General features: G+C 36.8%; 1 protein-coding gene across 1 annotated transcript; it reads right to left on the bottom strand.

The window, feature by feature from the left end:
- Nucleotides 1–56,640: 56,640 nt before the first annotated feature.
- On the bottom strand, nucleotides 56,641–71,016 carry LOC133516016 (malate dehydrogenase, cytoplasmic-like). Its single transcript, XM_061848690.1, has 6 exons — nucleotides 69,516–71,016; nucleotides 68,807–69,164; nucleotides 68,507–68,719; nucleotides 60,516–60,672; nucleotides 57,664–57,794; nucleotides 56,641–57,064 (listed from the first exon to the last, which is right to left on the bottom strand). The coding sequence occupies exons 1-6, from the start codon at nucleotides 69,761–69,763 to the stop codon at nucleotides 56,957–56,959; spliced, it is 1,215 nt and encodes a 404-aa protein (XP_061704674.1). The 5' UTR covers nucleotides 69,764–71,016; the 3' UTR covers nucleotides 56,641–56,956.
- Nucleotides 71,017–72,089: the final 1,073 nt, after the last annotated feature.

The raw sequence follows: 72,089 nt of genomic DNA, 5'->3' as shown, positions 1-72,089 counted from the left end.
GTTACAAACCCCTAAAAACCAATGAATTACTGTATCGTAAACCAGCCCTTCGAATACGAATTAGAGTAATCAAAAGGGTTGACTTCAATCGAATTTCTTTGCTGGAAATGTCCGATGTTATTAGTCAGAGCGATATCCAGGGACTCTGTGAAAAATGCTCTCCGAGGCTCAACGACCGCCAATATCTCCCGGAAACAGTTTAAAAACGTTTCGGTTACGTCGACTTTTCTAACCTTCGTTTTTTAAAGCTTAGAGGGATCTTTGTGCTCCATAAAATGTAAAGGTTCAGGAGAAAGGGAAAATAAACCCTCCCGAAGGCATTTATGCACTTACAAAATAAAATCATAAATAGGTATGTTGCAGCTTAATTCAAATGCGGATTTCCATTTTATTTTTTATAGTAAAGTTAATATAGGTACTTAACATTGTTTGTATAAATTGTTAAATAACTCAAGAAAAATGAGACTGAAAACACGCTGAAATAAATATTTTTAAATATTTTTTGCCTGTCTGTTAACGGTTCAGCTTAAAATCTGTGTCTCTCAAGGGCTGTATGACTAATTGGCGTAACATGACTTAGGTAACATGATCGTCCCCCCGAGGGTTGCCCACCTTGTCGTGGTGGAGGGGCTTAGTAGCCGTGGCTTGGTCTCCCACGGTGAAGCAAAGAGGCAACCAGGGCCGGCCTGTTTGAGGTGCTGGCTGGCCCGAGGAGGACGCTCCAAGTGGGCTTGATAAGCCCGCTTGTGACGCGTTGGAGGTGGACCGTCGAGGAAGAGGAGTGTCGGTATTGCGGTTAGCCGTTCTCCCTATCCTCGACGGCCGAGGTGGGATCGCAGGGGAAGAGGCGTGATGGTATCATGATGCGCCACTCTCCCTATCCCCTGCGACCTTGGCGGGGCCGTTCCGCTGTAGCGGCGATGATGGGGCTGCAGAGGAAGAGGAGTGTCGGTGTTACGGTGTGCCGTTCTCCCTGTCCTCTGCAGCCGAGTTGTGGTTTGCGGCAGATCTGCCGCCGGGCGCTGGGGAGTTTTCTGGCGCCCGTGGCCTCCTTGTGGCGGGCTCGGGGGGGTCCGCTACACTGCAGGACGGAGGCCGAGGAGGAAGGCGCGTCGAACCATCTGGCGCGCCTCGCGTGAAGGGCCTTCGGGCATCCGCGAAGGAGCCGCTCGCGGGCGGCTGCCGCCGGTGGGGTCGCGGATGAGTACGCAAGTGTTCCCGTAACCCCACCAATAAGGCGGCGAGGTGGCATATGGGGGGTTTTTAGTGGGTATACCGTGGGCCTCATTAGCCTAGACGGGAGTCCCACATAACCACTCGGGTCACCCCCCGCACCCGGGTGGTATGCGGAATGCATTTTCCCCCCTGGAAAAAAAAAAAAAAAAAAAAGGTAACATGATCGTGAAAAATGTTACTACTCTGTAGTCCTATGGCGTTATTCATAAACGCGTTACTGGCCTGAATTAGCTATGAACAGTTTGTATTTATCTGTCATTTTGACTTATGTATTTGGAAGAAAGGGATAAAACATAATTTAACTAAATCAGGCCCGTAAAGTTTTATGATATTTATAGTTTTATATGGTCTCTTAAAAATGAGTTGATTAAAAATGGCAGAATTGATTATTTTGTCGCTGGCTGAACCGCTTTTTAGGGTTCCGTAGGCAAATGGCAAAAAACGGAACCCTTATAGATTCGTCATGTCCGTCTGTCTGTCCGATTATGTCACAGCCACTTTTTTCCGAAAATATAAGAGCTATACTGTTCAAACTTGGTAAGTAGATGTATTCTATGAACCGCATTAAGATTTTTACACAAAAAAAGAAAATAGAAAAAAAAACAATAAATTTTGGGGGTTCCCCATACTGAAACTGAAACTCAAAAAATCTTTTTTTTACAAAATCTGTGATTGTACATTGTAATTAAAGACATGGGGAAGGTATCTTAAGACCATTTTCGCATAGTAGGAGCCCTGAGGGCCCACCGCGAACCACGATTGACGTGTTACCTCTCTGTCGCACTTGTGAATTCGTACGTAAGTGTGACAGGGAGGCAACATGTTCAACGAGCGGTAGGCCCTCAGGATCTGATTGCTTCCCACACTGACCCATTTAAAAAACAATCCCAAACCTGTGTATACATTGAAGGCACGAGACCTTATGGCCTACCCCGCTAAATAGTGTTCCCAAATTACTGCACTGCACTGCACTGCACTATTAGGAAATTCATGTAACAGAAGGACGTGTCACGATTCTCAGCTCTGAGGCAACGATCGAAAAAGAAGATTTATTATAAACAAAATGCGAAGATTTTCAAGTTTGAACAAAAATGATTCATGTATTATTTTTCTTGACCTTAATTCGTTTTTCAAGGCATGCGTCGCTTAATGACATAATCCGTCGGGCTCCTGCCACCATCAATGTGCCTGCTCTTTTTGAGCCGACTGGCATTATCAGGGATGATGGCAAGAAGGCTGATGGGGTGTCCTTGGTTCCTTGGAACCTAGGACGGATGTTATTGTAGGATGCTGCCTGCGTAGACACACTGGCACCGTCCCAACGGACTAATATAAAAGCGAAACTTTGATATGTAATAAATATAAGAACCTCGGAAGAGAGTACCATTTTGAACAATTTGGTGTTGAAACTGAAACGCGAAAATCGCAAAACGTCTGGTTGACGTAACTGTGACGTGTAGGTGACAGATTTTAATCGAGATTTAAGCTAGCTATAGCGCATAGTAATCCTCTGTATACAATGTGGCCGTGAGCATTGCGAGAAATTTTAACTAAGCATTCCTAGTAATATTTAGAAACTAAAATGTCATATAAAATTTTCTGGATTAGGCCTAGTTTCAGAGGTAATTAAATGTTTTTTCGAAATCATTCTTTCGCCATAAGTCGGTACAAAACACATTTTTGACTGCGGTATTGCCACTTTGAGGTCTAATCTGGACATACCTATTGATTGACATCGAAAAATTAAAAAAATGTATTCGAGAGGCTACCCCAAATAAATAAATAAACTTTTTAGTTAATTTTAGGCTATGTGTTTATCAATAAAAGTTACGTTTTATGTACAGGAGTGTTCAAAAATAGGGGAAAAAAAAACAACAAAATTTTTACAAAAAGTCTTATAACATTTTTTGCTTCTGTTGCCATCAGGAATGCACCGTTAAAATCTCTCGCAATGCTCACGGGCACCTTGTATATCCATTATCTATATTGTTATTCGAGATAAATTATGTCTAGTGTATGTGCAATGTTATTTATAGATTTAGTTGATATATTACAGGTCATTTCATAATTTTAATTTCAAGGCGTATAATGGTGATGTATTGGTGGCCCTTCGTTTGCGTACATTTATTGTATGATGAGTATAGGATTGACCCATTCATAATTGTCCAATTTTATGCTTTGATTTGTTTTTCTCAGAAATAATTATGTAGATAATTTCAGAAACATAGAGGGCATATGGGAAGGGCTAATTTCTAATATAGGAAGGGCAGACCTAATTTCCCTTATATATAAATATAATAAAATAAACAAATATCACACATTCATACATCATACATCATCACATGTTCACACAGATTTACTAAGTCCCAAAGTAAGCTCAAGGTGGCTTAGCCTTATGGTTTGAAAGAAATTACAAATATGGCATTCGCTTTCTTAAAAAATTGTACTTGCGCAAATTTTTGGAATTAGTTGCCAAAACAGTCCCCCGCTTCTATAAGGATTTATCAAGAAAATTTCTGATCTAATCAAGGATTATGCGTTTGTTATGAACTGGTCAATTTGATCAAATACTACTGTTGGTGGCTCGTTATCTTCCACGCTTCTCCGTTCATTTACATACCAGCATGTATTATCGGGAACTAGTTTCCCAACAAAAGCATTGATAGTACACCGTCGCCGAAAAAGTCGATTACTTTTTGCGGAACGTTCGCCTCTCAAATTGGCTCCAGATCCATTTCTGTTGACAACTTTATCGAGCGGTTTTCGATAAATTGCGGCGAGGGAAAACTAAATAAATCCGAGAGGACTTTAGATAAGGTAATGGCTTCAGTAATGTCTGGCGGCTGCCGTCGCCATAATGCAATCCGAGAGCCAGATCCGCGCGCCGCACAAACGGTGGGCATATTACACTTATCATCTATAGATTTCTTAAAAACTAAATGTTTCATATTAACCCATTAGATGCGGCAGAGCAAAACCCAAGTTGAGTGTGAGTGGTTTACGAGGCATATACTTCCCGTACGAGAATGCTGATTTGCGTTATGACCTAAAATTTTCCCGTACCATGTCCTGACTTTAAAGGTCCCTTAAGACCTGGAAAAGTATCTATTTGAAAAAAAAAAGATCAATACACTACATTCTTGTGTATATAGCATATATATTGTGTATATAGTGTATATAGTGTATATAGCATATATACACAGCTGCCATCGCCCGCGGATCTGTGTAAAATTCCAAAAATAATAAACATTCTTCAACATCCTTAATCACCTAAGCCACAGTTTCTTCCTTTGCCGCATAGGGCATGTAATATGATACTAGCGATGGGATGAGAAGGAATCGATAACAAACATTTTAATCGATAATATATCTATTATAGTCATCGTGCATGCCTGTAAAGTGGAAACATATATCCACATAAAAATAATATATAATTTATCTAATATCAAGTTCGGACTTTTTAGGGTTCCAAAGGGTAAAACGGGACCCTATTACTGACTCCGCTGTCCGTCCATCTGTCCGTCTGTCACCAGGCTGTATCTCATGAGCCGTGATAGTTAGACAGTTGAAATTTTCACAGATGATGTATTTCTGTTGCTGCTATAACAACAAATACTAAAAAACAGAATAAATTAAATATATACGAGTAAGGGGGCTCCCATACAACAGACATGTTTTTTTTGCCGTTTTTTAGGGTTCCGTACCCAAAGGGTCAAACTGGACCCTATTACTGAGACGTCGATGTCCGTCCGTCCGTCCGTCCGTCACCAGACTGTATCTCATGATCCGTGATAGTTAGCCAGTTGAAAATTCTACAGATTATGTATTTCTGTTGCCGCTATAACAACAAATACTAAAAACAGAATAAAATAAATATTTAAGGCGGGCTCCCATACAACAACAATTTTTTTGCCGTTTTTTATAAATAATGGTACGGAACCCTTCGTGCGCGAGTCCGACTCGCACTTGGAAGGTTTTTTATAGATAATGATACGGAACAGTTCGTGCGCAAGTCCAACTAGCACTTGGCTGTTTTTATTTATAATAAAAATGTCTTATCGATGCGGAAACGTGAACATTGCGCAGCACTATGGCCAACTAAATCGCTGCGTACCCGCGGTGCGGTACGCGGTGGCGGGCTACGGCCAAATAGTACCCGTACCAACTTACCTACCTATCTTCGCTCAGCACAGCTCTAGTGGAAACAGCTCAGCGGAGTCAAGTTTATGTACATAAAAAGCAAGTGTAAGATGTGAGGAATGTGTTGCGAGGGATGTGATGCGAGGAATGTGTTGCGAGGTACGGACGTGAACGAATAACATTTAAAAACCTTCGCTGGAGCCTTACCGCACCCCGCTCACACTGCTCACACCCCGAAAACAGCCCACTACACGCTGTCGCCTCACACCATATCTTCGCACCGCTCAGCTCCCTCGCACATCTCTGGTGGAAACATTCATATCGTTCCACATCCCCGCTACGCATCCTCGCACCGCTTAGCTACCCCGCACAGCTTTGATGAAAAAGGCCCCATACGCACTATGCGGCCAGCCGCGTGCGGTTGCGGCGGACCGCTTAGTGCGTTCAGTATTTATGGTTGCGGTTTCATACATTCTTAACCGTCATGCGGCTGTCCGCACGCGGCTAGCCGCTTAGTGCGTACGTAGCCTTAAATAATTGATATGTTTGAAGTCGGTACGAAGTCACGATATTAATGCCTATAAGATTTGAAGAGTTCCCTTAATTCATCATGGATCCCGTCATCAGACTGGGTATTGACAAAGAGGGGACCAACTTGGAGCTTTCAAACTTAAAATATTTTTTTTAACATCGGTCCAAAAATAATGGAGTTCTGAAGTAACATACACTCAAAAAACACACGGCCGAATTGATAGCCTACTCCATTTTGCTCGAATATTATATTATTTTCATCACACTTGCTCGAAAAATATCTTTTTTCATGAAGGTGTACTGAAGGACAAAGGGCTATTTTGTTCCCGCGGGAGTTATGGATTGTAAATAAAAAGCTATAACTTCCTAGGGCGTTATAGCTTTTTTTTATTATGTCATTTATTCATACAAACGAAGTAGCATGAGTTTTACTTTCAAAATACTGACGTTTATAATTTTATATTTTAGTTTATGTTTAAAACTATTTAATTTGATTAATTTAACAGCCGTTTAAAATATTTTTACATAATTTTCAAAATGCCGGATAGGTCTGTGCCTTCGATGCCTAACCTGTCAAGAAATTACAAAATGGCAGACGAATGTTTGATATGTCACCGCATTTAAGAATTATTTCACTTAAAATTTAGTTTTTCTTTGCAAGTGTGATGAAAAACATTGTGTGTAACTCCGGGGGTAAGAATATTGCAAACTCGGGTCTTTAATTCCCTCCAGCCTGCAGCTGTCGGGAGTGACCACCCTCGTATCAAAAACTTCACTTACCCCTCTCGTTGCACAATGTACTATAAAGTGCCCATTTGTATAAACCCATTACATCTAAATATTATATAGGTATAAGTAAAATATCTGCAGTAGGTCTGAGCAAATCAGTAGCCAATTGTTCTAAGTAAGTTTCAGTTCAAATGTAGATATTTTATAGTAGAAGTATTTACAGAGGTACAGAATCCAATCTAATCTAATGGAGTTATGTAAATGTCTCTATCCTGACCCCACATGACTGTGTCGACCTCACATTCCTTGGTTCGCCCCAACGTCTCCGTCTCTCAAGTTTTTTCATTAAGTCCCATTGCTTACAGCAATGAATAAAACATATTTTAGATTACTTTCGATGCTTTTAAGGACTGTTTTGTCAAGTATGGGAATGTTTGGTTTAGTGTTTATCTAGGACATTAGGATAATCTATGTTAATAATACCTTTAATCAAATGTTACAATTTAAATAAGTGAATCACTGTTACCAACTTGTTTGTTTAAACAGGTTTCTAATTAGTTACTTTTAAAGGTACGACTATTATGAAAATACCATTTGTGAGTAAGATTTTTACTGAACAACTTAAATTGCACATATGCAGGTACACTTACCTGTTTTAATGCAGTTGTTGTTTATATACCACCTACCTACTCATTATGAGCACAACATAATTTTATATTCAATTTTCTCGACGATAATTTATGACTTGAATTTGAAATATACACTATAAAAACATTAAACATTTTAAACTGAATTGACTGAATATATGGAACCAGCTAACGGCTATAATAAGTATTGATCTTTCGTTTAAACAGTAAGTGCAACAATATAACAGTATGTACAGATGTACAGTCAGCAAAACTGCGACTGCGCAGAAACAATAAAAGGTTTATAATAAAGTGAGCTGTACCATACAATCTCAACCTCCTTCATTTAAAAGACGTTTAACAAATATAAACAAAACTTTAAATAGTTTAAGCGCATCTAGAGATGCATCTCGAAGTCAAAAGACAAACTCATTGTCTCCCCAACGGTCGTCGGCAATGCGACTTCTCAATGGAGCTCGGCGAAGATAAACTTTGCGATTCTACTCATACTTATATAAAGTTCGGGCGAACACTTCAACTGGGGAGAATCACCTGAAAACATTGGCCTCGGAAACAACGCCATGTCAAAAAACTTCCTAACAAACACTCGCCGGCAAAACTTTCAGGATAACATACCAATAGAAAGTTTTACTTGCTCATAAGTGATTCGGTTGTTTTTTATTATCTAATGTCGCCTGCCAGCGAATTCGAAAGCCACATAGCATTGATATTGGTTAGATTCAGACCAAGCCAACTCTGCGCAGGCTTTGCAATAACGAACTATGGAAATGTCATCATAAACGTTAATTTCTATGGGTACATATATTTTCTAGTTTCCCTCACAGATATACAAACATTTTTCAATGTTAATCAAATGAAATATTCGATTTTTTTACACTACCAATTATTATAATTTTCGGTCACTATCGTATATTTACAGCGGCTTGAAAAACAGGCTACCCTAAATACGTGAGGCTGGAAATTTGCTGATATGCAATTTTTATCAGTGTTTTTACTAGCCACACAACAGAACTGTGAACTTTTGACGACATTTTGAATGACATGCTTCTATGATAAAGTTAGTAAGTGTTAGTTAAAGAACTACAAAAGCGTTTTTGAAATTTTAGGTGTAAACAGTCTATACAAAAATAGATAATATTTATACCTGATTGAAAATCACAAATTATTTTACCTTCAAAATAGTGAAATTCACAAAAAAGATCGTCAAGTGTATACTTAAAAAACATTAACTGAAGTCTATTGTGTGTGTCAATGTAGGCTTCATAACGGTTTAGCAACAACTGCTTTTTCGATTAACTTCTCTATTTCCGCTATCCAAAGGTTGTCTGGAAGAGATCGCTCTTTAGCGATAAGACCGCCTGTTGTCTGCCTCTACATTTAATCAATTGTTTATTTTCTTGTATCTTTTTACCGAGGTGTGCCAATAAAGAGTATTCTATCTATCTATTGTAACTCTGTTGCTGGCTGAACCCTCGATGAAAATCATATAACATTATTACACGGAAATTTTCTCGCATCAAAATTTAAATATGACGGTCGACATATCCCTGGTTCTGATCCCGGTAGGGGCATTTTTTTGTGTGATGAGCACAGATATTTGTTCCTGAGTCATGGGTGTTTTCTATGTAAAGCCTGACCAGTAATATATGATCACGCGCCATATTGCGGAATTTTATTGGAACTAAATTTTTCATACTAAACTGAACTGTCACCCTACACATGAGAACAGCGGCCTCTTGACCAAGATCATATATTTCTGGTCGGGCTTTATATATGTATTTATCTATATACTTATGAATCTCGTCGCCTAGTACCCATAGTACAAGCTTTGCATAGTTTCGGGCTAGGTCAATTTGTGTAAGACTCTCCCCAATATTTTATTTTTAATGACAACCCAATGACATAGGTATACCTCAAGAAAATATATAGAGTTATATTTTTGTTATAAACTCTCTAAGTGGCCCTTTCAGAGAACTTCCAGTATTGTCTATCTTGCACTGTAAAAAAAAATGAAATCGCGGAAGAGTAATTTTGAGACTTGGCAAAAGAATTCTTTGGCAGCGTAAACGAAAACATTCCGTTTTGCATTGATGTTTTTAAACATAGGAATAGCAAAAAATCCCTAGAAATAGGAATAAACAATAAGAAATTCTACGATGAATATCCCAGTCGTTTAACCAAGCTAATTCAACAGCGATGCAGGCAAGTTGCCGGGATAAAGGTATGAAGTCTGCGGAGAGCAGGATTAAACTTGTTTTTAAGTTTATCGTGGCTTTAATATTGTTTGGAAGGACTTAAACACAACGTATAAACCTAACTAGTACGAACTAACTTACACACAAACTGAATTATGCATACATTTATGACATGAAGTCTTTAATAGTAGGTACACGATTGCCGAGGCGGGGTAGGAGACAACTAACTATCAATTTTAACAGACGACCCTGGTGTTTAATTTAAGGCCTTTCTCACAGGTGCTCCCTGAATCAAATCAAACGCGTTGGCACTTGTATTTAACACACAGGCCAATTCGAACGTATACTGACATCCGAATGATATCCAAATTAAGTTATTTAGTTATCGTGCATTTCGCTCGTACTTGTCCGTACATGTATTGGCGCAAGCGAGACGCAAAATAACTCATTGATTTAAATATCATTCTAATATACGTTCGAATATTATTGACAATCACTGCCAGCGATCCGCTAGGCGGGTTCTCTGTTCGTAGGCGCTTTACGCTACACACGGTATTTCCCATGTTGTCAGCTACGCTCGTAGCGCGTAGCTCGCGCTGGCAGTGAATGTGTTAAATTACAGCACAAATATCGTAGATAGATCTTATTGGGATCACAGCGGAATCGAAATAAACGCCAATTTTGACATTTCGTGTAGTTATAGATATTTTAAAGATCTTTCCAAGATCTTAAACGTGTCTTAATCATTCTTCTTATCGGCCCGTGTGACAACACGACGCAACGTGTTTCGTAGTTAAACAAAAATTAAATACCTCTACGAATAATTTGATGCGTAAAGCGAGTCTACGATGTTTATGTATCACTTTTAAATTATTGATATTGACCATGAACTATGTGCAAGCATGCACTTTGCCACCCAAATTGTACCAACAAAGTCAACCTTAATTTGAGAAATTTATTATTAAGTAACAGTTTTAGGCGTAATTACATAGGTTCTTTAACTTAATAGGCTGTGATTAATTTCATTTAATGCAATTACAACTAAATGCAACGAATTTTTCTTGATTAATAAATGTTACTTCCATTAGGTACACTCTGTTATTGTAATTATTAACTCGTAATTCAATTACGTTTTGCCCAACACTGTCAAGTAGCCACAACAGTAGTACAGTTACCCAGTAATAATACCCCCTTCGCAAGAATTTTTTATCGACTTAGGATAAGGAATTAATAGCATAGCAAACCAACGTCTTCAGTAGTTTAAAAAGAGTCTGAAGCCCTCTTCAGAGTAACTAAATGTCTAGATGTTTTATTAACATTCTTTTCATGAACATTGTCGGCTGAGCTATTAATATTTTCAATACAGGAAAAAATTAAAAGTACATACCTAAGTACTTCGATCATGAAAGCTACTCCAATATTACTGCTATATACTTAATAGTAGGGACGTATGTAATAGAATTTGAAATTTTTGAATACAGACCTGCCTAAATTGCTTTACGACCAACGAGAACGTGAATGAAAATGTTTTTAATTTATTTTCCACGGTAAAGTGGCTTAGTTTCCGTCAACAGGATTTCCTAAATTGCATCCCACTTACATTTCCGCGCGTCAAGTCTAGGGAGTGTACAAAAACATGGTCCGTAATTTGCTAAGACGAATAACGTTTGATTTAATCCGGCACGTAGGGCCGGCCGGGTCCGTCGATTTACTTTTATTGCTATTTCGTTTTATTTCGCAAGCTTGATGCTGTCTGATGTGGCCCTGTTTTCGGGATCGTTAACGGGAAATGTGCTAATGATTTTTACACGGCCGTGGTCTAACAATAAACGCGCTTGATGCTCTCGAACGGGGATGGCCCTATATTCCTGCTAATGCGAGACAATTAACATTTATGTTATTTTTAAATCATATCTTAATTGCTTTACATGTGTCTAATTTTTCTAAGTGGTGGCAGTGGCTTGGTTTTGATTAAAAACCAAATCACTGGCATTTACAATATCAACGACATAGAAATGATTCTTCCACCAATAAAAGGTGTCTAATAAAAGTCAAACTAAGTATTTGAAAACAACGTCTAGTCGTCGAAACAACTCTTAAAAATATACGTATGAAGGAACTTCCAAAGACGTCGTTAGAAGTCAATTAGTGTTCAAATGAAACATTTGAAAATATTTATGATACCAACTTATTTTTTCAAGTTACAATTGCTTTACGTTACATCTTCAATATCGCTCTGTTAAAAGACACTGTGAAATCGACAAAGCGACTGTTTCATTTTGGAGGTGAAAGCAATTTCGTTTCTTTGTGAGATAGTATTGCCTCTAAGTAGGCGGAGTGCCTATATGTAAAGTGCTTATGGATAGCTTTTCTACGTTGCGTGGAAAACGCAAAATTCAAATAAAATACAACCATGTTTATGTTTCTCAAAGCACTTATAATATCGTATTTTACGCGGGGAAAGAAATAACTGATTAGAAAGTGATAAAGAAAGAAAGGAAAGGTAAAATAAAAAAGATAAACCGCATGTGGGTCTTTTAATTCTGAGCTTGTACATCTTCTTATTTGTTAGTTTGCTTTTTTTATACGAATCAAACGACCTGACTACTTACTGCTTATATAAAAAATACAACTTTTCTTATCGATAAAATATCCCACAAAATAACATTTTAGAATTTAAATGATTAATACACCACAATGTTCGCGTGGGCTACGACTACGGCGTATTAGCACAACTTGATCTGCTATCGGTGTCAACAGTCGCCATCAGATATATCGGAGCGGCCAAGGTGCTCAAAAATATCTGGACACGCACTCTAACGCCTTGACAATAGAGACTTGTTCAGATATTTGTGAGTACCATGGCGCTGAACATGGGTACTGATAAGAAAATTAAGATTTTCCCTTAAAGCTAAAGCGGCACCCACCCGAACTTTAAAAATTGATTGTTGTTTTATTATTGATATGGTATTATTACTCGCAGCACAATAGGCTCACACCAATATATGAGAATAGTGGTATCAAAATGAGGTTAAAATCATAGTCATATTGGCATAAAGTAAGTTCGAATTGGTATCCTAATCAACTTTTAAAACCTCATCTTAATCTGTTATTGCTATGTTAATGACCTGCATACAATGCCCCATCACGCATAACAACAGTACATAACTATCGAAAACTCATTATATTTGAAACGTATTGTCGCGCACTGAATTCAGAGCTCTTCCGAACTTCCAACGTCACTTACTATTGTCATAAATCGAGATTTACACTTAGTTTCCTGAAATATAACGTTATATTTATTCAATATTATAGAACAGGTTAACATCTATAGATTTACTTATACTATACGGTTCTAATGTAATGAAGTATTCTCATCGATATTAAAGTCCATAATCCCAATGCGCCCACGATACCCACTCTTCGGGATACCACATTTTTTCTGATAATGTTAAGTGATACGTACAGTAGAAAATCAAATTTAAAGCCTTATCGTATGTGTCGCCAAGTGTGTACAACGAGCGTCATAATGTAAATCTGTTGGATAAAAAGTTTTTTTTTTTTAATTTTCCCTAATATATTCGTTCCAATTCGGATAGCACTACCTGCATTCTGCATTTTGGGACTGTGTTTTTGTTACTTCTAGTCTTTGGTTAAAACTAACCCAATACAAGGCGTAACATAAATAGTGGGGAACCGTTTAAATATGCCCATATTCGGTATCCTGTTCTGATTAAGAAAAGTAGAAGAAAATATTTTTTATAACAACACTATTGTTGTATATGTAAAGTCAAAAATTTCTTCCTAGATTATCATTAATTACGTACTGTTTGCCTGGTAGGAACTAAATTATGCTTGTATATTTATCTAGGGTACCTATATAACTTTATTAGTTTGCTTTTTTTATCTATTAGAAATTTTTCGTTTATATAAATTGTATGTAAAAAGTATCACAAAAGTTGGCACCGCATTCGCAACGTTCCGAGCGTAACAGAAACTGGGTGAGTCGTTTCGATTGAATCACTTTTGCAAATAGGCCTCATCACCGGCGGGCTACACGCTAAAGTGTACTGTGTTACGAGTTTATGCGATAGGAATTTATATTAATTTCCTGTGCCAGTCCGTCAGGAAAGCAGTTGGATGCAGTCGCTGTGGCTAGCGCAAACACTGCGGTCGCCCGTCTGTTCTGACCTGTTCCAAACACTGCAATGGACATGCCCATATAAACTCGCACGCTAATTTTACCACAATCACGGAATTTCTGTCTGGTAATTAAGACATGGAGGCCGATTTGTGCTTATCATTATATTCATTTGATTTCACTCTTACGTCATTGGTTCGTAAATCCCGCTCGTACATAACAAGTAATAAAATAACATTCGGTTGCTCTTGAAATTCAAAAAATTGAAATCATCGCAAAAAAATATATATATATATATATATTATATTAATATTATATGACAATATTATATATATGTACACTATACAATGCAAATATTATGATGTACTATTGTACCTTACCCCATCTACTACTAAACTTAATTAACTAAAATTCAACCAGGATTAAATAAAAATAGGAATATATATAAATTTGGCCATGTGATCGTCTAGTGTATTTACGTTGTGAACCTTAGTACCCTTCGTCTTTTATGTGAAAACTGATACGATTTGGATTTTTCAAAACTATCCCTAAATATCCTATGAATTTGTAAATATTCCTACTGTATATTTTTATTAACACTATTGTTAGACAAATAAAAAAATAGTAAATAATATATATTTTTTAGAATTTATCTCCTACCGGGCCCTACCGTGACCAGTTACCGTGAACAGTAGTAAGCCCTTTTTGTTTGTAATTTAAAACTTATATTTTCCTTTTAATATATCTCATCGCTAACCTAGCTAGCTAAAGGAAAATATGTATATGTAACCATAAGTAAATATTGCAAAGAATAGTACGTACAAACATACTTTATCTACTGTCACGCCCGGATGAAGACGGGTCTCTAAGCTAATTAATACCCATTTTATTTTATTTTATTTTTAATAGGTATTCCTAAGCACTATGTAATATTACTCTACCAACGTTTCGTAACCTAATTTCAGACGAGAAGAAACGCCAAGAAACTCATCTGAATGTACTATTAATGTATGGAATACTGAAAACAATCGTCTATTAAATATGACTTTATGTACCCTTTAATTCCCCAGTTATAGAAAAGCTCAATTGTCACTAGTGAACTGCTCCGCCTGTCACTAGCTCCCTATAACAAAATTATTTAGTATGTCCTCATTTAACTTTCTTCCCCTATCTCACCCAATGTAAAAATATATAAACCTTCAATCATATTTAATGTACGAGCCTCAGTAACCCATCCATATGCTACTGAAGATAGATTTTAATTTATTTTGTAATTAAAGATAGTTAAAACTCTAATGATTTTAGTTTTGTATACAATCAAACTAAATGTGAAAGAAAATAAATAAACCTAACACCCAAATAATGACTCTACCCTAACTCTACCCCAAATTCACCTATTCTAATGTGTGTAAAACTAGAGGCGAACCTCTATTTTTACAGGGAGGAGTGTGTGTGTGAGGGACCCTAATTTAAGCTCTAAACGTTCGGCCGACAAAACCGAGGTATAGCAAACCCTAGTGTCTGTGTGATTGCCTCCCCCCATCTGTGTTAGCCGAAGCCTGGGTACAGATGAATAAGGCGCCCTAACCATGTATATAATGTGTATAAATAAATATATTTAACAAGACAACGCTTCTTCAATTACCAACAGATTTCAATGAGTAAGGATTACTCCTAATGGTCCACACGTGAGACCCTCATATCCCTCTGTCAGACCTTGAAGAGAACGTAAGAGGTATAATCGTCACCTGTGTTGGTAAAAAGGCTGACGCCAGGCCCCTCTCGCGACCTGGACCTAACTCTCTACTGGATTCCCGAGTAAACCTGCTTGTCACCGTTTGGTTAGGTGTACTCGGTAGGTTGACCATGCAACCTGACACTGAACTGGCTCTAAAATACAAAAAAATCCACAAAAATAAGTAAGTATTGACACTAAAATAACAATTGAACAGATTGACAAAGAACAGCATAGTAGCTACGCAAAGTCAAACATTCAATCGTCAAAATAACAACCTTTATTTTTACGTCTACGAATAAGCCAGAGAAAGTGACAATCCGACGGTCAAAATTATAATGGCGGTCCTGGCTTAAAACTGAGCTATTTATAACTTTCGGCAAACGCTCCAGACGTGTTAGACGCGTCTCTCGTACTTATCGCAGGGTAAAGGCACCAATAGTCAACCCCTCCACGAAATTTCTATGTTCAAGAACGTCTCATTTGCCCACTAATTGATCAATAAGAATTATGAATGTTTTTACTCATCAATAGTTTAATAAAGTTTAATTTTTACAAAGAATAAAACGTAATTTAATTTAGCTTATGGAAATATTTCATTAAATATAATGCAAGGGCCTTTCCGCCAGCAATCAGCCTCCCATCTACCAAGACACAGCCTTTAAGTACCCAATCTACAGCCATCCCATTTTAACGCCTGGCTATTGGGTTCCGAGTTCCGTGATTTCAGTGTCCAGTGGTCAGCCATAGGATGACTACTGAGTATTTGATGAATTTCAATGAAATAAAGTCATAATAATGTAAATATTTAAAGGTGCTTGATTTAACGACTTACATTGCATTTGAAAATAAAATCTTGAAACCTATGCTCAGCCTCTATCGGCTGTCCTCTGGGTCCACGATTCCTTTAAAATTACTGCCTCAAATCCAGTAATCGGCCAGGGTTTACTTTATTATGGATTTATATTAATTTTTTACTTTTTCCAGATAAATTAAGTATTAATTACGTGAAGCAGTGCACATGCTTTTTAAAAAAATATCACAATTCGGCTGCTAACGTCTGATCAAAATACCATGTGACGCTCCAAAAAAATGGCGCATATGACATATCCCTTCATGTCAGAAGACAGCACTTCTTTGAAGTAGTGTTGTGGTTTATGCTAAACAATTCTTTTAAAAATTAAGCTACTTTTCAATTCATACTTTATTAATCTATAATAACACCTACTTTTGGCACACTGGTGCATGGCTGAGCACTGATGCCTTTACCTTATACGTTTGACTAGTTTATTACCCTTTAAACTCGAGTACCAATCACTTTTTCTGAGTAACGACCCACTACGAAACATGATTTAGTTAAAGTCTTTGTTTGTTGTTTAGAATTTCTCGTGAGAATATTTTGCTTCTATTCCATTAAACTTACGGAATTAATTTATTAGATATATACATACTATTTACTAGTATTTTGATTAATATTGGAACATAATAATTGAGGTTTTTAGTTTATGAAAATGATATGGACCGTTTATTTGTGTCAATTATTTTTATATGTTAACTAGATCTGCTAGTGCGTCTAGTTACACTATCACGTTAAAACCTATTACAACATAAACCAGTTTTGCCGAACAAAAGGGAACTATCAACTGACCGATCTGGGGCTAATAACGAGCGCAAACAAATTATTGAGCCTGGCTTCTATTAGAACTATATCCATCATAGCTAATAGGATAAAACAAACAGAAAACCAATTAAGGTTAAAATATAAACGTTAGTAATGACGGGAGAATTAGAGAAGGAAAACATGAGACCTTCATGGACTTCGTGCTAATCTCACACTTAGGTTTGTATTAGGTATAGGTTTTAAGCGGTTCACGTAAGCCTTCAAATAGTTCTCTGATTTCTTATATCACGGGATACCGCTGCGTTATCCAAGTGGCAAACTCCGTTTAATACGAGGGCATAAACTAGCAAACAAGTTTTATCTCCGTAAAGTTAGCGTCGCACCTTCATCCTTCACGTGCTGATCTCCTTCGCAACAATAAAGTAACGCTAAATCCTGCCACACCGGGATTACACTTTACAAGTATCGAACATGTTTAAATTGCTAAATCGTTGTTTCTTTACTGATTCGCTTTAACCTGCTATAAGAAGAACAATTTACAATTTATACCTTCTACACTCACCTACTTACATAGACGTTAAGTACTTACTCGGAATCCTCGCAACATTCATGATGGCATTTTTCATCTTCCTAGCATTTCATCACGGCTAATTTAGGTCCTCAGCATCCTAATCATAAGAATTGGCTCAAGCACTAGTTTTTACTGCCATCTGTTCCAGAGGGGAAAGTATTAGTTCTCACCGAGATTAAAGTCCTTTTTCCTCCAGATGTTTTCTTTCACCAAAAAGCAAAAAGGCTTAAGATAGCAAATATTATGGTTAAGCATTATTAGATTTAAAAAAAACCGGTCAAGTGCGAGTTCGTTTTACTCGCGCACCGAGGGTTCCGTACAAACTCTGAATTATCTTATGTAACTATAAAGCGAAAGAATTTTGATCAGAAGTACCTATACTAAGTATAATTGTGTACAGCGCCATCTATTCGGCAAATTGTCTAACTAATTTGCGCGATGTAATACACGTATAGGTATGTTGGTTTTTCGAGAATAATTCTCTATCATGTAAACTGATTTGAAAAATTATTCTTTTATTTGAGAAAAGGAGTCTTTAATGTAATCTCATAGCAATTTCCAGTGTAATAAACACACGTATAGTTGGTGGTTAAATTGCAAACTGAATTCGGGAAAGGTTTTTTCTGATAATATTTTTTCTGTAAAATTTATTGTAATATTAATATTATGCAAAAATTTCATAATTTTTCTTCGATAAACTTCGGACATAAGGGGGGATGGTATTTTTTTCACATTTTCCTCTATAAATCATTTTTTTCCACTACTAAAAAATGATAAAAAAATGTTTTGGAATGGGCAATTTGAGCTCTTTCAAATGGTACCCCATTTGCCCTAGTCACTAGACTTCGAAATTTTGCCCTCTCTTCATATTGAGCATTTCCCATAGTTATTAAAAATAAAATAACAAAATAATACTTTCAATGTGTCTGAGTTAGCGTTGTTCATAACTATTCCAAATTTCAAATCGATAGCTTAAGTGGTTCTCGAGATATTTAGCGGTGTGACAGACGGACGGACGGACAGACAGAGTCGTACCATAAGGGTTCCTTTTGTACCTTTTTGGCACGGAACCCTAAAAACAAACATCCCTTTAAGTTCTAATTAATTTATATAGATATTATTACATAAGTCTAAGTTAGTTTATTTTTGTTATTTGTAGTTTTATGAAGGTTAGCAATATCGGGTGACCATCTTATACATAATAACTTAGTACCAGTACAAGTTATATAAAAAATTTTCTTTTTGTGTACTTAATAAAATAAAAAATCTAATAAAGTTGTTGTGTAAATGTTTTGCAATCATTATAAAAACTACCTTATAAATCGCACACTGTGCGCGTTTCATAAGTAGTATCACAAGTAGGACCTATCTAGTTACTTTCAATAGCTTTCACGCCCACTCTATTGGTTTGCGCGAAGTTTTTATTCAAGTATCTTTGATAGTTGAATAGCTGGCAGACATCGATCGAAATGTCAATAGAAAATAATAGGTACCTAAGTTTCTAAAGTCAGGAAGAAACTTCTTGTATTAGAAATCCCCAGTGTTTATAACCGACCACCTTCCAATAGGGACCGTGCGCGTTGGAGGGTCTGCCATCTTGTGGCTTGAATCGGAACCATAAACATGCACATTTACACGTCACGTGTTTTCTTGTGCATAGTAGGTTCTGCCATCTTGTGGGCTACATCGGAACAAAAAACATCACATTTACGCCTCGCGCCGGTTAGAGTAGCGCTACCTCGTTTCACGCAAAATAGGCACAATGGTTGTCGATTTGCGGAAAATGCCCAGAAGCACTAACTAACTAACTAACTAACTAACGTCTCGCGCCAAAAATCTGACGGCTCCTGTGCTGCCTCCTACAGTTCATGCACGCTCCCTATAGCCTTACCACGGCTGCTTTAACAATGTCAAACTGACATATTTGCTAGTCTGTGCGGAAAGAGAAGAGTCGTGAAATGTATTGGTTCCCTTATATTCCATGACTCTTCTCTTTTCGCACAGACTGTAACGTCTTCTGCGTCACTTACTTTCTATACATCTCGCTCGCATTAATATGCGAGTAACGAAAAAAGTTTTTAACTCGTAAGATAAAACTAAAAACTTTTTATTTTATTTAGATATAATTTATTTACGTAAAGAATAAAGCTGCTGATGGTAAAGCAAAGAAGAAATAATAAATTCAAGAAGTAATACATAACTTACATTAATTTAAGTTACTATATATTGCGGGCAAATGGGCGTGTCCGCCTTAAAAAATAAATAACGGTTTATATTTTTGTAAGGATCTAAGAGACACTAATTGTTATTTATACAATAATATAGTATAAGTAATCTTTACTCTTACGGGGTACTTAATTCATCGGCATCATTGATTTTAGGTTTCCATAGCCAATATGGCAAAGAAGGAACCCTTATAGTTTTGTAACACGTCCGTTCATCTGTCTGTCAGTATTCCACAATCGTTTTACTCAAAAGTTAAGAGAGATATATATCAAATTTAGAATATAGGTGTAGGTACTTTGTAAGGTGCTACTTTTTAGACAATGACCCCCTTCCGCCATCTAACTTTTGAATCTGGCTTTTTTAAATAAAATAATACGTAATAAATTCTTTGAACAAAAAATATTTTTGTCATGGTAGAGTCAAAAATATTTTTTTTTTCCTGACGTAAGTACCTCAATAACTTATTTTCTGACGTAAAAGCCGTAAAGGTACTCCCTTTTGCTAGTAAGTAGGTAGGTATGTTGCTTTTACATAGGTATCGTATGAAGATACGGAACCCCACATTATGCGTGGTCCGACACGTACTTCTTTCTTATGGATGTTCCCTGATTTCTCGAAGACGGATAGACCGAAGTAAAATAAATTTAGTAACACATGATTTCGTCTCTAAAAGCACCATTTAAGGAAGAGGAACCGCTAAAGATATAGACCTTAAAAACCATGGCATATTAGACTATTTAGTGAAAACTGTTATTTTACGTAGTACTTACTTGCAAGTACAATCACATGTATACACAATGTTAAAATAAATGAACAAACAAATGTGCTAGTTTCGCGACAAATTTATAGCTAACAGGCAGGCCGGCTAAGTGGTGCACATATAAGTAATCCTATAATTACCTCAGTTGAGAGGCTTCGTTTTCATTGGTCGTAAACCTCGATGGCTGCACAACACCGGACCGTCCTATTGCTCTATAAACCGTTGGCTAATATAGATTACTACACTTTCATGCTAGATTTACTTAAATACGTAGGTACCTAACACCGATTTTTTTTTGCCTTTTAACTATTTGACATGTAGCCCTGGTATTCCCCAGTAATTCATTAAGTTATATTAACACATGTATCTGCATCAACAATAGGTTTTGTGATCCAATTTCAGTAAAAGCGCGGCATAGAACAATTGCAAGAATGCTCTAAAAAGTACTTAGCTTGACAATCTCTGATTAAAATTCACCAAAAGGTGAATATCAATAGAATTTATGTAAAGTTAAAAGACAATTAATCAAAATTAGTGTCGTACCGTACGCAATGTCCCCAGATAATAAATTAATTAGGTCAAAACATAGCGAGGCCGCAGCGACGGGCGTCTTGGAACCCTGTAACGCAATATTACCATCTAATGAAACTTCCTGCGGGAGGAGGATCCTACCTGGGTCTCTATTCAAAAGCGTTAATTGACATGGCTGTGATATTGCTTGCGATATTCTGTTAAGGTAGGCCCACCTTTGTGCACATCACGCACCCGCGTGTATGACCCTATCGCTTTGTTTGGTCTGGGAAATTTCAAATGTTTCGATCTCTACATAGTTTACATTGAACATTGAAAACAATGCAGCTTTCATGTCGGTAACAATATTTTGTAATGATTGGTACTGCAAGAATCACTCTTTGACATAAAAAATTAAATAAACCTGTACCTACCTACAGCTAAACCAACATGTACCGCCTAAAATACTAGTACGGCTACCACGAACTTGACACTGACATATTCGTTATAATTCGAAATAACTGCCCCAGATGCACATCTATTAAAAATATTTACATCTAATTTAATAATCTATAAGCCTAATTTACTTTCTGCTAGTGCGTGAAAACTCTCAAGAATAAAATCGATGTTTTTTTTATTAAATGGAATCTACACATATCTTCGTAAGCAGGTAGCTAAAACAATAAATTTCTTCGAAATCGTATAGGACTGATTTGTAGATCACAAATATTGCTCATTAAATAGGAGGACAAGAATATGACAGTCGTGAATAAGCAATGAGTACAATAATTACTAAGAAAGAGTATCTTCTTAATTTAAATTTCAAAGGCCTCCGACAAAAAAGCCGCCATCTACTGAGTTTAAAACCTATCTAAAACTATCGCTGTAGTATAACGCAATCTTTACCGAAAACTGCAAATCGTTCAAGCCGTTTTGGAGATGAGAACATTAATATGTGTGCACAAACAGACAGCATATCACCCTAAATGCATATACTGTTACCGTTGCGTCGGGTGGAAATGTCACAGCATCAACACGTTCAAGTGTAAGGAGAACCAACCATCATCGGTGCAATAAATCAGTTTCAGTTGCCACATGCCCTGCTCCGCGAGTGTGGACTGCTCGATAAGCTAGACCCGGACTGAAGAGACGAATTGCTAAAGCCCTATCTACCAAACAGCGCCAGCGTTACTAGACCCATCTTACAATCCTCTTTACTGGCCATATTTACGGTAAAGAAAATACTCACGGTGGAAAATGTGAGTTCTTGCTACACTAGACAGTTCACGGCAATAACAATGTATACTACGTGCAGGTAAATGTCCGCGTGTTTACTACGATGCTCTAAATTTCGACGCATTACACGATTTGGCATCGGCGAATAGGTACGAGTATAATAAAAGAATAATATAAATACGAGTATACAATTTCATTTAAAATAAGAAGCACTAAATTCGTTGATTTTAGTTGACGTCTATAGAAGAAGAGAAAATAGGTACGTATATAATGATGATAACGTAATGCAGTTTGTTTTTGTAATTTTTATTTTTGTTGTTATTTTGTAGTGTAACCACAGTCTATTAAAACAAAATTATGTTTTACATTTATACACACACACTCACTCACTCACACACACACACACACACACACACACACACACACACGCACGCACGTACGCATAACTCAAAAATCAAAACTATACCTAAATGTGTAGTTATCATCGTTACCGAACCGATGCGTTTGACGCCCATCGCCCATAAGTTTAAATCAGATATTCTAATCAACAAACATTGTTTTACGCGGCGACCACAGCGTGAGACGCAGTGCGTCAGAGGCACATGAAAAAATATTATATCTTCATAGTATACTATGACATATATGTAAGGAGTATCCTTGTTTGTTGCTTGAAACGGAAACTGGTCCATTTGGTTAGGTACGTTTTTAATACAATTTTCTATGACCGTAACAAAACGGACAAATAAAAAGTGAAAAATATGTCTATGAAATTTTGGGGACAATTTTTCTCGCATGTGTAACGTAAGAGCTCGTGATTCAGAGTGGAGATAATTAAAAAAAAATCTGAAATAGGTAGGTGTGGGAGCCCTAAATCGCATTGCATATACAAAATTGTTCTATATTGTTTTAACGTATGAAAAATGCACGCGTTTGCTGCAAAAAACAATGACGAGTTTTCGGGACGCGAGACGCGACAATCGCATTCCTTTAATCGTATACATTTACGCACAAAACAACCGAGTGCTTTACTCAACTGAGCTAGTTTTCATCTACCAATAGGAGATGACATGCAACCCTATGCGACCCAGTTTGGAGGCTCTAGGCTACGGGATTATACTAATTTGTCACCCGATCGCAATTACATTATCTCACGTACGTCACTCCGACCCCTCACTTTGTAAGGTAGCGTTAGCGCCTACGTTCCTCGGGGGCCATAATTGTTCCATTTCACTGAGCACGATGTGCAAAACAGTAATGCTAGAGTTCGACCAAGCTAAATCTGCAGCGATTTTGATAGCCTAGTCTGTTCACGTGTTATTTTAAACATCAAACTTCTACGAAATTATAACATTTAAAATAACCACCATTTTTTGGAGTTAAGTTACGAAAAGCGGACCATGTCTCATTCAGTATGGAAATGGGTTATCGCTAAGATGATTTAAAGAAAAATTAAGCGAATCCTTGGAATCGAATTGTTGGGCTTGTTTTTTCTTTAAAAATTTTAGAATAAGGTAGGCACTTAATAGATTCAAAATCGACGAGGCCGTATAAATGGTGATTCACTGCGGAACCCGAAAAACGTTAAACCATACTGCATATTATTCCAATTAAAATATCAAATTAAAATTATAAATTATCACCCATTGCATTCGCCCTCTGGGGGCCTACCGCGAAAACCAAAATTCGCAAATTGCGAAGATGTTTCTCTTTTACTCTTACTAAGACTTAATTAGAGTGATAGAGAAAAATGACCGCAATTGACGAACTTCGATTTTCGCGGTTATAGCCCTGAATAGCGCTCCCGGTCAACTTATTGCAAATGACGTCATCTGCCCCCCGAGACTCGCAACAGCCGGCGCGGCGTGCAGCACTCGACACGGTGACGAACGTTTCACATAAATTAACAGGCATATCAACGCAGTTAAAAACAAGATACTTAATACGAGTAAACAATATCAAAGTTTCATTTATTTACTAAATGCCAGTGTTAGAATCATGGAGTTAGTAGATGGCTGTCGTGGAATTGGTAGGGTGTATATTTTTGTGTACGTATCTACAGCGTATAAGGTAAGTGATTTCCCCTCGGGCAACAACGACAGAGTTTTGTTTTGTACCTGTCTAAGCCATTGAGATTCTAAAAACACCTTTTACCTACTACTTAAAGTACTCTTTACTAACACTAATTAAATGTTTATATCACACTTGTACCTATTTATCAAACAAATCAATCGCATTTACTATACTTACAATTTTTATATTCTCACAACTGGTTTAATTTTAGAATGTACCACCTCCTGTAAGCATACATAGGTTGTTGTTGTTTTTGTGAATCATTTGAACAAACTCACCTCCAGATTTTCACAATAATGGAATTCTTTGAAATTATCCCAAATGTATTCAATGCTGCGGAATAATTGATCGTCGTTTACATCCACATTTTATTATTTTCTTCCATATCCTCGTTAAAAGAAATAGGTCGTTAAAAAAAGAAACAGCAGCATTTTACAGAATAACATTAAACAAGATTTGAAACAGTACATACATTGCAATAGAGAGCAAAACGAAGGTTTTATTTTTCGTTTTCAAAAATGCTTTATAGGTATAAACTACTAACTAACTTGGTACTAACTTAATAGGTACTCGTAGTTGTGATAAAATTGTAAATACACTACAGGCACATTCCAGATCCGCAGCTGTCGAAATTAACATTGAAGCACTGCATGTGTCTGCGTTACAGTGCATTTGATTTATTTGCAATCCAATACAAAACAATGATGTTTTATGGGCCCATCGCTGCGTTCACACTCCGCTGCTGTGATCCGGCGATGCATACGCTTTGTGCATTAAATGTACCAACCATTTATCACTCAAATCTCCTGTTTCGTACAGACAATGTGAATCCCATAACTTATGGTTTCGACAACTACGACTTTTAAATTTCATTCAAACTCTAAAATTGAATACCTTACCGTGTTCGGAAGTCGAGAAAAGATTTTACACGGAGTCGAATAGATACAAAGTTTGACTGTTCGCATATGTTCACGACAGATATATATGGCACGTTGGTTGCATTTACGGCGTCCCGAAGACATTACTAAAGCCATTCCCTTATCTAATGTTCTCCTTGGATTTATTTAACTTTTCCACGCCTCGGAATCTTGAAAATCATTCGATAAAGATGTCAACATGAGAAAGGTCACCGTTCTCGAACCGAACCGATACATTTCGTGGTTCTTTATTTATGTTATGAACACTCCTACACTAACATTTTGGCTTATATTAGGTATTAGCATCCCGTTAATTTACGATTATATAGGTACATGGAGGAGGCCTATACCTAGATGGGGTCCAAACTAACCTTTATTTGATTAGTACAGAAAATTATTTAGTTTAAAAATAGTTTGTATAAGTGGTTACACATTCTCATACTCATTTATGAATAATATAATTACATATTACACGGCAAAACAATAAATTAAGTGGGGTAAATTAAGTTACAGTTATTATTTCTCTGTATTCATTTTCCGTCTGAGATTAGAGTTTTTTACAATCAATATGTATTTAGAAGTAAAATAATAATTATTAAGTTACAATTACATTTGAATCTCCTTGAATTTCACGGGGCTATAAATCATTATTATTACAGTTTTGGTTTTAAAATTTTTCAAAAAAAATACAGTTACAGAATAAAAAATCTTAAAAAATACCTCTACATATTTTAATTTTAAGACGATTGTCGGCCCAATGCCCTTGAGCGTCGGGGCCTTGGAGCGGAGCTAAGAGCTAAGCGCTCTGTCTCCGCGCTATACTCATGACGATCGCACGCAACGACGTTCAAAGAATAAGATGCAGCGCAGAGGCACACGGGTGGAGCTACACTCGTATTTGTGTATTATCTTTTGCAAACGTTTTGTTGTTTGTTATGAGTAAATCATGCATTTGGTGAAGGTCGTATGTATAAAAATATACTCCCATATGCGCATACAACTTCACAAGCCTCAATTAGTTATGTTGTATTCCTTTCTTACAAAATTATACATCAAACGGACAGATTAAGACAACTATTAATATTAGGTATTGAATTGAGACTTGAGACTTGTAGTGTGTTTCCAAATAACGCCATAGTTAATTTATAAAATAACTATAACATTTTTAGAATTGTTACCTATTAGACTAATATTATTTTTCGAGTAGTTGATTGATAAATAAAATAAAAAATATAGATCGTGTCATTCACGAAACCGCGTGCCTGGACTCGTAATATAATGTTATTAAAAGTTAAATTTGATAAATCTGCACGTCATCGAACATAATTGGTTTCGAACTATTAGTATAACCTTAACCTACTTATAATTCGGAATGTCTCCGAAGGGTCATTCCGAAAAAATACCTACCTAAACTCTAAAACGATGCAATTGTAGGTGATATAATGTTAAATCCGAAAAGTATAATCGCAAAGATATTCGAGTTTTAGGAGCTAGACTCCGTTTTTGACCGTAAACTGCAGTGGCTACCAAATTTGGATAGTAAAAGAGTGCTAATTTTACGAAAAACAGCTCTTTGTATTGTAGCATGTGTACCCAGAAATACATCCTACCGAGATTTATTTATATCAAAAATAAAATTAACTGTATGCTCGATATATAAACACGATACATATGAATGTGAAGCGAAACTTGAAAACATTTAAACGAGCCGATGACGTCCACAATTATAACACACGAAATGCTCATCGTCTCATGATTCATGAACATTCGTAAAAGGCTGGCCTTGTGTACAAAGGATCCCAGAGTAATTGGATCCCCTTATGAAAGTTACCTAAACGTGTGAAAGACAGCCAGTGTGTCGGAATTTTAGTCCCAACTAAAGCAAATACTGCTAGAAAATAATATATATTGTATGGACGAATTCCTGAAACCTTGAACTGTGTTGTATTGTTTGTTATCTTGTATTTTATAATGTACTCTTGACGATCATAATATTAATTCTTATATATTGACAATAATTTATAGTACAATGTAATATTATGAAATAAATAAATATCATAACGGCCCGCAGGGCAGCTTGTGGCGAGCTGCTGGGGAGTAACGACCCCACGGACCCGAGTACTCCCGAGAGTCGGTCAGGGTCTCCGTCTCCGGCGTGTCTTCGTCGGTCGGAGTGGACCCCAAGGGGACCCGCAGGACTCTCAGCTCTGGCTTGCCTTCATCAGAGAGGTGTCGTTAGAGCTAAATGCTCCAGGGGTGAAAGTGAAAATTTGCATAAGACGCGAGTTGGCACAGTGGCTGTTATCAGCCACTGAGCAGAAAGCGGCGTACACCTCTCGACACCCCTGAGCCGCTCACACCGGTGTTGCTCCTGGTCGTCTTCACGACGGCAGTTTCAGGGGCCCATCTAGTGATACCCACCGCCTGCCTCGATAGTGAAAACATTGTTATGGCAGGTGTCCGGACGTCTTTGTCCAATAACCCAGTCTCATTGTCCACCCAAATTTCAATCCATAGACCGTTTTACTGTTCACTTTTTCTACAATAGTCCCAATGCCTGCTGCGACCGGTTCATGGGTATCTATTGTTGCACCTGTGAACGGGTTCCAGCAGGCATTCTACATGACATTAAATCTCTCCAAAGGGCCTCTACGTGTTGGATCTATATCCCCACGCAAGCCTATCAAAATACCGGGATTTATAGGCCCGTGAAATCCAAGGAGATACAAAAAATAATAATTCATACATCCTATATACGTCCCACTTCTGGACACTCGCCTACTCTCATGCGCGAGAGGGGCTTAGGCTCTAGTCCCCAAGTTGGCCCAATGCGGGTTATGGACTTTACGATCTTCACATACATCTTTGAAATTCTTCATGAATGTATGCAGATTTCCTCACGATATTTTCCTTCAATGAAAAGCTAGTGGTAAATATCAAATAATGTTCCGTACATAAGTTCCGAAAACTCATGGATACGAGCCAGGATTTGAACCCGCAACCTCCGGATAAAATGTCAGATGTCAGATCCACTTGACCACCCCGCTTTACACTACTAAATATATACTAAATGTTTTAACAGGTACTATACATACAACGTAATAGGTAGCTTATGTTAAACCAATTATTTATTGTTAAGAAAAGGAACATTATTAACGCGGGGGGGGCGGGTTTAGGGTCGGCAACGCGCATGTACCTCCTCCGGAGTTGCAGGCGTACATAGGCTACGGAGGCTGCTTACCTTCAGGCGGGCTGTATGCTTGTTTGCCACCGACGTAGTATAAAAAAAATTCAAAACGTAAAACTTGAATGACAAAATATGTCTGTTAGGAAAAAAAAACTCAAACATACGTGGGGTACATTACATTACTTTCATAATAATTGACCGCAAAACACCGTGTTGCGCGCGCTAAAGCGTGTCACAACCAAACCAGCGCTCTGCAGTTATTTATCCTTTGGCCACAATTACTCCGATATTATAGCACTTGGGCTATGCACAAGCATTCATAGTGCAAGGAAAGCACAGAGTGACGAGCGACACAGCCTCCTCGTCTTAAAGTTGGCACACGACTAACGGCCACGTCTTTTTCCAGCGCACGAAATGAGAAAAAATGATCGATTTCTTAAAAAAATATTAATTGATTAACAAAAGCTATGTTGTATTTGTAGAACCGGTTAAAATTTTTAATCGATTAAGCCGTTTAGTAGAAATAAGAAAGTTAGCCGCAAAATGGCCTGTCGTATAATATTTTTAAGGTGAAACTATACATTTTAAGAAAAAAGTCAAATGTTACGATTGTTGTAGGTACATAAAATGAACATTGATATATATATTTTCCATATTTTTTGTGGACCCAATTAGAAGAAATAGCCTCTAGAAAGTAACAGTTTTTTTTCGACAATAACGGCGCGTAGCGCCTTAAGCGGATAGGGTATTTATATTTACATACCTACTTAAACACGAGATAGTACCTTTATGTAAAAACGATGATAATTTGAAACAATAAGTGTTGATACTGTTGATAAACGTTTTATTTTTACCATAACATGTTTCAAATGGATAACATGAAATACGCATTATCAACCTTTATTCGTTTATTATGTAAAAGTAAAAATAATACTTTAACTTTCAATGTAAAAAACATCCATAAAAATGTTATCATTTTAACTTCTCAAATGTAACTGTTTTTAGGGTTCCGTAGCCAAATGGCAAAAAACGGAACCCTTATAGATTCGTCATGTCCATCTGTCTGCCGATTATGTCACGGCCACTTTTTTTTTATTCTAGAGCAATGAAATACTAAATACTAGTTGGGCAATAAGTATTTACCAAAACTCCTGGATCTTAAAACGAATAGTGTCGCAATGCCTGAATCCCAAAATGGCTAAATATATTTTCTCAATATACTACATTCCCAAAATGCCTAAACTATAATTTGACGAAAAGCTATTATACAATAGAGAAAAAATATTACACAATAGACGAATTTTTCAAGAATCAGTCTTGAGCGAACATTTTTTTTTAACTTTATTGCACAGTAAAAAATATACAGTTACAAAACGCAAACTTAATGTCACACGGCATTCTGTACCGGTCAATCTTTAGGCCAAACATAGAAGCAAAGTTGGTGTGGGGTATAAACAAAGAACACTAAAGCCTTGATTTACAGTTACTACGTTGATATTAAATAGGCAATGAAATTTAATCGGTGACCAGGAACCAGTTTGCGCTTGAACGTGAACTTAGTCTCGGTAAATATATGATCTGTGGTCTCGGCTTGTCGTATATGCTGAGAGAGAGACCATTCCAGAGACGGATGACTTGTACGGTGAAAGAATTGGACATAGCGCTGGAAAAGTGATGGGAGACAACTTTAAGGGCCTACTAAAGCCGCGAATACCGGTTCGTAAGCCACGCCCGCTAGCTTCCTCACTCCCCGCTAGCACGCACACATGGAAGCGCTCCGCGGAGTCCGCGGCGCACGTGAAGGTGAAAGCTCCATCTAGCGTTACAAAAGTTAACTACGATTATACGCGGTCGGCCAGAAACTTAATTCTTAGAAAATAAAAAAGATGGCGTTATTACTTGCTACTAGAAAATAAAAAAATATATTGTTGTAAATTGTAATAAATCTGAGACTACAATATAGCCAATTTTTATTGTTGATTTTTGGAAGATGTTAATAGTATAGTTAATTGTAAGTATAATTTACATTGTTAGTTATCATATTTTATTTAGTAATATATTGTTGAGGCAGGAAATACAGGGTGCCGTTTTCCGACGACCAATTTTTCGGATGATAGTGAATCACAGTTGTCAGTGGTAACTACCTACATATAAAAAAGAAAAAAGTAAGTAATATGGTAACAACGAAAACTACCAAAAAAAAGTGAAGTAAGTATTTTTATTACGCTGAAATATGTAATATTCAACTAATAACTTTTAAACAATACTCAAACAATCAGGGTGATTCTTAAATTGTGTCCAGAAAAATATTTTTTCATAAAAGCTTTTTATGTTACGTATAAAAAGCATTTTTTTGATGCATATGGTCAAGCTTAATACCCTCAGGAAAGGTAAATAAAATGAGTACATAATCACGGCTGTCACAAAGTGTCCCTCAGTCGTGACGTTTCGGCATTTTGGTGGCCAACTCCACTATTTTGAATTATACAATATTTTTAATATAGCCTAAGTTACTCCCATGACTACGACACATCGAATGACAGCTCATACGTTGAAATTCGTCAAACTAGCGCTGTAGAGCGTGACAAAGAATCGGATACACATCATACATCCACATAAACGCGGAAACCATTTTTCTGCTTTGGCAGTTGGGCAATAATAACAAATGAACGTAGCTAAAAAAATCCATTTCTAAAGAGTGAATATGCCTCTAAATTAATCAAACGAATTGAGAATGTCACGACCACGTGTCTATATGTCACGAACGTGGATTCAAAAGTCCGTGGCGGGGACAGAATTGAGGCCACTGTCGTGACAATTTGAAACATGTTCGGTATTACCTAAAAATTACCTTTGACTTTGCAAATATTAAATAATTAGCTCAATCTCGAATGTATTAGGTATATCTTATGTTACAAACAATAACGTGAAATGAGTACAGACTTTTAAAACTCAAACACGGCGGTGACGCGTTAAGGTTGACCTTTTTTTTTAATTAACACAAATTTAATTAAATAATTTTCGACAACACTTCTCCCTTCAGCCATTTGCAAATATGACACCAACACAGTATTGCTGTTCTAAAAAAATAGCGTTAAAAAGGCTGCCAGACGTAAAGGTAACTTTCTATTTCTACCGAGTACTGCATGTTTATGTTACCACGCGCGGCGGTGACACGAAAACTGATCACAAGATGTATGTTATTAAAATTGTTATAAAGTCGTTATATATCCATACAATTTATAAACCGTATTGTGGAATAAGTGTAAGTGTTAACATTTGATATAAAATTCTTCCAAAATCACTTTCAAAGAAAAATAAAATATCATAAAATCCGAGGAAGTCACACTACACGTTCCGTGACATTTCGAACTTCTTAATAAGTATGTTTCTAATAAATGCTCTTAGGATATTAGGTTGACATAAAACTAGAGGTAAATTACTAAGTATATTGATATTCAGTTTACTTATTTTCTTAAAAATATATGCTATTCTTACAGGTAACACAAAATTGACGTATGTATTTATGATTGTTATTTTGACTGTTTTTAATTTAAGTTAATTTGTATTGTATTTTCGTTTGTTTGTAATGTATTTATGGGTCTTTCACCTGAAATAAACGATTTCATAATATCGTTCCCCTGGCTTTGGTTCACTGTGATTTTCATTCCCGTGTGTTTTGATATAAAATGTATTCTTCATGGGCATGTACAATGTTAAATCATATGTCAAGTAAATGATTATTAACTTTCATGGATTAAGTAAAAATGATCGTAATCATAACAGTTGATCAAAGACATACTTATTTCTTTTCCCCTGGTTCTCATTCCATGCATTTGGACTGGGGTTTCAACTAAAATCAACGTTTGGCACTTCGTTCTATAGATCTTAAAAATAACATTAAGTTGCTAAGAGCGTTCAGTGTATTATTTTGGAACTAATTGTTCCGAAATTCATTGTCATTATGTCATTCCTTGTCATTCCCTTATCGGTTTTTTTCATTCCCTCGTCGCTTTTACTTTCTTTTTATCGATTTTATTATTCCCCTGATATATTGAAATTATATTTAATAATCTGATTTCAAAGAACGACCCTTCAATGCCCGCCATAAGCTAATTGGTTGGCTAATGGTTTCAAGAGCATGGACAAATAAAGTATAGACTAACATTATCAACACAGAATCGCGTTCCTCTGAAATGAAAAGTTTGATCGGGGATATCCATAATTGCACAACGCCGTCTATTAGGAACTACTTTAATTATCAGACAGTTAGACAAGAGGTTGAAGCACCGAACCAAGTGTAATGAACTGAGTGCCTACCGCGAACCACGTTCGAGGTGTTGCCTCCCTGTCACACTTACGTACGAATTTACAAGTGCGACAGAGAGGCAACCCGTCGAACGTGGTTCGCGGTAGGCCCTCTGATACTGCTGTTAAATGGTGGTATCTGCTATAGCAATTGCCTAAACTTACAGGAAAGCGATTTTGTAAAGACATTGTTAGTAAGCGAAAACTAAGTATAAAACTTTAATAGTCTTTGTCAAGACTAAGATATATTAAATTATTAAGGTATAAAAGTAGAGCGGTATAATTTTAAAATCTGAAAAAAAAAGAAATTAAAAACAGTTTAAGTTCTAAGATGTACATTATCAAAAACCATCCTGTATATGTTAACATTTATAGTATTTTTCAAACTCGATGGGGAGGGTGACAGGTGTTATCTCTATATAGTTTTTTACCTAATAACGCCAAATCTCGCAAAATCGTATTGAAACGACAGCTGTCATACGACCCATATAAAAAAAAAACTATAGCTAGCACCACACACGAGCTGAATTTTCTTTGAATGGCAATTTTAAGAAAGGGACGATTCGGTACGTTTTTCTTATTGCTCCTTGTCAAGTAAAATCAAACTGGAAAGCATACTTACTTTACTCTTTGCTGAAAAGTCATATTAGTCATTGACGTTTTGACAGTATCCTGTTAAATAAATTATGTGAATTGTTCTTAAGGCATGCGGATTACAAATCAGAGGTTGCTGGTTCAAACCCCGGCCCGTGCAAACGAGTTTTTTTTTCTAATAAACGTGTTCATTTTTTTCGTTTTTTTTATATAATAAGTAAGTATATTTGTTTTACATAAAGATTACCTAGGCTATACAAAAATTGGTATGAATAAAATAAAATTATTCGTGCCATTAAAATATGTTTTTAATACACATATTTAAAAGAATAACTTTATTTCTGCAGAAGACAGACAAGATTTACTTTTACAATAAAATAGAAAATAAGGAATAAAGATATTATATAGGAACAAAAAAAGAAAACAAAAAGTTACGATTAGATTCGATGGGTCTATAGATGTCTCGCATTTTTTTTGTTGGTGTCTACACGACCACACAGCTACCGATACATTACAGAAGCTGTCGAAATTTCCTTACCCGTTGTAATTGTTCAAAGAGTATTAGACTTTGACGTAGCTAGGCAAACACGCACACATGCGTAACGTATAGGCCTGTAAAGATAGCTCCATTCGTAGTAGACCTCCGATTCCGTTACTAGTTAATAGAGCTACGACTCAACGTTTATTGGATATGTCGATTTTACGTAATTTGGAGCGCTGCGCGATTTGACATAGGTCTTACCTCTTTGAGGCACCACGGCCATCTAACATTACTGGCATAAAGGACGCATTTATGACTTTGACGCATGACAGAAAGAGAAGCCGAACTGCGTAAAATGGGCGTTTTCTGTTGAATTCATAAAATCAAAAACGAGAATAAATCCGTTTGTATAAGATAATAAGTTAATATTTAGTTGAATGATGTTTAAGACGAGATGAAAACCTTTACTTTAATGTGGATTATGCTGGATGAAGATGTGTTTTCTAGTTGCACTGAGGTAAACACTAAAAATGTAGATGTAACTTTGGATTTATATTCTATCAAGGAAATTTTAAGCCTTTTTGTTTCGACTAGTATCATATCTCTTATCATATAGTCAAGATACATATATCCGAAAATCACGTCTGTTTGTTTCCGGTGCTAGCCCCTGCCACGCTTCAAAGATCCCGTTATTTTTCGATGCAGGGCCAACCTGGGGACCGATTTTTTAATTTCGAGCGCTCAACTTCGTGTGACGTTCGGAGCTATCTCCACCACTAGGTATTTAAATTCTGCTAATAGAATTGAAAACGAGTGGTCTATTGTCCACTAGATTCCCATATTCTATCGCTCTTATTTCAAAAAATAGCATTTCGCCGTTTTACACAGATTTTCGACGACCTGACGAAATCGAGCTCTCGAAATTAAATACATGCATGTCAAAACTATTTTAAAATCTACTGAATTGACTTTACTGTAACTGATTTTGAATTTATAGAAAATGTTAGTATCTCATTTGTATAATGTAAAATTAATTGACACGCATGACTTAGAATAGGATATTATATTTAAACGAACCTGCTCTTTTGTTTAAAATTTTGTTATTCAGTATCATGCTCTATATTGTATGCCCTAGCAGGGTATCATATACCTACTAAGACTAAAATTTAAGACCTTTATGTACTGATAAACATAATAACAACAGAATAAATAAATATGAATATGCAATGGGTTCTTTAGATACGGATTTTTACTATAAAATAGATATCCTTATAGACTTTTTATTAATTCATATATATATATAGTTTAAAAGCTTATTTTTTAGTGACAAGTGGGCAACACAATGTGAGAACTATTTATAGGTGAATTCAATTATAGATACATGTATCTATTACATCGATCATATATGCTATTTGTTTGATACTTTTGCCTTGCGTAATATGTCATAAATGCTCTAACGATCACAATACACTTCCGACTTACCGGATTATAAAACCGCTCTGTACAATGTTCGCGGTAAGGGGAGACGTAAGGCGAGAGAGCGAAGTCGCAGTAGATAATGACTCCATCAATAAAGCTAGCGAGCTGAGCTTAGCCGCTGCCGGTATGCCTACGTAATCAGATTATGTTAAATTCTCACCACATGAGACATAACTTCGACGACTAAAGGATCGATAGATTAAGTACACGTAGATAGAAATACCCCCGTCACATCGATCCCTTATCAACAAGGAAATTAAAACAATTATAATAACAATCACTATTTACTTAATCGAAAAGGGGTGAGGAAAAGACTTATCGAATTAAATATCTAATCTGAGGAATCCAGTCCATTAACTTTGAAAAGAAATAGACGTTAAAGCAATTCAAGAAAGAATAAAAATTTGTTAGGCTATAAATTAACCGACCCTCGAGGTGAGGCTCGCAATCTGCATTAGCCGAGACCTGCACTTCTTTCCTACGATTAAATGAAATTTCACGGGCGGTTGCTCACGGAACCGGCTGGACAAAGGTCTGGGATATTTAAATTGAATGCCTTTAATCCGACAGCTTTGCGACTTCCCAGGGCACCCACTCACGGCTTTAAAATATTAACTGAACCCACGTAGGTTTTGTCAAGTTCAATAGGTACTTGCGTGTCTTTAAAAATGATTTTCCAAAAGTGTACTTACTCATTTCAATAAAAATACGTTTTCGGCATCATGTCTTACTCAATGTTTGATATGACATTGAGTGGTCACTAAATCACTTCATAAATAATAAGCACGAATTCATTGTGGAAAGCGAATATTTATTATTCATTCTACAAAAAATGAAAAGACTGTGTCACACTGATGGACTTACATTTTTAAAGAGAAATCGAAGTCTCGTGGAGCACTCAGCCCGGGGAGGTTCTTTTGCTTTTTCGGAATTTTTTATTCATTTGTTTGCAGCCTCCATTCTATGTAGGCAAAAATTAATGCATTCATTTTTTGGAAGATGACAATCGATTCTTTTTCTTGTTAGATTCAAATATTTCTAATAAACCTGCTATCTATTGTACCCTAGAAATTTTGAAATAGAGATAATAGATGTGGCGACCCCTATACAAAAAGTGCGTGGCCTGTGACGTCAAAGGCAGCAAAAATTTGCTGGCTGCGCCAAAATGTATGAAAGAATCATAAAAAATAAGTTTTTCATTATTTACGCCGTAATAGCTTTGCGCTTAAGTATGTATTTGTTGTACATTTTATTTTTTTCGTTATAACATAAGTAATATAAAATGCTGTTTAATATGTGGCAAACCTCTTTGGTTACCTTACTCCTCGGCCTGCGAACGCCGGCCACTAAGTCAACTTTATTTATATATTTAATCTTTATTGCGCAAAAGAAAAACAATCTTATACGGACTTAATGCCATGAGGCATTCTCTACCAGTCAACCTTAAGGCTAAACAGAGAGATTGTGACAGGTGCTACAATTACAACAGCAAAATAAATCTAATAAATAAATCAGCAATCAAAAAAAATACATACATATAATAACATCTATATAGAAATATAATACACACATACACCATATATAAATAAAAAGACGATGCATATGAAGCTAATAAATAAATACATTAAGAATCTTTCATTCTGCTAGCAAAGAAAGCACGTAATGATTTTTTGAAAGCAAACTTATTTGGCGCATTTTTGATGTTAAAAGGAAGTCCATTCCAAAGACACGCCACCTGCATGGTGAACGAATTTGACATGAACCCGGTTCGGTGAAGAGGGATGGACAGAGACATATTGCCAGAAGAGCGAAGTTGACGGTCGCGGGGTCGCGGGTAACGCCATAATATTGAAAGAAGGATTTGAGGTATTCAGGAGAATGTGGATCGTTAAGCACAGAAAAAAGAGTGGAAAGCAAGCGAATATTGCGTCGTTGACGAACGGGAAGCCAAGCCAGCCAAGTTGTGCACAAAAAGAAGAAACGTGATCATATGTGCGGAGGCAAAAAAACGAAGGGAATGCAGTTATTAAGCAGGCGGTCCAATTTATCGAGAAGCTCTTCGTTTAAGTCCGAATAACACACATCACCATAATCAATAATGAGCAGTATAAGGGTGTTAATTAGTGCAACTTTAGTTTTGATCGGTAAGAGTGCTTCAGTTTGTTGAGAGAATGAAGTGAGCCCATGGCCTTACGGCTGATTTCAGTAACCTGATGTGATGGTCAGGTGTGATAAAATTAATAAAGGTAGAAAAAAGAAGTGGAGATAAGATACCTCCTTGAGGCACGCCAGTCGCCAGATCACACCAGTCAGACAAAGACCGGTCAACTCGGACTGCCTTTATGATTATGTTCGTTGTCAAAAACTGACTTGTATAAAATATTCTTGTAATGTCAATGAAAATATAATGCATGACAATTTATAGTGATCATGTATTTATTTACGGACGGACATAATTATAGGACTGGTCATAATTATAAGAGGTAATTTTTCCTTTTGAGGTACAAAAACCCTAAGAATTAGAACATTATTTTTGGAAGTCAGTCAAAAATAGTGAATTATTTCCTTCCTGGATTCAGCTCGCAATGAAACGCAAGGCCGGATAGGGATACGCAGCCTCAACCCCGTTTATCACCGAGATTTGTATACTGCTTTTCTCAATCTTGCAATGAAAAAAAACAATTGTAACACAAATTACGAATCTACTACAATTTGATGGTTGAATTCCAAGATGTTGTGTCACAATTTGACGTTTAAAAACAAAAGAAGGTTGCTTTACATACCTAGGTGTGTAAGGCTGTATGAAATTCCGTTACATATCATCTTCACTCATCGCACCGGATGCGTAATATTTTCGGACCTAATTCGAACTAATATCAACATTTCATTGCAAGTTTGAGAAAATTGAATAAGATAGGACATTTGACAAAAATAAATATAGATAAGTATTTTAGTCACTCACTCCCTCTGAACTATGGAATTGTCCGGTCATAAGCGCCGTCCTGCAAAAAGTAGTCCACTTGGTTAGTATCACCGACACATACGGAAGTTGGGTAATACCATCACTATTAGATAAAATCCGAGCCGCATGACCCAAAGAAGAGCGGAAGCAAGGAATTCTAAAACTTGCTTCAAATTTAACTAAGATACTAAAATGCGACGATAGTTAACTGACAAAAGAAACAGATTACTTATTAAATACTTACAAATTTGGTCATAATCGTAAATAATCGGAGGTTGTTCAATACAATTTTAAGAACCCTCTTAAATACTGAAAAAAGTTTCGTTTCGGTTCTCAAATCGAGATCGGGAGCGCTGGAAGGTATCCCTTTTGCACTAATCGAGCAATTTCTCCCATGTTATTAAGGGTAAATGGGAATGTTCGCAGGCCGTTGCGTTCTCAGAACGAGTTTCTTATAGACGGTATTGAATTTTTAAACAAATTTTTCGACCCGCTCCGGCCTCGCTACTTTATGTTATAGGATTAGAACGTTATTGCCCCAATAAACCGTCATCTTCCCTCTCTTATTTATTTTGTTTGAGGTTTTGAAATAGCTTATTAGACGAAAAACAGATCAAATACTCGTAATAAATGAAGATTTGTCTTTCCAACCTAAATAAGGTGTCACGTTTAGTACGGACAAACGAAGGTTAATGATAGAGAACCTTGAAAGATGCCTATTTGATTGATGTGTATGTTCAGCGAAAATGAATGGTTTCGGAGAAATCGTCATATTCCACCTCCATACATAACCAAGTTTTCAGTCAAATTTGGTTAATATGTAAATACTACGTTCTAGTCTCCTGACCGTCCTAGCCATGTTCTTAAAGCATATTCGATTTAAATGCTTACTATTGTAGGGTTCCGTAGTCAACTAGGAACCCTTATAGTTACGCCGTGTCCGTCTGGCTGTCCGTCCGGGGCTATGCTCCGTGAATGTTATTGATAGAAAGCTGCGATTTGGCATGGATACATAAATCAAACATGGCGACAGAACGGTAAAATAAAAACATTTTTTTTTTTACGGTACCTCCTATACAAAATGTTTTGAACCAAACCAAACTAACTTTTAAACCAAAAAAATTGCGTCCAAAAAATTAAAAAAAATCGTTAAAATAGAGCTTTATAAATACTTTCAACTAAAACAATAGCGAATAAGATTGGTCCAGTCATTTTTGAGATATTGCACAAAGTCCCCTTCATAGTAAAAAGACGTAAAAAGCGCAGCGAAGGTACTCCCTTATGCTTGTGATGTACATGATACAAACTTACTAATGACTAGCCCCCGTTTCGCCTATTCTGACTGAATAGTAACTACGGAACTACACTGAGCGTGGCCCGACATGCTCTTGGCCGATTTTTATTACCGCGGATATCATGTATTTAAATTATAATCTGTTATAAATTTTAACAAAAAATAATCGTGAGTTTCCTCAAAAATCCTCCGATATTAGAAAAAGGACAAAGCCTTACACTTTGCGCAGAGCATGAAATGGAGATGGGCTGGTCATGTGGCAAGGCTCAACGACGGGAGGTGGACAGGAAAAGTGACCAAATGGAAGAGCCCCCTGGGCTCTAGAAAGAGAGCAGCAGCAAAATAAAAATTAATATTTAAAAATATATATATCAAACGATAAAATTCTCTGTGGAATATCGAAGCTCTAATAATAATACCGTACTACAAGTACTCACCTGCGCCAGTTCTCGAAAATGGTCGTGCCACGCTCTATTGGGATCGATCTATTATCACTGACAGGACTATTGTAGCCAATAAGCCTGAGATCGTGATAGATAATAGATCGATCGCAACGCCGGGCCGTGCTCGTCGACGTCACCATCCCCCATGATGAGAATCTCGTGAAAGCCGAGAAGGACAAGTCCAGTAAGTACTTAGACTTGGCTCACGAGATAACCGCCATGTGGGATGTTGATTCGACGATCATTGTCCCGATAGTCGTTTCAGCGAACGGTCTCATAGCGAAGAGTCTCGACCAACACCTTGAGAGACTCTCGCTAGGTGGTTGGATCAAGGGTCAGATGCAGAAGGCGGTGATCTTGGACACGGCGCGGATAGTCCGCCGGTTCTTCTCTCTGCGGCCCTGACCACCGGCAGCTTGGGCCTTGCCACGCTGCTGGTGGCACCCTAGGTTAGGTTTTTTATAATGTGTTTATATCTTTTGTATTGTTTTGTAAGTGTTTTTATATTTTACTTTTATATACATATTGTAAAAACCTAACGTAAGAGAAAAAATGAAATAAAGGGTATAATAATAATAATAATAAATCTATCTCTGAATCAGAAATCTACAAATACCTTGGTATGACACAGTCGTTGGGTATTGAGGACGAGGGTATTAGACAGTCGGTGAAGGAGCGCTTTTTCAGTCGGCTCACAAAAGTCCTTAACAGTCTTTTGTCAGGAGGCAACAAAGTGCGCGCCTTTAACGCCTGGGTAATGCACCTACTCATATACTCCTTTGGCATACTAAGATGGACTCAGACCGAGCTGGACGCCCTGGATCGGAGGGTCCGACTAATGCTCACCACACATCGTATGCTGCACCCACGCTCGTCAGTTATGAGATTGTACATCCCACGGAAGTGTGGAGGTCGAGGCTTCCTAAACGCCAAAGATCTCCACAACCGCGAGGTGTGCAATCTCAGGAATTATTTCCTTAACAACGAGTGTGGGATGCATCGGGATGTGGTGGCAGTAGACAGGAACCTCACGCCGCTCTCCTTGGCAAACGAGAACTGGCGCAAACCTGTAAGGAGAGTAAGGTGCTACACGGGCGGTTCTACAAGGCCCTCACGGGACCCGACGACGTAGACCTGCTCGCGTCGGTGAACTGGTTACGATTGGTTTTGTCTGTGCAATTGCGGACGAAGTTATGATGACGAACAACTATCGGAAATATATCCTGAAGGACGGTACGGTCGACATTTGTCGGGCATGCCGCCGTCCCGGAGAGTCACTCAGGCATATCATTTCCGGTTATTCTCATCTTGCTAACGGCGAGTACTTGCACAGACATAATCTCGTAGCCAGGATTATTCACCAGCAACTTGCTCTTCTATACGGCCTTGTGGACCGCGAAGTACCGTACTACAAGTACTCACCTGCACCAGTTCTCGAAAATGGTCGTGCCACGCTCTATTGGGATCGATCTATTATTACTGACAGGACTATTGTAGCCAATAAGCCTGACATCGTGATAATAGATCGATCGCAACGCCGGGCCGTGCTCGTCGACATCACCATCCCCCATGATGAGAATCTCGTGAAAGCCGAGAAGGACAAGTCCAGTAAGTACCTAGACTTGGCTCACGAGATAACCGCCATGTGGGATGTTGATTCGACGATCATTGTCCCGATAGTCGTTTCAACGAATGGTCTCATAGCGAAGAGTCTCGACCAACACCTTGAGAGACTCTTGCTAGGTGGTTGGATCAAGGGTCAGATGCAGAAGGCGGTGATCTTGGACACGGCGCGGATAGTCCGCTGGTTCCTCTCTCTGCGGCCCTGACCACCGGCAGCATGGGCCCTGCCCCGCTGCTGGCGGCACCCTAGGTTAGGTTTTTTATAATGTGTTTATATATATTTTGTATTGTTTTGTAAGTGTTTTTATATTTTACTTTTATATTCATATTATAAATGACCTAGCCTAAGACCAAAAATAAATAAAGGGAATAATAATAACCCAGTCTCATTGTCCTCCCAAACTTCAATCCATAGACCGTTATACTGTTCACTTTTACTAGTTTTACTACATTAGTCCCAATGCCTGCTGCGACCGGTTCATGGGTGTCTATTGTTGCGCCTGTGAACGGGTTCCAGCAGGCGTTCTACATGACATTAAAGCTCTCCAAGGGGCATCTACGTGTTGGATCTATATCCCCACGCAAGCCTATCAAAAGACCGGGATTTATAGGCCCGTGAAATCCAAGGAGATATAATAATAAATGCACATCGCTGCGATTTCATACATATTTTAATATGAGATGATTTAGTAACGTTATTTTAGTTTAGTAACGTTTTTATATTCCTCCTAAAAGCTCAGCGTGAACGAAAAGTTAAACCGAAATTCAATTACTCGTTAATAGCAGGGAAAACATATAATATAAATAACTACACCAAACCAATATAAAAGTTATTATATATAATAACTACATACATATATACATACATAGTTATTATATATACCTACACTCGACACAGGTCCAATATACTTTTTATATTACATACAGTAGGTACGTCGGATTATCTAGTCGCCGACATTTTCATTTCACTGGCTCATTCATCCATGTGCTTGTTTCCCCACGCTGGGATTATACAGATGGACATTTATTTTTATTGCATAGCAGCTTTAATAACCGATAAATACAGGATGAAATCTGCGATGCAGGTACTCAAAACACGAAATCCTGTTAGACAACCAGGTAAGCAATTTAAAACTTAATCGTGTCACACAAATACTACAAAACACGAAGAATATTTCCCTGGGGTAGCATTAATGTTCCGGTGCTGGCGTAAACCATTCATCTTGACAATTTTATCGACCGAATCTCTGGAAATTAAGGCAGGAAAAAAGTCAATAAATCCAAGAAGCAAACTGGAACAGATAACGAATGTCTCGGGGTGCGACCCGCGACACGCCGCTCGAGCACGGGCAGGCCCGTTAATGTGACACTAAGTCCTGCCAGCAAGGGTAAACAAACAAAACGCCAGGGGAAACTTCCGATATTTATTCCCTTTAGTTCCAACCCCACTACTTTGATTATCTCTGTGGATAATCTTTTTCTTTGATATACTTAGTAAGTAGGTGCCTCTTTATAGTTTGTTTTCATGTGACTTTTCATTAAAAAAAAGTTGTTTTTCAAATCGATCGTTTTTATGCATGTTCTCAAAGACGACCGAATCGATTAAAAATTACCTTGGAAAGCCATATCAGTTGATCCATGATGGAATTCCCAAGAGATCCAGGTAACTCAACAAATATACTATTTATATGTCTTGTAATTGGGTATTTATTGTATAGCGTCTCGGGAAAGTCGGGAATTCCTCCGTTAGATTACCGTCCCTATGTAGATACTATTCTCGCTACTTAACTTGCTTATTTTTAAGTTTACTTAATAATTAATAAAGTCTGCTGAATTTGAAATATTATAAATAAATTACAATAGCAAGTTTCATAAGAGTACATATAATAAGTCATTGCATTTATTCGTGATAAACTATAACATACAAAAGTATAACAACATAACAAACGAAAGAAACATAGAATAAATAAATAGTTTACTACGAAATGGTCCCGCCTCAGCATAAATGCTAACTCAAAAGTCAGCGCTGATTTTCCGGCTAGACCATATAAGTATAAACGAACTTTTAAATAATTAGTTTAACGTCAAGCAACAGTACCAGTACTGAGAGCATTGGTAAACCAAATGCCGTATATTTATTCTTTCCTTATTCCTTACTTGTGACTCTTGTGAGTTTCTAAACGGAATTCCCCTGCTAATACCTTTTTACTTTAAAAATACCTTTTTCAATTTATTACGATATTTACAAGATTTAATGTCATATTCTTCCACTGTAAAATTATTAAGTAGAAGTATTCAGGCTAATTTACAAAGGCTTGCCTAAAATTTTTACTACTCTGTAGTTAAGCCATCTCTCTCTATCACTTTTCCATATTAATGCGACAGTAACAGTTGCGTTTCGTTCGCTATGGAGTGAAAACGTACAACTATAATTGAGTTTGTGCTCGTGAGAATCGTTATGCTGAGAAGTGGATGACTATCGAAATGAAAGTACAGTCGGCGATATTCTTTTTTTTTTGACAGAACTTGTTTCAACCATTGGATGGCGTTTAATTTAACAGTATTATAAAATAATCATTCAATATGACCTACATATCCATATTGTAGAACTTAAAAAACTATCAGTTAAAATAATGTTTCGAAACGCACAACCGCATACCGTCGCGGTTCGCGACGCGCCGTGTGTTCTGTGCCTTAATGCTACCTCAATCTTAACTTTAAATTTAAGACAACAGATGGCTTTGATATTACTTGCAAACTAGGCATTTCAAGTAGCTCTTTTTAAAGTTAATTTAAAGTTGCTTATTTTGAATACCTACTTTTTTTAATGTTTACGGAAGCAATTTAAAATATTGCAACGGGAACACCAACGCTCTTCATAGCTCGACGAGATTTTTATTATGAAAGTATTTCCGTAGGCTATTGCTGCCATCAATCCCGTATCTAAATGGATCCATTTGTTGCAGCGGCGCTCTGTCAAATTGGTTACTGACAGCGATCCCTTTTAAGAAATGTTCGAGGGTTACGTTTAATATTTTTTTTTTTTTAACAATTGAGGTAACCTTCCCGTAAAAGCTTAACCCTTAATAAAAAAACAGGTAGTATCACGTGGAGTTTCGAGTTACTTATAAGCATCAGGTATTAACTCCGAATACATAGATAATGAATAGTACGGTCGGTGCCCCAACTTAAGTAACCAAATTGCCTTACTAGTTGTATAGAAAAATGGATACTTACTTGGGAACGGACTTGTGCAACGAGGGGGGTTAGTGAAATTTTGGAAACGAGGGTGGTAATTCCGGGCAGCCGCAGGCTGGAGGTAGTTAGAGACCCGAGTTTGCAATATTCGTACCCCCGAAGTTACAATGTTAGCGAAGAACACTTTCGAAGAAAAAACTAAACTTTAAGCAAAATAATTCTTAAATACTGTGACATATCAGATATTCGTCCGCAATATCGTCATTTCTTGACAGGCATTAAAGGCACAGACCTATTTGGCATTTAGCGACGATAAAATATTATGTAAAAATATTAGAACCGGCTATTAAATTAATCAAATTAAATATTTTAAATCATAAACAAAAATATTAAATTATATACTTTAGTATTTCAAAAGTAAAACAAAAAAGATCTTTTTCGAGCAAGGGTAATTAAATAGTTATTTACGATACACGTGCAGAAAATAGGAAACTCGCAACGAGTGGTGATAAATTAAAACACGACCGAAGGGAGTGTTTTAAATCAACACGAGTTGCGAATTACCTATTCGCACGTGTATCGTACAACGTTTTACAGTACATATGGCTTTATTAAAGTTTCGACATACATATGCACGGAAAGTGCTCATTGCCGCATGCGTGCGGGAAAATAGCACCATATGTACTGTAAACATTATTTATGGTACGTAATGTACCTACTCGAATTACACACATTGTTATTTCACAACTTTGATAAATTTATCAAATTCCTATTAGCCCGTCGAAACGGTATCTTTTAACATTTTCGTTTAAATTTGCCGCCAAACACATCGCCGTTGTCAATAAAAGGGTTAAAGAAAGCCAAATCCATGTCTACACGTTGTACAGATCTTATAAAAGCGGTCACGTAACATCTCAGGTCGAGAGTTCCCCTAACGCAAACGATATCCTTCACCGAACAAGAGGCCGGAACGCAGCCTACTACGCTAAGATGGTTCCTGACGGGTTTCACCGACATAACTCTGTCTTCGACAACATCAACAGAGGATGTTTGTAGCTAAACAATATTTAATTTAAGCAATTAGGGTCATCTACAAATTATGTCACATTAGAGATTGGCCGAATACGGAGTTTGCCGAATAAATATATTCGGCCGAATGTTCGGTTCAGACACTACTGAACCTAATATTCGGCATACTTATTCGGTTCATATTATTATAATAAACCATTTAAAAATGCGTCAATTACATTAGGAGTTAAAGATGAGTCGCTTCCTTGGCAATTAATTCCCTAAAAACAAACAGATCAAAAGACAAAAGATTCGCAAACAAATTTTCATCATGTGTTAATGACAACGGAAAAGTTAAGTTAATTGAGAGTAGATACTTGGAAAGTTCTGGAGGAGCTTACATTTTACAGTGTTGCAACAAAACAATCATGATAAAAAACATTTGCCAAATATTGCCTATTGCATAATTTGCTATATGTATGCACAATATATGTGACGCACGTCAAAATCGGCACGCTAGAATTTTTTTTTTAAGAAAGATCATTTTTTTACCAAAATCTATAACATTTGGGAGCTGATAGTTTGCATACTTGCTACTAATATAAAGCCACATCATCAAAAAAAAGTACAAGCCAAAACTCGCTGGGGGCAGATTCACTTCGCTTATCCTGGCATGGCCTTTGATTATTTCTGTCCACATATGATTCTATTATCATGATAAGACGTACGAGTAAAACGTTGTCTTTTTTTTTCGAGTTGTCTTCGTATTTTTAGCATCATTCATTTTCAATATACCTACTGTACTGTACAATATTGTTTACCACAGAAGCAAAATAAAAAAATAAAAATAAGTTAAATTCAGCTAGACATGCATATGAATAATGAATATATATGAATTCATATCAAAACAAAAAAGTGTTTTGTGTAATTTGTACAAAAAAAATCCAATAGAAAAAATAAGCACCCATAAATACTTCTAACTAAAAATCACGCATTACAGTTAACAAATTCAATCAAGACACACTTGTATTATTTTTTTAAATAAATATGTAATAAAATGTAGGCTTTCTAGCACTAACCATAAAGGAGCAAAGCCGCGCACGAACGGATTGACAGACAGACGGAAATAGCGAATCTATAAGGGTTTCGAGTTTACTACAATTACTACGGAACCCTAAAAAGTAGTACGAGTATTATAGCAAATTGCCGTTACATAAGTATCTTAAACAAATCAATGATAGTGATATATGAGTAAACTTAAATGTACGCCGGGTTCATACTACTAGTCATGACGCTTATTTGACGATGATACGATCAAAAAATCAACGGTGAGAGAGGGAAACGTGATGTGATAAAATAAGGGCAAGCTAGACTTCTGAGGTTTATATTAACTCTATTAACGTAAAACGCAAAATTAACAGTAATGAAAATAACCAGAGTTCCTAATAACCTCGATAAATATATGTTAGAGTCAAATAACACACGAAGTTTCTTTAGCTCAGCAAATATTCATGTTAATAACCGTACCTGTTCCAAAGTTGGGGCAATTTTCGTAATGCAACACAGCTTATTCGCATAGTAAGGGCTCCGGCGCATTTCCGACTAGTAGTTGGTCAACTAATCCAAGTTTTCCTCTACGGACTAATGAGCTGAGTTTGAATCGGATTCCCCGCGATCGCAAGCGCGTGCCTAGCGGGCCAATTCAGACGTCTGATATCAGACTGACATCTACCTGATGTCATACAAATATCGTGCATTTCACTCGTACTTGTCCTTAGATGTATTGGCGTGGGCGAGTCGCATGATAACTAAATAATATGATGCCAATATCATCATCATTGGCCTTAAAGTCTATTACAGACTATACATAGAAACAGTGGCAGGTAGGGCAACAACGTTTTTCATGGCTAATATCATTCTAATGTTAATGTACGTTCGAATTGGCCTGTAATACTACATACTTCAACGCTAACAAAATTATGGAAATCTGAATTTTCCCCGATGGCTGTTTGTGTATGTGTTCCTATTTATCTTCTAAATAAGTACAGTTTTTATACATATCTGTAGGGCTAAGATGGTCGGCTTTTTATCACTTGTCACTATGCCCGTCACTTTCGCGTTTACATACTTGTTAGAATGTGACAGGCATGGTGACAAAAGATAAAGAGCCGACCATCTTAGCCCTACAGGATTCGTTAAACAGAATAAATATATGTCTTCTAATTTTAGCTCAGCTGAACACACAATTTGAAATGAGTTTCAATCACAAAAAATAACAACATTATTAAAGGAGACTAAAATGAATAAAAATAAAAATACTAAAAACTAATTTTAGCTATCGGAGGAATTTAAGTTTATAAGTAGTCATTTAGACGGGTAACATCGGAAATCATTAAACATCGCTTATCAAACTAAACTAATCGGTCCGGAAGAATAGGTAGGTATCTGGGGATCGAAAAATCAACACGAAATAGGTACAGAGAAACGACGAGGAACCAATGAATCTCTATATACACAATTTTTGCACAATTATTTTAATTTAACAAGCTATAATTGCGTAAGATACCTAAACCACGAATATGTTTTGTCAAAACAGCATGTCTTTTAATGCCAGATGCTAGAGCAAACTAAATCGTAAAAGCAGCAAATATAACTTAAGTCAAGATATCTTTTAAACACAATGAAGGAAGTAAAAACTCGAAAAAACTAGTTATGTCCTTCTTCTAACTAGGAACTGACTGTACAAACACACCCTTATTTAATAAAATTACTGTTTTCTTACATAATACATATCCTCTCAGTAATCTAACATTTCGCCTAATACTTAAAAACAAGGCTTATTCGTCTGCGCGTAGACAAACAAAGCTTCTGGGTCCGTAATGGAAATTACATACCCCGAGGTCGGAAATCAAATTGACAGAAGAGGTTAAACAAACGAAGCGGTCAGGGAGCCGAGGCCGGAGTCCGTCGAATATTAATCGCTCGGTAAATGCGCTTTTATTTGTTTCTTCCCTTCGTCCCCGGGCAAGGATCTGCCCGATAGATCGCCGTTAACGCACTTTGATCAATGCTATTAACGTTTCGATGATCCTAATTGATAGAAAAACATCAAAGAAATTATATTCAAACATGTCTTTATTTAAGTTTTTATTTAATTTACTCAGTCGGTGTGTAAGTTGTTGCTTTAAAAAATTTGGTAATGTGTATTATAAATGCAGTTCATGCTAAGTTAATTAGTTTAATTACCTATGTTTATTATTATTATGTCGCCGGCGAGCTGGTCTTAGAATGGAAATGGAAGTTTCTATTGATCTTAAATATTATCTCTATAATAAAATCTTATTGTTAGTAACTAGCTGTAAAAACCTGCTTGTTAGTAAAAGGGGTGTACAGTCTAGTAAAATGCACGCCACAACATTGATACATAAAGTAGATGTCGCTGTACGGTCCCTTACATTAGCACTAACAATAAAATACAATACAAATCCTGTTTATTGCACTAACTCTGATTATCAAAAGTTGATGTTTAAGGCCAGAGCACACTGCGCCATCTACACGGTTCTATTCTTACATAGTTCTATTCTTGTACTCGTATTCTTACCAATCGTCGGGTTGTGCCATACCTACGCCACTTGCATTGATTAGCAGGAGAACTAAAGAAGCAAAAGTCGAAGTTTTAATATTAAGAAATATTTAACTTAATTATCATTTAGGCACATATATTTACTATTTATAATACCATTCAAATATTTTGAGTATACATGACTATTTTAAAAAGTCGCTTCATTTACGCTAATAAGTGCAAAATCGAGACATTTGTTTTTATTTGTTTTGTGTATTTGGGCAAATTTATTTCCACTACTCCAAATGTTAAGGTAAAAGTTTTATATTTAAGAAATATTTACCTTAATTATCATTTAGGCACATTTATTTACTATTTATAATACCATACAAATATTTTGAGTATACATGACTTTTAAAAAGTCACTTCATTTACGCTAATAAGTGCAAAATCGAGACATTTGTTTTTATTTGTTTTGTGTATTTGGGCAAATTTATTTTCAACACCCCAAATGTTAAGGTAATCAGATGCAAATTTTGAGTTGTATCCTTATGTTCGCTGGTAAAATTCACTTTTAAATGATAATTTTGAATGAACCCTACCCATATAGTGTTGTGTTCCTGCCGGTGAGAAAGGTTGCCAGAGCTCAACGAGGGTACGGGTTTTAGGGTCGGCAACGCGCATGTAGCACCTCTGGAGTTGCAGGCGTCCATAGGCTACGATAACTACTTACCATCAGGCGGGCCGTAGGCTTGTTTGCCATCACCGTAGTATATAAAAAAAGAAAAAATATAACGTTCATCTGGATTTGATTGTTTTGGTATTTCATAGTATTTTCCTCGCGTCGGTGTGGTGAAAAAAATTGTGTTTTACTTGGAGGCAAAGTTTGCCCAACAACTATGCCCCCTTGTAAAACAAATAACTATTTTTATTGCCATATCCGTTTTCGATGAGTAAATATTAAACGTACAATGTTTCAGATATGTCACAACTTTGTGTCATATCATTTTTGTGATAACTCGCTGTTAACAGAGTGTAAATTATCCTTTAGTAAAATGCGGATATAGCGCAACATTTTTGTTTTTTTTTAAACCGACTAGTGTCAAATATATTTTGTTATTTTAGGAATCATTAAAAAACGATTTTGCTCAAAAATGGTTATGACACAAACGTATTCTCAGACGACGCAATAACTCTGCTTTTTAGTAAAACCTGTAAAACATGAGCGCAGTGTACTAACTGACTAACTTGAAGAAGGAGCTACTTTATACTGCATTCGACTACATAGGTGCTTACGTAAACGGCCTGTGTACTAATTATAGTACTTACAAGGGTTCATCGAGATGCACCTCTATCCTAGTTATGAAATATCGAGAACACTTCCTTAAGTTGCTTTTCCAATAGCGAGACGATAAACACAATGCCTATTATATGTATCGCCGACAGCAGGAAATTTCTCGCCATGTTGCCTTGCGATTTACACGACGCGCGAACTCGCATGCGAGATTGGTTACATTGCGGACTATTGAGGTTCCATCCAATTCAGCTAACCGATCAAATACCGCAATGTATGATACTCGCATGCGAGTTTTCGCACCGACAACATTTTTGTCTACACAGTAGTGTTTGACGATCACGATTTCGGGGCTGGTCCCGTAGTAAAAGTTGCTCAGTATGACCTACATATATATTTACCCCGTAAAATATTGCAGGTGACTATTTAAACAGCCTGTAGACAGAATTATAAGACAAACGGCTATCGGTTCTTCAATCTTTTATCTGCATTCTGATCTGCCGGATTTTGAAAGAAATGAACAGTTATTTTTTATGTTTTTTTTTTTAAACATTGTCTACAAAAACTCTTTTCTCGTTACTCGATTGCTGTGAAGGATTTTACATGTACAAAATCTATAAATTTCGGTTCGTCTTTGACGTCTCTAAAAACTGTCTCAGAAAACCAATTTTTGGCCTAAAATTGTTAAACTTGATGCCAAATACCTCGAAGACTATGAAGTTTGAAGTAAATATGGGATACTATATTGCTTAAAGCCGTTGCTGTTAATATGATAAGCTACAAAAAGCATTAGAAAACTAAGGTATTCAGATCGAAGGTCATTGGCGCTAGGGAGCCCCTTAACATATTTTGAAGTATATAAACTTTTTTAAATTAGGAGCGAAAACCAAATTTCATAAAAAAAATTCAAAAAAAACTCCTAACTCTTATAATAATTAATGATTTGAAAAACATCAGCATAGCTGTGGTTGATATCCCAACAAAAACATAAATGTGAAATGAGAGCCAAGTTCAATATTTCAAATATGTGTTGTTATTGATTCGTCGACAAAAAAAGAGATCTATATGGGTGCCAAGTTCTGTGTTATGTGGATATAATATAATAGCCTATATGTAAAAACTAGCTAAGACAAATCCTTTATAAATTTAAGATTTACTACACAGAACAGAACTTGACACCCATTTAGATCTCAATATGATCTCAATTCTTTTGTCGGCGGATAATCAACGACACATATTCTTATCCCTTTGAACGCTCTAATGTCGTAAACACAAACATCACTCAAACGCCAAGCTCTCGGGTGCAAGCGAGCTAATGTAAACCTTACTTGAAAGTGTGAAGGTTACTTTGACAGCGTATCATGGACATCTATAGTTGTCCATGGCGCTATGGGCACGACTAGTAACGACGCCTTTAGGTTAGGGGTTCCTGGCGTTCATAGGGTTAATATTGAACTTGGCTCTCATTTCACATTTTTGTTTCTGTTGGGATATCATTACTTTTTGTTTAAAAATTACTATAGTATTAATCATGAAAGTAGTTTTGCCCATGCTGAAAAGGAGACCCTCGATAACGCGCGGTCAATTGTCAAAAAAAAATAGTTTTCAGATTTGTTCCTTTGCTCCAATAATGATGAAAATTAATATTTGAAGCTCCGAAAGGTACGTTAATATGAATTCGTAGTCAAAGTTGTAATTAATGGCCGCCATTATGAATTTCATTATTTTTGTAATGATCATATAAAATAATCCGAAAACGCCTTTTCACCAGGGTCTGATCCACCAAACCTTACTGGTACATTGTATTTGATGGTGGGTGGCTTCTAAATCAACTGGTTTAGCAATCCAATGAAAAATGTCTCTCCCACGGCTCCCAAAATTTATACACACCTCGTGGGATTGCACAAATTCAGATTGCACGTATTTAGGTCCAAATGAAGGTACTAAAACGATTTCCAGCTCGCTGGGAATTAATTCCTCAAAACGCTATAACTGGATCTAATTTGATTGGCCTATCTAGTTTATTTGCTTTAATATCCTCTATTACTCGATTCGGACGTCTAGCAGTGGTGGCCAGAGTGGCAACCAGCAAAGAGTTGCGAATCAATTGGAGGTATTCAATTTATAGAGGTAATTTTTACCCGACTACACCAGTACTAAAAGGAGGAGTTATCGTTCTAGCATTCTATGAATGTTGGTAGGTGGGTATGGGTTGATAAATTTGTTTTTTTTTATGATATAGGAGGCAAACGACCAGACGGATCACCTGATGGTAAGCGATTACCGCCGCCCATGGACACCCGCAATTCCAGAGGGATTGTAAGTGCATTACCGGCCTTTAAGATGGAAGTACGATTAAACTTGTGTCGCGCGTTCCATTGTAAGCTCAAATCTGTAAATATGGTTCCGTAGTCAACAAGGAACCCTTATACTTTTATTAAAGAGATGCATTGGATCTGTACCGAAAAGTAGCTTTTAAATGCCCAGATAAATTATTTTAAACTAAAGAGAGGTGTTCCATTTCTCTTTAATTGTATAACTATTTCCGGAGTTAGCTATAATAATGTTCATGAGGTTCAAATTATAAGTAAGTTAGCGAGGGTTTGTTTGTTATTCATAAACGTCCGTAGCACCTATGTTAGTTAACACAGCTCTGTCACAGACGAAAGCAATTTAACTTTGTTGTGTACCCAGATCAGTTACTAGGTGCATCTGCATATAATGCGATTCGCGGTCACCACACAAATTGATCTTTATAATCAATTTAAATGCACACTCGTACGTACAAAATGTAACCCACGGTGCATCGCCTATTTATAGCGACCACGAACTCATAACTTCGTAACTGCTTTATAATATAATTCAGATTCTATGTGAGAAAGTCAATGGTCTTGTAACGTTTAATAAAAAATGAAATTTCGCGAAGATATATATTTGAAATGTCGTGACCTACGAAGTTTGAAATACCCACCAAAAGCATTGTCATGTAAAATGTTGCCAAGACAAAACCATATATATCTAAACCTTATCACTCACTGTCTAAAACTTATCAGACCTTATGTAGAGCCAAGCTTCTAACTCTAAACTCCCTAACTCTATAAGCCCAAATACAACACTAGTCAAAATATGTGGCTTGGTAGTTTCGCTTCCGTCACATGGGCGTAAGGTGAAAAATGTATGCACTGATCATTACTTTAATAGTTCGTATAGTAGCCGAAATATATGGCTTGGTCATTTGACCAAGCCATATATTTGGACTTTAATAAATCCACTATTGGCATCATATCCCGAAAATTTCGTTTATCTAGTATAATCCAAACCCAAATTAAGAAGGTTTAAAAAGCGACGAAGCAATTCAAGAAGAAGTAGTGCCTTTGCGCTTTGCTTGGCTCGTCTTGGCGGGGGCACTACCGTGCCTCCCGATATCATTTCAGTTTATTATTAATCACTTATCGCACGTGACAGCGTGAAAATAACAGTGCCGACTGTTTCAATTATTTTACTACATACGTCATCCATCATGTATGCAGTGCATTTTCCACAGCTGAAATTAAACGCCCTTTAAATCACATGTTCCAAAAGTCTTAGCACGTACTATAAAACGACTAAAGAAAATGTCCTAGTGCTCGATCGTCACTGCCCATCAATTTATATTAATTAAATCCTGTTTGCATCCTGGGTGTTGTTTACGTTAACTTTAAAATTTCTAAATTATAAAATGGTACATTTACAAGTCCTGACTATCTTATCTACACTACAACCAACTTTGACTAGTATTTTTACGTCAGCAGCTGGAGCAAGGGTAATTTCCTGCTTAAAAACAGTGAGCAAAATCGCATTTTGAGACAAAATAACATTCAAGTGACCTTTATATTCGAATGTCATTCGATTCTTCAACCTATAGGTTTTAGTCACGTTTTAATAGACTTATTTTTTATTTAATAAATACTCAAAGCGACATAATTGTGTCAGACCCCCCCCCCCCCCTCTTACCACCACCTGACCAAAGGGCCAAAAAATTTTAAAAAAATTAGTACAGTAGGTATAGCTCAGTAGAGAGTTTCAATGAAAACTATCGCAAACATGATGGGTTATTCCGTTTTTGAGTTTTTTCGCACAAACTTACTTAAAAGCTTTTTAAATAAAACTACGTAGGTGCTGCTATGATACTTCCTATTGCTTATTATGTAACTACATATAGGTAATATCAACTAACAAACGGAATCCTACACTGAGCGTAGTCCGACATGCTCTTGGCCGGTTTTTTTATTAATATTTTGTATTTATTCATAACCTGTTTCATTGTTAGAGTGTTCGTGTGACTGGATTAGTCCCTACAAAGCTACGTGGATGACAATTATGAAACGCTTTCTTATTACGGATAGAACAGTACTCGTACTTTGAGCTATTAGGAACTCGGAATATACGGCCCGGCGCCGGCCTTATGCGTCGCTTTTTACACGCATTGGTCCGTATCCATGTTCAGCTTGGCCTTTGACATCGCAAAAACTTCACCTCGCTATGGCGATTCGGGCTTTTAGGGCTATACGGACCTCCATTCGGCCGCTCTTTTTACGAGCTTTTATTTACTTTCACTTGTCCCGTTGTCTGTAATCAAATCTTGCAAGTTTTTGACCCACTTGCATACATATGTAAATCGGGTGACAATGCAATATTATAGTACCATCAAGCAGATCTGATGATGGAGACAGGAGGTGGCCATACGAACTTTGTGATAAAACATCGCAAACTAATTGTGTTTGGGGTTGTTAGAATTACCTAAAAGTACCTACAGTTAGCGATCAAAGGTTGTACCAAAATGTCATTCTCGCTAAAAACTTATTAACACATTTGGTTCGTCTATGAGCTCCGCTCTTCTACAGTTCGGCCTGCGGACTAGTTGTGCGAAGGTCAACTCTGCCTTCGGCCTCGCTTTTAAAAATAAATAAACTTAATGGGACATTTTTACACAAATCGGCCTAGTCTCACGGTAAGCTCAATAAGACTTGTCTTGTGTAATATAAGTACTTGGCCACGGGTTCATGTTCAAGCTCTGCTCACGTGCCACTTGGCGTGTGCACAAAGGCGTGTCCCGTTCGGATGCTTGAGGCCTTTTATGCGGAGGTTGGCCTTCGGCCACGCTCTTTAACACATTTGACCATTCATATCATTCATTTTTGACGACCGGTTTGGCCTAGTGGGTAGTGACCCTGCCTACGAAGCTGATGGTCCCGGGTTCAAATCCTGGTAAGGGCATTTATTCGTGTGATGAGCATGGATATTTGTTCCTGAGTCATGGGTGTTTATGTATTTAAGTATTTATAAATATTTATATAGGTATTATATATATCGTTGTCTAAGTACCCTCAATACAAGCCTTATTGAGCTTACTGTGGGACTTAGTCAATTTGTGTAATAATGTCCTATAATATTTATTTATTTATTTTATTTATATTACGCGTCCGTGCTCAGCTCTACTGAAGTTCTACCTTTGAAAGAGTCCTCGTTCGGGCGCTGAACGAAATCATGAATCCACGTTTGCTATCGCCCGCTGCTGCCGAAGGTCTGACTCTCTTGTATTTTCCAAAGCAACTCGTCTCTTGAGAGGATCCTGTCCTTCCCCTTAGGTACACTTTCTATATCTACATTCTACGTGCTGTGCTAGTGGTGAGCTTTTGTTTTACGAATGTTTTCAACCTTTGGGAACAAAGAAGATAGAACCTATTGAAATTTAAGAATTATCAATATAATTATAATCCTCTCTATCTCATACGGTACGATACCTATTTATTAAGTACCATTCTTTCTGTGTTAGGCAGTTAGTTAAAATGAATCGATAATCCAGTAACAGGACTTCACACACGTAGTAATATTTAAGTAGTCTGAGAATTTGTTATGGTTCTAGGATATTATGTAATGTAATATAAATAAACAACTTAAAGAATTGAATAAATTGATATTTACTAATTTATTGTACCTATAACTTATTGTTGTAAGTTATATTTCCTTGACGAATTGTAGGATACTGCAATGATGGACTCATATTTATGCAATTCGTGCTGGTGTTTAAATCATCAACAGTAAATCTTAGGGTGCTTAGCTAACATGCGTGCTTAGTCATCTCTCTCTATCACTATTCCATATTAGTGCGACAGTGACAGTTGCCTTCGTTCGCTATGGAGCGTAAACGATTGGCATGTTGGCTACAAACCCAGATCGACAGAAAGTTGTGCGCGTGCATACAGTGGTGTAGTTGCATTACATTTGTAGAAGGTTTCCTGTTTCGACTTGACTTTCCTCCTCTTCCCCTGCAAGCAAGGACGAACCACCCCACTCCAACAACAATTTCTTGCAGAACGGTATCAACTGTAAACAAAATGTTATCGTCATTAGGCACTTGGCTTTTTCAAACTCCAATTTTATGTTTTAATTTTACCTTATAATCGTAATAATGACCATACATCGGGGTTTTTGGTGCGGGAATGTTTTACACTAGCCAAAAAACAGGTATAAACTATAAAAACCGATACTATTTTAATATTTCTAAACGCATTTGGAGCTTACTGTCTATTTTTAATTCATAGTTTGGTACCTAATTATTTTACAATAAACAAAGTTATAAATAAACGAAAACATTCCCGCACAAAAAACCCCGATGTATGATAATGACATTGATTTAAAACTTACAAATTAAACTAAAATAGTTATTTGTTTTACAAAGGGGCAAAATTGTTGTTTAACCCCTCGTGCTATATTGATACCCGAGCCAGCGAAAGATTACAAAATTAAGCCACGATCGTAGCGAGTTAGATAGTGGAAGATCCCGACCCATGTTGTCCAAAAACGTATGATACGTTAACTTTTATCCATTTCTAAAGTGCATTCTAAAAATAAAGCGCTATTGATATTCCACTGTCACTGGCAGGAATTAACCCCTAGACCCCCTAAATGACAAATATTCTTGCCTTTTCATGAAATCCTTTTACTGCTCTATTTATTCTTTTTATTTCTTGTTTGAGATGAATATCTTCCTTAAATCGCTCATTTACTCTCCAGGTGTCACCACTAAACTCTATCGGCAACACGTAGGGACACCCTGAAAATAAAAAGGTTCTTATTAATCGCAATCAAATCAAATAAACGAATCAATATTATGGGACAGTTGTACACATATCGATATAGTCCCACAATAAGCTCAATGAGACTGGCAGAGAATGCCTTCTGACATTAGGTGCACTATTTGTACTGTGCAATAATGTTTAAATAAATCAATAAATAAGTCTTGTGTTGTGGGTACTAGCCGACGATATATATATAAAAACCTTTATATTATATACATAGAAAACATCCATGACCCAGGAACAAATATTTGTGATATAGGTACACACAAATAAATTCCCCTTACCAAGATTTGAAACCGTAACTCCTGTTCGTAGTAGTAAGTAGGGTCACTACGACTCAGCTAGGACTCACTCAATGCCCCCCGTTGTTGTCTGTTCTCAGTACAAAATTTGATACTCAAGCCGTAGCGATTTAGGTGGTGGGCAAGCTGTGTGTTTGCGTGTGTGTGCGTTTTAGGGATGTGGACTTGTCGATTTTAATCATGTTATATATCGATAATCTCTACACAACGGAACAGAATAGCGATTAATTGTAGCTTCGATATCTTTACTCAAAATGAACATCATAGAAATGGTAATGGATAAAATACAGTAGCTATTTGTATTTTGTTTGACATTACATGCAGTGCATTTCAAGCGCATTAATGGGTCCAAAACATTGTTAGTATAAGTTAGCACTCTATGATGAGAAAAAAATCCTGTAGATATTTAAAATACATGGACGTAACCGACATTTTCTTGCTGGATCCATTTTCTGGAACGATTTGGTCGTAATAAGCAAAGAGCGGCATTTGGATTTTAAAAATCTATTTAATATAGTAATATTGGTAGCGTATCTCGCTCGCACCTATATACATATAAATGCAAGCGAAATTCACGAGTGAGTAATGTCGAAGTGAGATCAAGGTGCGTAGTCAACATGCCAATCGTTTACGGTGCTCCGTAGCGAACGAAACGCAACTGTCACTGTCGCCCTAATGGAAGAAGAGAGACACAAAGTGTTTCGTTGTCGTAGCGCAAGCGATTGTCACCTTGGCTAAGCAACCTGATATACATGAATTTGTAAGACAGGCCTACCTATTCGAACGCACACTGACATCAAACTGATATCTAAATGATGTCATTCCGTTATCGTACATTTCGCTCATACTTGTCCGTACATGTATTAGCGCGAGCGACATCATTTATGTAGATTTTTGTGTCAGGGAAGTTTTGAAATTATCTCCGAATCGACATCAGAACGAAAAGCACTGCAAGCGAGAGGTGGAGACGACGTAGCCCGTAGCAACTTTTTCCGGACGTGTAGCCACAAAAAAATCGTAAAAGCAAAAAATACTACCTTTTATAGCAGACTGTACTTTTCTTTCCACGGGCAACTAATACTCATCGAGACAATTCTAAAAACCCCAAACACAATTAGATTGCATTGTTTTATCGCAGAGTTCCTATGGCCACTTCCTGTCTCCATCATCAGATCAGTTCGATGGTACCATAATATTGCATTGTCACCCCACTTACATATGTATGCAAATTTTCAGCTTCGTTGGAAACCGGGAAGTTCTTCAAATTTAACTTGATAATGATAATGATATGAAACAAAATAAAAGCTTGTAAAAACACTGATATTGAGCCAATTGAAACTTTAAAAATCTTATCTTTATAACATAGTTATTATAGACATTGTTTCATAGCATAATACAAAAGCAGATTTAAGGCCTGAAGGCATCCTCTACCTATTGTACTAATAAAACCTAAGAATTATTTTCTCAGAAACGAATGGGATTAATACCTGGCTTGTTCACAAATAGGTACACGTGTCAGATTACGAGTAACTGCTACTTAATTTACTCTGTATATTTCGTCCTGTCAAGCAATTTTTATTCTGTATACACCCACTCGCGTACCTATTAATGTATTATGTAACAAATAATATAAAAGAAAAAAGGACCTCTTAAACACCTTTCGATTAGCTGAGACCTTCGTTAGCGTTTAATGTCTTAATAACTCGATTTATGTCTTACAGAATAAAGGGCGATTACGATCCCAATGTAACTAATGAGTAGGAACGGTGTCTAGTTTCATAAAAACAATCTACTTGATTTGTTATTGTAATAATAAAGCTCAGTACATGAGTTTGGAGCTAACACTAGTTTCCATTTTTACTTACTTTAACATAATACAAATCAACTTCATGCAGCTAAGCCTTCAATCAAGACCTAGCTGACCGTATTAAATTTTCACTGCAGAATAAAGCGTTTTTAGGCTCCGATACTTAAAACCGCTTTTTTCTACTCGTCGACATTAATGGTCGAATTAAGACTTGTATACCAAACTGAAATTGCACTATGGGTTCCCGACTTCTTACGAAAAGCTTTAATCATCTGCAATGAATTCACTAATCAAGAATCGCCGTGGTCAAAAGGAAAAGACATCAACGCGCGACTATTTCATGAATAGGCAGTTGCGTTGATGTTTTTGTACTGTTTTTTATCTTGTGAGATATTTACTTAATTTAGTAAAAAAATATATTATTTTAGTTGACTTGTAGAAAAAGTATTGTATAAAATAGTGATATAATCAAGCTTTTCAGTCTCGTACCTAAATACGGTAGTCGAATGTAAAGCACTCTATTATATCACAATTGTATAAAATACTATATTAATTACACTTAACAGAAGTACAAAAAATTAATACACCTTTTATAGTCTCTAAAGAGCCGTCGCTAATAACTCCCATATTAGTGTGGAGTGTCCCATTGGTTACACGCGTCCACCAAATCTGCTGCAAAGCTTTTGCAATCGATGCCGCCTTGTAAATACTTCCGTAAGGATTCTTTCGGGCAACTGCAACCGCCTAAAAAACAACAATATTTTTTTTATTTGAAACAATAAGAACATACCTAGTTGTGTGACAAGGTGGTAAATAAAATACAGATTGTGATCGTGTGCTTTGCGACCTATCTGCTCGCCATGACGTTTGACAACGGAATGCAGTGCGACTTGCAGGTAGTTCGCATTACACTTTTATTGTGTAAACGACAAACTAGTTAATGCCATAAATAATAATTAAATTAAAGGGATGAGACTTCTGTAAAATGTATAAACCGCAGAATACATTTTGATGCAAGTGCGCAAGGTATTATTTTATGCAATTTTATGTCTGATTGTAGAAACACCACTATTAAATTATGATTGAAATAATGTACTAAATGACATATTCGAAATAATGTATGTAATGTACTAAAGTGACAGTGACCAAGACTTCCTGTGCCCGGGGCTTGAATACAACGTGATAGCCAAGGCGATAACTCTCTCAAATTTGCTTTTACCCAGGAAATTGGGATAGTTGCCACCGTGACCGGATGGGTGGCCTAGAGTCAATGATGAGTGATGACTGATGCCGTACGCTGGTGGTTGGTGAAATTTATAATCGGATTCATATTGCCCGAGGAAGCGTCTCTGTTCAGCTTTGCCAAAAATGCTTGGAAATAAAGGAATAATCATAATGCACTGTTGTATCGTTTGCAGTCGTTCCAGCTTAAGGGGGTCCCGAACGCCAATGACCTTCGATCTAAATCCCTTAATTTTCTAATGTTTTTTGTAGCTTATCGTATTAAGAGCAACGGCTGTAAGCAATATAGTATACCATATTTACTTCAAAGTTCACTGTCTTCGAGATATTTGGTATCAAAGATGAACAATTTTAGACCAAAAAACTGCTTTACTGGCCATAACTTTTATGTTAATGAGTTTAAATTTAAAATTTTTGACTAGTTTTTAGAGACATCAAAGACGAACCCAAATGTGTAGATTTCGTACATGTAAAATCCTTCACAGCAATCTAGTAGGTAACGAAAAAAGTATTTTTTAGACAATATTTAAAAAATATATAAAAAAATAAGTGTTCATTTCTTTCAAAATCCGGCAGACCAGAATGGAGATAAAAGATTAAAGAACCGATAGCCGTTTGTCTTATAATTCTATCTATAGTGCAAATGTAGGAGTAACGACTCAAAACTCAATGAAAACGGCGGGGAGCCCCTTAAAATGATTAATAAACGTTTCGCCTCTCTACGAGGCAGAGATCGCCAGATGGAGATCTCCAGCATCTCCTGATTATGCCTCGTAGAGAGGCGAAACACGTGTCGCTTTTGTACTTTTGGTTGTAATTTGTTATATTTATTTGCGTATTTATTTCCACCGTGACAGGATGGGGTAAATTGGCACCATTCGGACAAGGGTTAGCTTCATACAGTCACTATTACAGCATATCAGAACAGCCGACAGCGTATTTATTACAGCTTTGCGTGTATAAGTAGCCGTTGGCGTGAATGTCCACGAAGTTAGCCCCCGACGCAGCCATCGCAAGCGACATAAGAGGAATAATGTGTTTTTGCAAAGTAAATATTCTGGCCACATTTTCAGATGTTTCGTGCTGAAGTAGAGTGTTAAATTATATGTAACTCTGGCTCGATGGTTTTCCACATGATTTAAGTACAAATCTTTACTTTTTTACCTTTGGGGTAGGTTCTTACACCTAGGTACTACAGGGGCACATTAATATTACAAATTAACTACACGAATGTACGCTAGTTAGCAAAACTTCCAAAAATCATAGGGAATAAGCAGAAAGACGCGAAATCCACATTAATAGTATTTTATGCATCAGTTGTATAAGAAGGGTCAAAAAAGGCGAGTGGCGTGAGTTACAATGTGAGCCGGAGCCGAAGGCGTAGGCGAACATTGTAAAGGAATACGCCAGGAGAATTTTTTGACCTACTTATACAACGTTGCATACAATATTTTTCCTACGAGTCAACAAAAATAAATCTTAATTTAGGTAAACAAATTACAGCAAAAGTATATAGCCAAGACGCGCGAGCATACCTTGTTACGCGCCCGGCCCGCCCCGGGCCGCGGCCGGCCGGTCGGCGACACCTCCTCGTAACTCATGAGGCCCTGGTACTTGCTACTTGCTAAATTAATTTTTTGGACAGTTTTTTCTCAATTTTGGCCACCGTAGCCTACGGAGACTAACAAGCAACGCTAAGCGGTCTTCGTAGTCTATGGGTGTTGCTATATTACGGGTGTCACATGCGCGTTTCTGACTTATGAAGTAATTATTTTTACTATGCAACCAAATGAATATTTTGTAAGTTGGCAGCAATGCACTTAGTTTAAAACTGTATTCGTTTTGGTTTTGTTAGGTTGGTAGCCATTAATCGCAGTAACATTATAGCTTATAAAAGCACAAGAGCTTTTATGAGGAATAGACAATATAGACTTTTCTTGAAATCTTTTATGTATGTTCTTATATTCGTGTTAATGAATGCATAAATGACAGATAACAGTAGAGGAGTAGGAAAAGATAATAAAAAAAAATATGACATTGGCAAAAGATGTTTTGGAAGTAACATTGTCTTATAAAAACCTGCTTGTACCATGATACATTTTGTAATGTAAGAAAAGTATATTTTTGTTGACAAAAGGTTTTAACGTTTAATTTCATCCTCTTTGCATAAAATTAATGTATAATGCCTTGATAAGAAGTATTCTAGATTATGGAACATTTTTGTTAGAGCCAGGATTTGTAGCAGGCTTCCAAAAATTAGATCGTATTCAATCAAAAGCCCTGAGAATGATATGCGGTGCCATGAATTCAAGCCCTATCAATGCTATGCAAGTTGAGTGTGCTGAGCCTCCACTCCATTTACGACGCCAATATCTTTGTGATAGGTTTATTTTCCGCTGCTCCCAATTTTCTAATCATCAACTCTGGGTTATCTTGTCTAACCTCCTGCTTCAAATAACTACTTCTAACTACTGGAAGCACAAGAGTCCTCCATGTTTGATTAAAAGTTTTCAAAAACTTAAATCTATTTCAGCTCCCACTGTTAGCTCTTCAACACTTCCCATTTTCCAGTATGAATATGAATCTGTAATACTTGATCCTCCAGTTCTCCTTAATATCGGCATTTCTAAGAATGATGTTGAACAAAATCAACAATTCCTGGGATTCATTGGAACAGATGGCCTAGCTGCTGATCATATATACACAGATGCTTCTAAGATGTCTGACAATGGGTGTGTTGGCATTGGTGTACTTCACACCCAGTCTAATATTTACCAAAAAATAAAGTTGCCTCCAGAGTCCTCTGTGTACAGTGGCGAGTGCTTTGGAATTCTGAAAGCAATAGAATTCATCATTATAATGCATCTTAAAAAAACTATTATTTTCTCAGATTCTCTAAGTTCACTTCAGGCAATAGCTAAATTTCCTTTCAAATCTAAATCTAATAACCCAATTATTTATCAAATCCGTAGCCAACTGTTAAAATGTCGTCTTAAAGGGTATTCGGTTTCCATTGCCTGGATCCCTGGACACAGAGGGATTAAAGGCAATGAAAGGGTGGATGACTTGGCTCGAGATGCCATTAGTTCTGGGGACATGTTTCCGTTTAGGAATGTTGCTGAAGACCTGTTGGCACTGCCTAAATTATATCTAAGAATGGAATGGACAAAATTATGGGCATCTGGTGCGGGTGCCGCTGCGTTACATTATCGTAGCATACAAACAACAATTCCTGCCAAACCTTGGTTTGCTAAAATCTCTTTGCCAAAGCCTGCAACTAGTATGTTGATTCGTATGAGATTGGGCCATGTATGTACACCGGAACACCTGAAACTACAAAATCGTGTGGCCAGTTCTGCATGTATTTGTGGAACTGATCCCGCTGATCTTAATCATATCTTTTTTTCTGGTAATTGTAACCTATATGACCGTTCTATATTATTAAGACAGCTGTCAGATTTAAAAGTTCCGTTTCCCACATCTATTACAACACTCCTGTATATTAATGATTCATCTCCATATATATTTAAATCATTGTATTCTTTTATTTCACGTCACAACATTAAACTTTAAATTATTTGAATTATTAACCTTTTCCTGATCCTTTTCCAAAATTCCGTCCTACCCGTTTTAATGTAATCCTTAATTCCGTTTCCCCGTTTTACTCGTCTGGCTGAATGCGCCAGGAGCGCGAAGCCATTAAAAAAAAAAAAAAAAAAAAAAACGTTTAATTTATTACATCGTTGCTTTTTTCATGGGCAGCCAAAAGGATATTTGATAATTATTTTGATGTTTTCAGAATGTTCATAGGTAGTGGGTCAACATTATTTTCGATGTCTTGTTTCTGATCACTCTGTCACCCTTGTATCGGTGTCTTCTATCAAATAAATAAAAAAAGGCGAGTGCTATTACATTTATTTATATCTGTAGACTATATTTTACTTGAGAAAAAAAAACTAAAAATCATCCCATACATTTTGACCCATGTATGAATGTACCCCCCCCCCCCCCTCAGTAGATTCGTGAATTCGAGAGCTTCTACTAAAATTCAATTCATTCATTCATTATAAAAGTTATCGAGTTCCAACTTTTTAAGTAGGGAGCGGAATGTACGCAGAATGTTATAACAACGTACTCAGCAATCTATCTTTAAAAGCCAATTTCTGAAAAATATAAATCCAATAAAAAGTATCCGAAAGGTGCCTATCTTCCCCTAAGTATTCTTTATTCATTCATAACAATAAAATATTATATGTATAACGGGATAGCAGATTTTGTTTTAATTAAATATGGATTTCCGCAAAGTATCGCCTGATTCTATTAATCCGTTTATGGATAAGTATTTTTCAAAATGGTGGATTTAGACTCGCGAAGTCTACAACTCACAAAGCAACTAAGTAAGCTTCCCTATTTTTTTAATGGTTGTATTCGGGCTATACCTATTTCAATGAGTTCCTGGGGTTTTGAAATTTGAATGTCGTGCGACATGAATCTAAAGTCATATCTTTATCGGCAAAATCGGCAATATCATAATCCCTCAACGGCAGTGACTGAATGTTTTGGCAGGTTCTTGCGTACTCGTGCAAACTTCTGACATGCTTTCACAAGCAGAACCATAGCCATTGGCTAAGGGCGGAACTGATAATAGACAGGTTGATTAATCGACAACTATCTTAAGTGATTGACGCAAAGAACTACATACTGTATGTGGAACTCTTAAAATAACTACTGGGGTGCAGTACCTATACTTATCTACAGTTACCTCGGACATATCACGGGGAGCGGGGAAGTGCTAACTGATATCTGACTTACTAGCATGAATAGCATAAATTGCATTCTCGCGCGCGACTCCATAAGTTCATGCATCCAGCGCAACTTCAAGTATGAAGTCGCGCGCAAGAACGCAACTCATGCTAGCGGGTCTGACTGAACACGCCTCTGCCGTCAAGGCGTTAAATATCATATCAGATATTGTGGAGATCACATTGGCTGATCCCATACCAATAGCGCATGGCACACTGCATCCAATTCGCACGTCGCTCCGATGTTTTAGGGAGACAACGCTATACGCGCGTATTACAGCGACATCCCGCTCGAAAGTGCGTCTATCTGTCCGTCCATCCGTCTGTCACTGCCGTTTTGCTCCGAAACTACTGGACCAATTAAGTTGAAATTTGGTACACATATGTAAGTCTGTGACTATAACACAAAGACGTAGGGTAAAGGCACCAGTAGTCAGCCTTATAACGCATTTTTAAAGTTTGTACTCTCAGCGTTTTTACAGGATTAGTCGGATAAATAAACGCATCACATGGTTATATCAATTGTTTATCATAGTTTTAAAACAAAATATGCCAAGAAATAATAATCCTCTTAATAATACCTATAATTAAGCTTAAACAAAAAATGGCCCTTTTTCCCAGTAGTCAGCCTCCAAAATCCAGTAAGCAGCCTTTGTGTACCCAGTACTCAGCCTTTATAAACTATTAATAACAATGAGATTCATATCACTAATATTTATATGAAAATCAACGGTATTATAATATTTATTTTTTCTTATACCTATCTCTTATATTAAATACAATTCTCATGCCACGAAGTTGGCCATAGGTATTTAACCAACACTTTTCTTGCAAACTAAGCATCACTATACTTATCTTCTATTAATGAATCTGTTTAAAAACAAACTAGGTTAATTTATGTTCCTAGTATTGTTAAAAAATATCAAACGAGTCTATGCAGATCTAATCATCATTTGAACTTCTACTTGTATTTAATAGGTCCATTTTTTTCTATTAGTTACTAAAAAAAAATATCGACACAGCATGTTTGCTCGTGCTCGGGAAAGCTACTAGCATCAAAATAATATTATCTTTCCTAGGGAAGCAGACAGGTTCATTAGACATAATTTTAATTTTGGGTTCCTACACGTTATTTTGTTTGCTGTGGATCGTGGTATGTCACTAAAAACTGCATCATTATCTGATAAATCTGATGAATCATTTGACAAATCTATTTTCCGTCGTCTTGTGTATTTAATATTGACCCTACTAAAATTTAAGGTTTCATTTTGGCTTCGTGTTGTTGCAATAGTTTTTGCTTTTTGTTGCTTTTGGTGCTTACTAGTTTTTAGAGCTTCCTTTTGTTTATTTTATTGCTATCTTTTCTGCTTTTTCTTGATTGATCTAAAATATCAGCCTTCTTCTTCTTTTTCCCCTCTTCTTTTTTCGAAATCTCTCCAGTCTTGAGATGATATGGCTCCAATTCGATTCATGATTACATTCATGAGCACTAGATTTTTTTATAAGAGATTTGGAGAGAGATGGTAATTTTAGAATCTGTTTCAATGCCGGTGAAACGCGTGCAGGGGTCCCTTGGATATTGGAATATTTCTCGCCAAAAGTATGTACCTATATACTTTTAAACCTTATTTCAATGAGTTAAGTTTCAAAATATAGACATATATTTGGCAGCGACGTACCAAGCAAGGTCAATGGCTGAATACTGGATCCGCGAAACCCAGTGGTCAGCCGCATTAAAACGTTATTTCAAATGCGGCTGACTACTGGGTTTTACTTTAAATTGACTAGGGCATGCCTAACCAAATTTGAAATTGTAAATTTAACGGTCTTAACGGTCGTATGGGATCGAAAATAAAAAAATAAACTAATAACCCAAAGGTCAGCCGCGGGAGGCTGGGCACTGGATTTTTTGTAAAAAAGTGGTATCCAGTGGTCAGCCCCCTCAATTTAGTAGTTAAATGTTGATATTTTTGTTCAAATATAATGCAATTCAATAGATAACCTAATAAATAAACCCATCATTAACAAAAAACAATAACTTTTAACATTAAAACATGCTTTTTCTTACGCGTTAAGAGAACACCACCTGCAGTAAAAAATATGGCGGACATAAAACTACTGCTCTCGTCGACAAACATCACATGTATGAACGAGTATATTTCCTCTCCCCGATCCCTCACCGCACCTGTCGCATTACGTACTAACCAATAAGGAATCAGAGCTCCTATTTGACTACTTGCGATTTCTTTAATCGAATATACCAGATATTTATGACCAATAAACGACTCAAAAGGCGGACTACTGGTCCCTGGCTGGCCACTGGTGCTGTTACCCTATATGTAACGTCAGCAACTGAATTTTAAACATAGAAACCACTTATGGGGGATAAAAAACGACCATTGTTTAATCAGACCCATTCAGACGTTTCACGTACAACAAAACAATTGTATGATGTAAATATTGAAATGCGAGTCCGACTCGCACTTGACCGGTTTTTATGTCAACATGTTTTTTTTTAATATTATTTAATTTACCTTCGCTATGAGATCCTTCTTCAGCCAAGAAGAACTAAACTGCGTGTGATCCAAATTCGTCAAGGCCAGGACATTCTTGCCCACAGTTTCCCGGTCGCACGGGGAAGCCTTGCCAATTCTGTCGTCAATGATCAAAGGTTTCTCAAACTCAACGTGAAATATTTCATCATTCGCGGCCCAAACGAGAACGTTATTAAGAACTTTGGACTGGACCTTGATTTAATAAAAAATAAATTATATTATAACGTTTCATTTTAACAAAACGTTTTCAGAGATATTAAATTATTTTCGTAATCCTACCTTTAGATGTTCGCCCAAAACAGATTTAGCGATGGATGCTATAGGTGTAGGGCAAAAAAAGATATCAAATGGCAAATTCGATAAAGACATAATAATATGTATAGACACAACACCGTCAGTAATGAATATTGGCTTGCGGGCCTTCTTTTCAGCCAATATTGTTTTTTTCTTATGTTTTTCATGTTTCTGAGCCATTTCATCTGCTTGGACTTCTAGCACTGATCCTTGAAGGTTATTGGCTACGTTTATAATCAAATCTAACATATCCAATTGCTTATCATCATTCATCTTGGCAAAATCCAACGTATTAGGATTGTCAAAATTTGTTAAGAGACAAAACACGTCTGCATCTGAAATGCTAGGAATGTAGGTACATTTATTAATCGTATGGTAAAGCAAATTAAATATTTATAAAATGTATTTACCAAATGTATTTATTTTAGTATACCAACAGCAGACCAACCAGGCGCGGATACAAGGGGGGGGGGGGGCCATAGGGGCAATGCCCCCCCCCCCCTAAAACCCTGGCTCTCACATTACTAAATTGAGTAATTTTTTTTTACCTTATTTTCTGTGCAAAAAATATATGATTTTCTCAAAATGCCCCCCCCCCCCCCCCCCTAAGCCAAATCTTGTATCCGCGCCTGAGACCAACAGCCAACAGGCTACCGGTATGAATTAAAACGAAGGTAGGTAAGTACTTACGAACCTTGGCAAGTTGCACGAAATATCGATAGAGTTGGTACATGCAAACGCACATCTCTCTAATTCAAATTTTAAGCCTATCGCCTTGGATTGCTCATTTGTAAAAACCATGAGTACAATGTCAATGAGCTGATTCTTTCCGAAGATTTCACCCGAAAGGATTTTAACCGCAAGGAATTTTGCTGCCGGAGATTTTGAATTAATTATTAGCACTCGTAATGGCTCTTCCGGGGAGTCGCATTGGAAATTCATTATGTATCTAAAAAACGCTCTGAAGTAAACATACCAAACTGACAAACACCTGACAAACTGGGAACACCAAAGAGCACATCATTTACGAAACAAACTTCATGCGATATGTTGTTTACTACTTTGTGTACCTATTTGGTACCTATTATATACTTACCTAGGGACTGTCTCATTTCAATCATGGACATAGATAAAACTCCTTGATACTGGATTCCTATATATTATACTACTCTTTGGTGGTGATGGTGACAGCTGTCTTTCGCTTCATCTATTGAATCTCATATATCTATGCCTCACGACGACGTACGATTAACAATGAGTAACCTGGGGGCCTACCGCGAAAATCAAAATTCGCAAATTGCGGGGATCTTTCCCTTTTACTCTCACTAAGACGTAATTAGAGTGACAGAGAAAAATGCCCGCAATTGACGAATTTCGATTTTCGCGGTTATAGCCCAGACGTTGTGGCCATGTCGATATAGGATTTAAACTAAGTACCTAAAATGAACAGATAACCATTATAATACAACTTTATACAATATTCTTTACAATCAGTATGATTTTGTGAGTTCGATATTACAATAATCAACGGCGGAAATCCATGGCACACCGGATGATAAATTATACTCGTAAGTTTCTTACGAACCTTCAATGAAACCATCAGTATAGTGTACAGTCACGTCTGAAAATATCGATACGAAAAATGTACCAAAATTATGTATACACTACCTTAATATATGGGCAATAAAGTCGTGTATACATATTTTTGGCACTTTTTTCGTATCAATATTTTCAGACGTGACCGTACATATAAGTCAAAGAGTAAAGTAAGTATTGGTCCCTAGCCAAATTAAATAGGCAAGCCAAAAATCGGTTCTCTTTGCCATCGCAGTCAACTAGTATCGCTTATCTCTCCCCGCTCTTGTAAAAATGTCATTTGTCAAAAAAGGACAACCATACTGTTGACAAGATGAACTTCAAATAAAGTCGTAGCCATTTTGTTGGTTGATCGCCTAATGTATGTGGGCGCAAAAATGTGTATGTGTAGGTTTTTAAGGATGTTGACTGGTAGATTTTAATCATGTTATTTATCGATAAGCGCTACATAACGGACCGGAATCGCGATTAATCGAAGTTTTGATATTTTCACTAAAATTAAACATAATAGAAATGTTAATGGATTTTATAATATAATAAAATAACTCGATTATTGTGGAACGTAGGCCCCCAGAACGTTGTCACTCGAAACGACAAAAATGTCATCAGTGCGCGGTCACGGCAGTACTGCAGTGTGTATGGTTGTTTACAAAACAATATTTAAATTTTAAGATAGGTAGATCTCTCAATTTATGAGAAAATGAATGAGATCGAGCTTACATTACCCTGTCCTTGTTTTCCTAAACAATATTTTTTAAGATTATATGTAAGGATGCGGATCTATTTTACACTAAGGAATAATAAATAACCAATAGTTCTGTACATCAAGAAATAGACTAGAAATAGACGAGGAATATTTTAATGTAGCTTATTTGTAAGTGTTGTGTCAAATGTTTTGTCAATAAATATGTTATTTTGAATTACATATATATGAACTTTTGTTTATTATACAACTATAATATACACGTATATAAGTTTATCGTATAAGTGTATAAATAGATAACACCATTTGTACAAAGTCGTCATAATTTTAGTGTGATGTTGGTCTATATGGAGTTCTTAGTAAAGTGCCGCGTGGCACGCGCCGCCAACAAAAAAATAGAACTGTTTATTTCTTCTTTTTTTAATTTTAGGTATTACAAATACTTAGCTTAATCTATATTTACTTTAGATTATTAGCCAAGACGAATCGTATTCAAGTGTATAGGTTATTAATTCCTCTGGAGTTTCAGGTGTACATATGCTACGGAGACTGCTTAACATCAGGCAGGCCGTATGCTTGTTTGCCACCGACGTAGTATAAAAAAAAAAAAAATGAAATAGGTACGCAAGTATAATAATTAATAATTCGTTTGTGTACTGATGTGGTACCTATCGACTATTAAAATTTACTAGCATATTACTTAATATCAACTACATATTGTTTAATAACACCTAACATTCAAAATAAATATAAGTACCTAATTGTTACCCAACAAGTTTGTGCGACAACCCTGTGCGCTCAGGGTCAGCAGGCATTGCGCGCTCCTAAAGGGCCGGAGATTGGTTACTGTATTATACTGTGGTACAGGTTTTTAAAGGGTCGGCAACGGGCATGTAACACCTCTGGAGTTGCAGGCTTCCATAGGCTGCGGTGACTGCTTACCATCAGGCGGGCCGTATGGTTGTTTGC

This window comes from Cydia pomonella, chromosome 3, assembly GCF_033807575.1.
Source record: "Cydia pomonella isolate Wapato2018A chromosome 3, ilCydPomo1, whole genome shotgun sequence".
NCBI lineage: Eukaryota > Metazoa > Arthropoda > Insecta > Lepidoptera > Tortricidae > Cydia > Cydia pomonella.
The sequence above is the reverse complement of the archived record's forward strand: the minus strand, read 5'-3'. Positions and strand labels throughout refer to the sequence as shown.

What these genes read in the sequence shown, in the direction of transcription:
- LOC133516016 (XM_061848690.1), bottom strand. Translation starts at nt 69,763, where the DNA reads ATGAATTTCCAATGCGACTCCCCGGAAGAGCCATTACGAGTGCTAATA. An exon ending in AGAAGGATCTCATAGCGAAG is followed by an intron (nt 60,673 to 68,506) that starts GTAAATTAAATA and finishes GTTGTTTTTTAG; the next exon opens with GCGGTTGCAGTTGCCCGAAA. An exon ending in TAAAAGGATTTCATGAAAAG is followed by an intron (nt 57,065 to 57,663) that starts GCAAGAATATTT and finishes TTTTGTTTACAG; the next exon opens with TTGATACCGTTCTGCAAGAA.